Below are 72,089 nucleotides of genomic sequence, written 5' to 3'. Positions count from 1 at the left end.
TATTTTGAAGTACACTGAGACCTAACTTTTAATGTGTTTGTCAAATGGAGATGACCCCAAGAGAAAACAATTTCTTAAGAACCTTATGAACAACGTTCATGTTCATCCAAAATTTATTTGAAGCTTTGAAGGTCATCATCCATTTCAAGAGATTATAGGTCATTTTGACTGAAACCCTAATTTTGGGTCAACTTCCCAAGGACATAACTCCTTCATTTTTCATGATTTTTGAGGTGGGATCAAATGCATTGGAAATTTTAATATGTGTACTTCATTTTTTATTTTGAGAAAAATTTCAAAATCCTAAAAGAAATACATGTGATAATGCAAAACATTATAGGTCACTTTGGACCAAAGGCATTGAAATGTGAAAAAGTCCAACTTCAAGTGCCCATAACTTCTTCATAAAAAATCCAAATGATGCAAACTTTAAGTCTAAATCTATTGTCTTGAAAAGATCTACAACTTTGGTGTTGAAGGTTTTGTCATTTGGAGCTTTCATCATTGAAACAGGAGGGCTTAAAGTTTGGCCATTTTTGAAATTTTCACATGTACATGTTTTGCACCCTACACTTCATGATCATTTTTCACCAATTTCCAAATGTCAAATGAAGTTTTGGTCAACATAACAAATGATGCTCGGGCAAAAAGCTTTCCAACCATTACCCATAAGGTTATGCTTCAGTTTGGGAAATGCCATTTTTGAAGAGATGAACAAGTTGGTACAATTTTGGAAATCAAGTGAAATTGCATTGCCTGAGTTGATTACACACCATCTGCATGTCCAAATTGTATCTGCTGATGATAAGCTTGCAAATCCAAGTGGAATTGGGCCCTCCATGCGCCTGTACAGGCCCATGCATGGAGGCCCTTTCCATCCATGTAATGCTTTGTTCATGCATATCAGCTACAGCTTGCTATAAATAAGTGCCTTATGCTTCTCATTTCCACAACCTAAGGGCGCCTTACATGCTGCACGAATCACTCCTCAACCATACTCAAAGGAACTCACCAATTCTTTCAAAAAAATTCAGATCTAAACTTCAATTTCCTTGATTGATTTTTAGATCTACAGTTCCTAAGCCTTGCTCACCTTGATCCATAGAACACACTGCAAGCTTAAACATCAAGAGATCGTGCTCTCAAGCTCTTCAATTCAGAGGTTCACTTCAGATTTTATTTTCTTCGAATCTACTTATATATTGCATATTTCTTGTTGTTGCTGGGTTGTCTGAAGTCCTCTACATAGTGGCAATCATTTTGAGCTTTGAATTTTCAAAATCCAACAAGTTTCAGTTGAACTCCACAAAATTTAACCTCTGATTTCTCTCTCCATAGAAATCTAGAGTGGAATTGGTTGGCACAAGGGTGATGTACATCACCCCAGCTTTCATTTGGTACCTAGATCGTGGCATTTGGTGAACTTTTATGCTCTGCAAATTTTGGTCGTCGCCGGAAGTTGGCCGGAGAAGACGGTGGTGCACACCACCGTCTGGTCTCCAAATCAAATCTGGATCGTGCATTTGTGTTTCCAAATTAGATCCTAGCCACTCAATGTTATGATTTGTTTAATGGCAAGGTGTGATTGCATTGACTGAGTTGTTTGGTAGGCGCGCGTTCAGGAGCCATGTGATGTGTCAGCTCAATTAATGAGCTTCATCCAACGCTCCACATTTTTTTGCTATTTTTATTTTCTGATTTCATTTTCTTTTATTTCTTTTAATTCCATTTCATTTAAAAAATCATATCTCCTTCATTATTGGTCTAAAAAATGTGAGACCAATTGCACTTTTCTTCTTTTAATTTCTAATTTCTAAAAATGATTTTTAATATTTTTTATTTTATCATTTGATATTTTTTAAGAATTTCCTCTTTTTTGGTTATTATTAATTCATTTAAAATAGTTTTTGATATTCAAAAAATACAAAAATATTTTTCCAACCTCTTTGAATGATGATAGATCTATGAAAAATATTCTCATCAATTTATTAATTAATTTGAGATTTTAATTCAATTAGGTTATATTTATGCATTTTTAATTGATTAAAAATAGTTTCTGACTTCTAAAAATGCTGAAATTTTTTGTCAAACTTTGTTTGACCTTGTTAAACTTTGGATAATTCACTTGGACTTTTCAAAGTTGATTTGAAGTGAGTTTGAAGTTTGACCTTTCTTTACTATTTTAATTCAAGTATTATTTTACTTTTGAAAAATACCAAAAATATTTTATTTGTTTCTTGACTTCTAATCTTCATTTTGCTTCTGTTTACTATTGTTTGACCTTAATCTCCTCTATCTTTGGTCAATGCTTGTTGATTATCTCATTTCATTTCCATTAATGCACTTTATTCTTCTTCTTCTTCTTCTTCTTCTTTTTCTTTTTTGATCAATGAGTTAAAGATTTGTGGTTAGCCTTGATGTATGGGAGGTTTAACATTCCTTGATTCAAATCTAATTCAACTTGATCATGGATCAAGAGAATGGCTTTGCATTAAGGATAGGTTGCTTCCTAATCAAGTAAAGAACCTAAATCAATACAAGATCATTTCTCATCTTCTTTTGGCATGGCAAGTTGTAGGAGCTTGATTCACTAATCAAGATCTCTAACTTGTGTTGTTGCCTACATTATTATTGACCAGCCTCAGATAGTTGTGACTTCTATATAAGTTCAATTACGATTGCTTAACATAGCGCTAAATTGCCTTATGGCACACTAATACTAACCATTAACCATTAACATTTAATTCTTGCACTTTACATTTATGCAATTTATTATTCTTGTACATATTATTCATTTGCTTTTGCCCTTTGCTCATTTGAGCACATGATGCAATTTGCCTTTTGCTCACTTGAGCACATAATTGTGTATACTATTGTGCTTGTGTTTTTGTTTTGATTGTTGTGAATCAATTGCAAATGGACAAAAGGACTTAGACTTTAGGACATTTCCTATGCAAAAACGGAGTCAAAGAGCAACTAGGCCTTAGGACTTTAGAGTGCTATAAAAGTCAAAGAGCAACTAGGCTTTAGGCCTTTAGAATGCTATAAATGTTGAAGAGAACTTTGAAAGGACCAATTTCTAAACTCCTTCTTGTCTATTCCTTGTTTGTTTTATAAAACTTTTTGATGTGTGTGTTCTTGTGCTAGGGATTCCAACATTGAGCCTAAGTGAAGAACCATTGTCATGAGCTTCTAAAAAGAGAGATCTAAGAGCCATTGGAGGATCTTCTAAGAGCTTGCTTGATTGATTGATTGCTTGAGTATACACTTGTTTGCTTGCTTATTCCAAAGGATGGGAGCTACTTGGATCATCAATATGATCTCAAGAAGGGAACTCCATTTGTGGTCTTATTTCTTTCCCTTCATCTCTTGTATGATTAGGAATTTAGCCATTCTTCTTCTTTCCTCCACTCTAACCCAAGCCAAAAATTTTGTGCAAATATTAACACTTCTTTTCAAACATTAGAAACCTAAACATTATGCTTTTGATTTTCAAACTTTCTTTTCATAACACTTATTTTGAATTAAATCTTGAAGTCAACTTTTTATAACCCATTCAAATGCTTTTATGGTTTCAATGGCCATCCCTTATCAAAAACTTTTTATAACCTTTAGCTATTAGGTTTGAGTTATACTTGAAGTAGATGTAATACTCACCTATATCCTTAGTGATGGACAATGAGTCTTCTATGCTTATTATATGGTTAACCCCTCACTAGCATGTTGAAGCTATCCTCACATGGTGGATTTGTGGTTTTAGGTTGAGTTTTCTCCCTTGGATAACAAAAGACCTTAAGGATTTTGGACCAAAGCAATTCACCAATTTGTTTTTTTGAGATTTTTACCCCGAACTACGAGGTTTTGATCCTAATCTTTTTTAAGATGGTACGTAGGCAATGGGTTTATCCATTCAATTTTATATTAATTTCTGATTTTATGTTTAATCCTTTTAACATAGGTCAGATCTGATGGCTCTTATTTTTTCTATTTTTATATTAATTTCTAATTTTATGTTTAATCCTTTTATTTTGTTTAATTCATATTAATTTCATTTTTAATCCAAAAAATATGGGACTTTCACCAAAAATCTTTAAATATTTTTATCATTCATATTCTGAATTATTTTTTGGATTAATTTTGATATTTTTCATGAATTAAATTTTTTTGTGCATATTTTTAATTGTTTAAAAATACTTCTGACTTTTCAAAAATCGTGAAATTGTTTGTCTAAGGTCCTTTGACCTTGCTTGACTTAGGATAAATCTCTTGGCCATTTATTTGGTGTTTTGAAGAGATTTTAGCTTTTGACCAAATTAAAATGTATTTTAATTCATTTTTAAATTGATTTTTAAGTGATTAAATGTGTAAAAATTACGTTGAGCGATTTCAATGGTCTTGTGATGTTCGACTATTTGTTTGGGCTTTGGTCAAGGTTGATTTGACTTTTGTTGGATCAAACCATTGGATTTAGGGGATTGATGAAATGTACATTTCATCTCCCAAATGAACGAATGGTTTTGATTTGATGAAAATCCTCCCTTGGTTAATTTGTGTTTCTATCTTCCCCTCCCTCTTCATCTTCATTCCCATCATTTCTCATTCCCTCATTTGACCAATGAAGCCTCTAATGTCTTAAGGCTAATTGGTTCATCAATGAACGTCTGTCAGATGAACCAATACAAGTATGACTGAGATAGGTCCATCCTTCTCGATCTTTTCTTTTAGTGTGTGGTGTGTTTTAGGAGTTTGATTCATTATACCAAATCTCTAAAATGCATTAACACCTAAATTTTTATTGCCCGACCTTAGATAGTTGTAACTTCTACATAAGTCCAATTACGATTGCTTAACATATAGCTAAATTTAACCCTAAAGGCATAGCATTCTAGTAAGTGAGATTGTAAGTTTCCCATTCTTCATGGTATTGTATGGAAACTTGTCCTTTTTTCCTTTCATGGGAGTTAGTGGCATACTTGTTGAATTATCCAAGTTAGGGCCCTTCTCATGGAAGATGTCTTGGTTTAAGGATTCATACTTGTGAATGGATGGTTGAGTGTTCTCCAAAGAATGACTTAATCAATTAAAAATCACCACTAACACTTGACTAACTTTTGACTAACTCTTGTTAATATTGCTTTACTTTCAAGTCATTTATTTTATGCAATTTAAATTTCAGTCATTTATCATTCATTGCCATTTACATTCCATTTAATTTGTTTATGTTTATGTCATTTTCACTTTGCTCATTTGAGCTATATCTTGTGATTGTATATATTGTTTGTGCATTTTGATTTTGTTTATGGTATTAAGACTTTAAAATACTTAATAATAACAAAAACCCTAAAAAAATATTTGGTGGATTGTTGATCTTGATCTGAACTATTGGACTAAGGATTAGGCAACATTCCCTGTGCAAAAAGGACTTGGCCAATGCCAATATTTTGAGACCAAGCTAGTGTGAACTAAGCCTTCATCTAGTGCAAGCCTTGAGCTCTATTTGAATTCATCTGTTACTTTGTCTTTGTGCTAATTTGTTATTTTTACCTTGTGTTTGATGCTTGGCTCTAAGTTGATCAAGGAATATTTCATCTGATACATGAGAAGACAAAGAAGACTGATAGCTATGGGAATTGCTTGCTTGGATGTGGCTATCTTTATTTGATTCCTTGATCTTCATAGTGTCTGGATATTTCTAATTGCTTATGGTTAATTGTTTGATTCAAAGTCCAAAGGGAAAGTGGGTTTTCTATATGGCATTCTTGTTTGTTGGATTACATCTCATTGGTCATATCATTTTAACTCTTAACTTTTAAATTTATGTTTAGGATAGCCTCTTCATCTCCTCCCACTTCTTAAATTTCAAAATCTCTCCCCCTTTTCTAAAACTTCTTTTGCTTGTGATTTCAAACTTAGACATGTTTAATGATTAGAAACTTTGGCCTTATGCCAATGAATTTTTAAACATTTTTTCTTAAATCAAATTTGTAAATAAACTTAATCATATTGACTTAAAATTTCAAAAGACAAAAAGAACTAACTACCCCATTCAACTTTTTGACCCTTTGGGCCTTTTCTTATTAAACTTTTGATAAATGCAATTCATCAACTTTGAAATTTTTACCACGAACTACGAGGTTTTGATCCCTCATTTTTATGTTGGTACGTAGGCACAATTCCGAAGGTCTTGTCAAACACAAAACTATAATCAATGAATTCCCTTCTCATCCCCACACTCTATTTTTCTAAAACATCATTTATACCAAAAACACATGCACACATAAAAAAGGGCTCCCTGGGAGTACCTAGGACACTTTGGGTGCTAAAACCTTCCCTCTGTGTAACCAACCCCCTTACCTGAAATCTCTGGCATTTTATTAGTTTTGATTTGAAAACTTCTTATCTTTGGGTTTTGTTTGTACTTTTCCCTTTTCGTTTAGAAACAATAAAAGCACGGTGGTGACTCTGGTTTTTATTGATGTTAAGCGTATCCATAGCTTGATGGTCATGAATTTACCCATACACAACCTACTAAAATATATTAAGATATACTAGATACTCTCAATAAAAAATCTAAGGGAGAGGATTAAGTCTTTTCATTTTGACCGAAACTCTATAATTCCTTATGTCTTTTCTCTTTCTCTTACCTTTTTATTTTTCCGCATTACTAATTTCCGATGCTATTTTATAAGACGTTTTCAAAATATTTTTAAACTATGAAAACAATCATAAAAGTTTTTCAAAATGCCATTTTTCTGAAACCTACAATTCACCACCCCACACCTCTTGTGTATGGAGTCACATGTCCAAAAAGTGGCATCATAGCCTAACTTCTATTTAAAGACTAATCGTCTCGAGAGGAAGATGACTTCCAACACATTATTAAACAAGAGATCTTTCCTAAATACACTATTTGATGGTGCTAGGTTTGAAATATAGAAAGCTAGATTTAAAATCTTTACTCAAAGTATTGATTTTTAATTGTGGGGAAATCTAATCAATAATTCATTTATCCATACTCACCAAATAGATGGAGGAGTAGTAGTTAAACTCGGTTCTCTTTAGACTGTAGAAGAAAAGAGAAAATTTGAAAGTGATTTTAAAGCCAAGAACTTTCTAGTAATAACTTTGTATGATAGTAATATTCTTTATGTTCATAATTATAAACCCGCCAAGGAAATGTGAAATACTCTTGAAAGATATATGGAGTTTCTCCAAGTATCGAACAAGAGGAAATGAAGACATGAAGCGAAGAAAATTAAGGCACCATTCATTAATGTTCTTCAAAATTTATATTCGCAAGAAATTATATTGGAACGTTTCCTACTAACAATTATCTAAGAGTTGAGAATGGGAAACTTAATTCAATCCTTAAATCAAAAGATGGAAGTATTCATAAATTTTAGGAAAGATCAAACAAGGATGAAATCATTGAAAAGTTGAACTAGCTAGTTCATCTACTTAAAGATGAAGGTTTTAGCTCAAATATTGAAGAATCATTAACAACCTCATAAAACTCCTATCAAACAACTTCCATGATCTCTTTTGAAAGAACATACTGAGTAGTTGAATTATTTTCAAAAGATTCAACATCAAATGAAGGGACTTCGTCTATGAGAGGATATAAAGAAGAAGCATCATCCATTGGAATATTTGAGAGAAGAGACAAAGCCTCCATAAATAAAGAAGAATCAAACATAAAAACACCATAGAAGAATCCTCTTCAAATGAAGAAGATAAAGTTTGATTAAAAGCATCTCATGAAGAAGATGATTATGAAGTAACTAAGCCATCTTACAAGAAATTGTTTAAAATTAGGGCTAAGTTGATTGAGGAAAATGGTAGAATTAAAAAACGAAATTTAGACCTTAAGAAGTATCTAGAGTTTCTTGAAGAAAGCAATAAAAATCTTAAATTAGAAATGGAAAATATTAGAAACTCAACAGAAACTTGTGAGACTTGTGTATCGTTGGAAAAAAGTGTCAGGTTTGCATGAAACCCTAAGTAAATTTATTAAGGGGAAAGAAAACTTTGACTTGATCTTATCAAGTCAAAGGCCTTCCTTAAATTAAAATGGATTGGGATTTAAGTTAGATAAAAACACCTAATAAGAAATTAAATAGGAAGAAAAGGAATCAACCCATTTATAAATGCTCACATTATAATAACTTTGGTCAATTAGAACTCTTTTGTTTGGATAAATTGAAAATGTTTAAAGGTAATAACCTTATACCTTATGGAAGAACTAACTCACCTGGACCCAACAAAATTTGGGTACCAAAGATGAAACCTTAGTATGCTTTGCTGGTATGCTTTGTAGCTATAAGCCTTAGCGGATATTAAATGAAGTTATTCGAAGCAAAGAGTACTACTCTCAAGTATACAAGTTATTTGTATGTTTGAAAGTCTTTGATCCTGAAATAATTGTTGATGGTAGATATCAACGGTGGTGATCAAAGCAAGGGTTTTTATTTGATGGTAATCTCAACATTTCTGATCATCTAACCTCGTTGTAGATTGAGTAAATACGCCTGTGGTGGACATATCTATCTTGTTATTTAACCAACTCTCATATTTAACGATATGTATAGAAGGACACACCATAATGTGTTATTTCTCCATTAAAAGAGGGAAGCTTTTATCAAGGGTTATTGATATTTAAGGTAGTCTCCAAGTCGGTTAGATCTCCATATTGATGAAGATTGCTCAAAATCATGGAAATATTAATCATCCAGTCGATTGGAGCCCTGAGGAAATTTATTGGGACATCATTTTTTTGAATTATTTTGATCTAATTTTGAACGTGCACGATATCCATCAATTTCTTGCATATTTTAAACGGTCAAACTCACAAGATGCTACACTATAAATAGGTAATACTTCTTCATTATTTTACATTTCACTCCTCTTCTCTATTCTCGCCTTCTTGTGAGAATTTCTTTCTTCCTCGCAATAAGTGTCATCATGGCTTCTTAAAAGAGCAAAAAATATGGAGATACCCCAAGAACAGGTGTTTTCACTACTAGTCTAATTGAAAGCAGTGAAGAAATGAAGAAGATGCTCCTCAAGAAAAACGTGATTCAAACATGCTACACGGAGGAAATTTTTATGAAAAGTTACAAACTCTACTATCAGATTTGTCAAGAGTCGCTACGGGAATTCTTCGCAAAGGTTCCTGATAGAACCTTTCCTAACCTTGTGAAGGAATTTTATTCCAACTTATCAATTGTAGGAACATACCTAAGGTCATCATTTAGAGGGGTTAAAATCGAAATCCATAAAGACAATGGAAAGTTCTAAATAGAAAGTCCTAAATAGAATTTAGTAATTGAGAGAAAATGAGAGGAATTCTCATATTTAGGGGAAGTCCTAAATTGAAAGTCATTGGGTAGTGTTAGGAAGAGGCATTGAACAACATAGGGTTTTTTGTTTCTTATATGACAAATTGAACTAGACTAGTAATAGTGAATTTCCTTTCTTGGTTTAAAAGTAAACCCTTCAGACATAGGTGTTGTTGCATCGAACTGTATTACCAATTATTATGTTCTTTATTTATTTTTTTGCTCTACCATCTTGTATAATTGAATCTATGTTAATTATAGTGATTCTGGTTTAACTTGTCAAACCAATTGTGTAGGACATCGTATTTGACATATATCCCATGAGGAATAAAATTTCATTTGGCATAAGAGCAGACACCCTAGCATGTTGGGTAGGATCTAGGGAAGATAAATTATGCTCAAATGGATACAATTAAATATGGAGGATCAATCAACAAACCACCTATTTTAGATGGCACCAATTATGATTATTGGAAGGCTATGATGGTTGCCTTTCTCAAATCCATGGGAAACAAAGCATGGAAATATGTGATAAAGGGTGGAAACATTGAGTGGTTACTTCTAAAGATGGAACTATTAGCCTGAAACTCAAAGCTGAATGGATTGATGCTGAAGATAATGAAGCTCTTGGAAACTTCAAGGCTTTGAATGCTATCTTCGATGGTATGGATAAGAACATGTTCAAGTTAATCAACATATGTTCAGAAGCTAAAGAAGCATGGGAGATTCTCAAAATTACACATGAAGGCACCTCTAAAGTTCGTATGTCAAAGTTGTAGCTCCTTACCACTAAGTTTGAGAATTTGAGGATGAATTAAGATAAATAAATTTGTGAATTCCACTTCAGGTTGTGTGATATTGCCAACACCTCTTTTGCCTTAAGTAAAAAGATGTTTGAAGAAAAGCTTGCCAGAAAAGTTCTCAGATCATTTCCTAAGAGATTTGATATGAAAGTGACTGCTATTAAAGAAGCTCATGACTTAATCAGTATTAAGATTGATGAACTCATTGGTTCCTAGCAAACCTTTGGGATGTCCATCAATGAAAGGTAGGAAAAGAAAAACAAAGGTATAGCCTTTGTTTCCATTTCTGGAGGAGATCAAGGTGATAAAGAAGATAGCCTTTGGGAAGCTATAGCTCTTGAGAAAATTTTCAACCAATCCTTGAAGAACCTAGACAGAAAGTGGAGGTCAAATATCTAGGACAAGAGGTCTGACATCATTTCTCATAACAAAGTCAAGAATTAAGACAAACTCAATAGTATCAAGGGTACTCAATGCTTTGAGTGTGAAGGCTTTTGACACATTCAAACATAATGTCCTACCTTTCTAAAGAAGAAGAATATAGGACTTTCCATAATCTGGTATAATTATGATGATGAAAGTGAAAGGGAAATTCCAACAATGTGATTGCTTACTTTGGAAAATTTGAGGCAGAAAGTGAGTCCAGTGATGAAGACATGATGAATGAGGAGTTAGCTGCTAATTATACAATTTTGCTCACCAAGTGGGAGGAAGCTTGCATGGAAGTTGAAAAACATAAGAAAACTATAAATTGTCTCCTACAAGAGAAGGTGAAAAAAGCTACTACCATCACTAATCTAGAAGAAGAAGTAGCCTTATTAAACTATAAGCCGGAAAACATGACAAAATCTATATATATGCTGAACAATGGGTCTGATATGTTGGATGAAATATTGGAAGTTGGGGAAATGTCCAAAAAATTGAAGGGAATAGGGTTTGACCATGTCCATGAGAAATAAGGACACAAATATCCTAAGAAATTTGTTCCTCCTAAGAATAAAATTGATTTTCATATGTTAGACCATATGTTATAGCATCCTACACGACATGTGTATTCCTATAATGGAAAGAATAGGAACTCGAACAGGAAATGTCATAATTATGGAAGATGTGGGCACATATGGCCCTAATGCTTTAGATTGTATGGTTATCCTTAACCCTACAGTCAATTAAGACCCAAAAGGAAAGGGAAGCAGGCTCAAGAAAAGAAAGTGTGGAAACACAGTTGAAGTCAAAGCCTTCATAGCTCAAACGTTTGTTGAAGTGTCTTCAAACAAAGATTGGTTTCTTAATAGTGGGTACTCCAATCATATAACCAGTGAAGAGTCATTTCATGAAGAAGGCAAATTATTCTCTCAAGGATATATAACATTTCGAGATGCAAGAAAAGGAAAGATCAAGGGAATTGGAAAGGTGGTCAGGCCAGGACTTCCTTGTCTTAATGGTGTATTGCTGGTAGAAGGCTTAACTGCAAATTTGATCAACATAAGTGAATTGTGTGATTAAGGATTCAAAGTAATCTTCAATAAGGGTGAATGTGTTGTCACCAACAAAGAGCGTGATGAGGTGATAAAGGGCTCAAGATCCAAAGATAACTGTTATTTGTGGATATTTAAGTCAACTTCATGTGTGACATTCAATGGTGAAAGAAAGACATGTGTGAAGAAAGATAATGACAATATTCCTAAAGAAAGAGTGTCTGACACAATGCTAGAACATCATGCTCAATAATTGGTCTCTGAAAGAGAAAGAAAGCCTAATGAAACAATTAATCACTTACTTGGGTGTCAAGTTAGTTAAATACAAGCTAGTATGAACGCTCCTTATAATAAACTTAAAAGTAAGAAGTTGAAGGACATTTGTGTCATTTGCGTGAGTGAGAAGTTATTGCTAAGGAAGTATGCAAAAAGAAAATTTATCTCACTAGTAATAACTACCTCATGGGAAACAAGGAGACATTACCTCATAATTCAAAAACTATATATCCCAACTCTTTCAAAGAAGGATTTCTTCTTGAATTGTTCTTCAACCTCCAATCATTTCTTCATATTCCAAAATCTTAAAATAATCTCCAAAGTTAGGCAACAATTTGATACTAATTGTAGCGGGGTTTTCGTTACCTTTAGGTTTATTGACTAAACCAAAAGTCAATATACAATTCGAGTCGCCACCGCAATTTTATTTGTCCAAAGGAAAGGCTAAAAAGCGAACAAAAGCCAAGTAAGAAGTTTTTCAAATCAAAAACTAATAAAAATGTCAGTGATCTAGGTAAGGGGGTTGGTTATGAAATGGGAAGGTTTAACGCACCCAAAACATCCTTAGTACTCTAAGGGAACCCTTTTTGAAAATGTGTGTTGTAGGTTGGTATTTGTGAAAAGATTTGTGCAAAAGATTGGAGGGATGAGAAAAGAATAGATTATATTTACAAGTTTTGTTGTTTGAATGGATGAACCCATTTCCTACGTACCATCACAAAGGAGGATCAAAACCTCGTAGTTCGTGGTAAAAAATTCAAAGATTGGTGAATTGATTTTAATCAAAAGCCTTAAGGTCTTTTGTTATCAAAGGGAGAAAACTCAACCTAAACCAACAATCCACCATGTGAGGAAGGCTTCAACATGCTAGTGAGGGGTTAACCCTATAATAAGCATGGAAGGCTTATAATCCAACACTAAGGATGAGGTGAGATTTACATCAACCATTATGATAACTCAAACCTAGGACTAATTTTTTTGAAAAGATTTTAACAAAATGGCCATTGGAACCACAAAATAACTTGAAGTGGGTTATATTTACAAGTTAGATTTATTTACAAAATAAGGTCAAAGTTAGATTAAAATTTATTTACAATGAGTATTTATGAAAATGGTTTTGAAAAGTCAAAGGCCTGAGGCCTAGGTTTCTAATTTGAAATAAAGTCAAACTTTTGAAAATGATTTTTGGCTTGGTTAGAGTGGGGAGAAGAGATAAGGGCTATTCCTAAAGCATACAAAGATAAGAGGGGAAAGATAACCCTTGGAGTTCCTTTTCTTGGAGTCATAGAGGTTACTCAAGATGCTCATTTCCTTTGGACTTAGCACACAAACAAGCAATCAATAATTTGAATTCAAGCTCCTAGGATCTCCATTTGGCTTGGCTCTTAACTTGGCTACTCATAACAATGATCCTCTTTTCACAATCTTAAGATGAGGTTCCTATCACACAAAAGCACACATCAAAAAGCTCACAACACAATAAAGGGAATGGACAAAGAATAAGTTTGAGGAGAAGTCCTTTGAGATCAACTTTGAATTTTTAGCATTCTAAAGGCATGAGGCCTAGTTGCTCTTCAACAAATTTTGCATTCTAAAGGCATGAGGCCTAGTTGCTCTTGAACTCCTTTAAGCATGGGTAAATCCTAATTCTAAGTCCTTTCTCCTTTTTCCATTTTGGTTCACATCAAAGCAAACACAAACAACACAAAATAGCAATATATTTATATACAATAATGGGTTCAAATGAGCAAAAGAAAAATGGCATAAACATAAAATATGTGCTCAAGTGAGCAAAGATGAAAATCAAGATGAATAATGAGCAAGAAATAAATGACATTAAAAGTAAATGACAAGAATTTAAAAGCTCAAATTAAATTTAGTAGTTAGTAGAGTTATGTTAGCTTGTCATAAGATAATGTAGCGCTATGTTAAGCAATCGTAAGTGGACTAATGTAGTAGTCACACCTATCTGAGGCCGGTCAATAAGAATATAGGCAAAGAACACAAGTTAGAGATCATGACTAGTAAGTCAAGCTCCATAAACTTGCCATGCCAAACAAAAGGGGAAGGGCCTTGTATTGACTTTTGGTTATTTTCTTGACCAAGAAGCAACCTATCTTTGACACAAAATAACTCACTTGATCATGGATCAAGTTGAGTTTGGTTTGGATCAAAGAAGATTGAACTTCTATTTGTCAAGACCAACCTCAAGACTTTAACTCATTGACCATTGAGGGAAAGAAAGGGATGAAGATGAAAGGGAGGGGGTAAGAAGTCAACAAACAATCCCAATTGATCAAGGGATAACTCATCCTTGATCAAATTCATTCATCTTTCTAGGTGATGATCCTTAAGGATTTTTCAATTCACAAGATCCAATGAATTTGATCAAAGTTGAATCAATTCAACCTCAATTAACACCAAACAGAAGAGAAATGAATATAACAAGTCAAGGAGTCCATGATATTTTTTTGGTATTTTTTGAATTAAAAGAAAATACAAATAAAAAATAAATAAACAAAGTTAAACCTCAAATTCAATTCAAAACAACTTCAATAAGTCCAATTAAATCCTCATAGGTTCAACATAGTCAAACAAACTTTGACTAATTTTCTCACAAATTTTTGAAATCAGAAAGTAATTAAAATCAATTAAAAACAACCAAAAATAGCATAATATGAATTAAAATCTTAAATAATCGCAAAACAAACAAGAAATTGTTGAGACTATTTTTCATTGACTTATCATGATCCATAGATGCTATGAAAATATTTTTGTATTTTTTAAAAGTCAGAAAGTATTTTAAAATGAATTAAAATCAATAAAAACCAAGTAATTCATAAAAAATATCAAATGAAGTCAAAAAAATAATTAAAAATCATAATATGAAACTAGATTTTTCAAGAAAAATTTCAAAGTTGGTCTCATATTTTTCTGACTTCATATGAAATTTTAATGAATTTTTGAAAATGCAATGAATTAAAAGAAAATAAAAGGAAAATGAAATAAGTGAAACATGCAGAGCCATTAGATCCACTTCATTAATTGACGTGGCACTAATGCATGGCCTGGATCTGAGGATACACGGTACACATAAGTCAACAGCGAAGCAAGGTGCATTTAAACAAGTAATTAAAACGGATGATCAAGATTAGATCGTGGAAGGGAGATCCAATGGCCATAAGCATGCACACGTGGTGGTGGCGGTGGAAACCACCGTCTTCTCTGGCCAACCACACAAACTTCGACCAAATTTGCAGAGAAATGAACCTCAACGAAAATGAAAAACAAGGTCATGGAAATAAAGCTCTTGTGATGTAGATCATCACTGTACCAATGGATTTCTTCCAATCTTCCTATATTGAGAGAAAGATGAAGGAGAAAATCATGGTGTCCATACGGATTGTTCATGAAATGAAAAATTGAATGAATCAAAAGCTTGCCTCAAGTATGAGGACTTCAGAGAACCACAGAAACACAAGAAAACTACATTGAATTAAGAGATTCAGATCCAAACAGTTTGAGTTGATACCTTTGAATTGGTGAGTTTTTGGCCACGAATTCTCCAAGATCTTTGCTCCTTCTTGATCTATGAATGTAGTGGAACTGATTGGCTAAGGAATCTGGCTTTAAAACTGAGCTAATGTTGTTGAATTTCAAGCTCGAAAATATTGAAGAAAGTGATTGATTCCTTTAGTGAAGGCTATGGTTTCAGTGCAGCGGCATATGGGATCTCCAAAAGGTTGTGAAATGAAGCTCATGAGGTGTTTATTTATAGCTGAATGTAGTTGCTCATCACACTTTGCTCATGTGCATGGAAATTGAAATTTGAATGCATGGGCCTTTGTGGGCGTGTGAGAGGCCCATGGATGGCTGAAGAAGCTTGCTGAGATCATGTGAAAGGAATTTGGTCGTGCACATTGGATGGTAAATGCTTGCAATTCAAGTTTCAACATAAAATATCAAGAATGCACCTAAATGAAAATAAATTCGAATCTCCCAAATGGTAGACCCCAAGGACTATTATGAGTAATGGTTGGAAATCCCTTGAAATAAGGAACAAAAGTTATGTTGGGCAAAAAATCATTTGGAATGTGAAAATTGATCAAAACTGGCCTGGAAAATTCAAGTACAAAACATATTCAAATCACTTTGAAAAAGTTAACCAAAAACAAGCTTGGTTAAACCCCTCTATCCTCATGTTACAAGCTTCAAATGAGCAAATCTCCAACACCAAAGTTGTACATATTTTCACGTTAGTAAATTTAGACTAAAATTTTGCATCATTTGGATTTTCTATGACAAAGTTATGGGCATTTGAAGTTGCGTACTTTTTCAAATTCAATGAATTAGGTCCAAGAAGACCTATAATGTTTTGTATTATCACATGTATTTATTTTAGGATTATGAAATTTTGTCCAACATAACATTTGAAGTAGAGATCTCAATATTTCCAATTCATTTGGTCTCACCTAAGAATCATAAAAATTAAGGAAGTTATGCCCTTGGCAAGCTGGCCCAAAATTAGGGTTTTAGTCAAAATGACCTATAATGTTTTGAAATTAATGATGACCTTAAAAGTTTCAAATGGATTTTTGATGAACATGAAAGTTGTTCATATGGTTATTAGGAACATTTTTTATTTTGGGGTCATCTTCATTTGAAAAACACATCAAAAATTATATCTCATTGATCCTCAGCTTAGTCAAATGACTTGACTGATCAACTTTTCAAGGCCAAACTTCCAATCTTGATGAATAAATGATTGAGGGGCCTCAAATAGGCTCAAATATGCATAAAATGATAAATTAAAGAAGTTCTGTTGATTAAATTTGATCAGAGATTAGGATTGCTTCATGGGCAAGGCACAGTCAAAGCACAGTGAAATTAGGGTTTCCTTGGGAAACAATCTTCAAGCCCTTTGGGTTATCTTGATCAAATTGGAAAATTGAGATACTTGGGAGACATATGTGATGATTAGGAACTTTGTGGACCATTGTCATGCTTTTTCTCATCTTCATCTAGCCATTGTATTGGGCTTAGGAGCCTCCTAGGAGCATTGTGGAGCACATGATCACTTGAGCTTCAAAACAAAAAGAGTTAGTGACATATTTTTGTGCTTTTGGTTAGTAATCAAATAAGAAATGCAATAACATACAATACAAGCATGCTTGGTTATCTCAAAACACTCAAATAAGTCCCAACCCTAGGGTTGAGCCAAACATGCTATGATCCTTGAAGCAATGCACTTGTGCAATAACATGATGCCATGAGGGATCTTAGGGTCAAAATTAGGGTCTTACAGATGCCCCTATTTAAGGTCATTCTAGCCGGAGATAGAATGAGCTTAAATAATAGCAAAGAGACGAATTTTGGTCCCTAAGAGACCTCATGATGCAAATGTATGCATGCAAGATAAAATCTTCGTGGTGAATAATTGCCACGAAGGAAATAAAATTGGGAGAAACTTAAAATCCATAGGAGTAACACACTCACTAGGGAGACAGAGACTCTGGGGGAAATAAGTTAAAAATGCGTGAGCAGGTCACGTCTTAAAAACTTGTTGGGAGACACGAAGGGATTCCACGAAAATAAATCGACGGAAAGACTTGAGCTGACGCAAAGATGCATGAATTGGGGAATATGCCAATACAGAAAAACTATCCACAAAGGATACATCGGATAAAATCCGGACTCAGACGGGGATGCCCACAAAGGACTCAGTTGAGGAAGAAACAACGAGATATTATCGGTTACTGGGTAATAAACTCAAAGAGAGACATGTTATCAAAACACTGGTTACTGGGTAAGAGAATAACACGCTCAAGAAGAAAGAATATCTAAGACCGGTATAAGGGTGAAAGATAATCAATCGTCCGAAACATCTGAGGAGGACCCAAAAGGCACATCTCAACTCAGGGAAAATCTGACTCCACAGGGGACAAAACATCATAATAGGGAGCAAAAGGAAGGAACACTAGTGATACCGGTTACTGGGAATATAATGGGTGAACCAGACGTGAATTGGGAACATATCCAAGACACTAATCATCCAAAAGGAGGGCTAAAAAAGCAAACTCGACTTACAGGATGGACATTCGATTCCACGAGGAAATACGAATATTACTCGACTGGGGAAGAAAAAGACTTCGACTGAAGAGCGCATGAGATATATTATCTACTACCGTTATATGGGTAAAATGTAGATAACATACTCGCATGGAAGATTATCCGTAACGGGTTACTGGGTTAATAAAGGATAAATCGACCGAAAAGAAAGGACATCAAGATACCGGTTACTGGGTATAAAATGATGACCAATGAGAAGGAGAAACAATCGTTACCAAACAAGGGTAAATAAAAGATGACTCGCTAGGGATAAATTGCCTGACAAAAGCAATCATCCAAGAGATATATCAGCGGTTACTGGGTGGCATACTCAAAAATGAAGGAATATCAATACCGATTACTGGGTAAAGATAACCAACAAATAGGGGATTACATCTACCGGTTACTGGGTAGAAAACCACCGAAATAGGACTTACAACTACCGGTTACTAGGTAGAAGGCCACAAGATCCGCTGGGGAAAGGATGAACAATTAGTGGTTACTGAGAAATTGAACAACTGAACCACAGGGAATTGCAGGGGATAACAAGAAAGGAAATCAATCTAGGAACAAACTAGAAAGACACAATCAAACAAGACTCAACCCGATGAGGATATAACTCAGGGGAGTAATTCCATCCCGATACAAAACTGGGGAGGAAAGTGAAACAATAATCATCCACGAGGACCTAACTCAGTGGGGAAGAAAGAAGAAAAGATAGACACTTTCTGCCTATGGGGCTGACTCTATATGGAGAGATCAGATACAAACATCTGCTTGGGGAAGAACATTTCACCAATATCAGGAGATAACAAGCAAAGATATATGGCAAAGGATGCAATCATGAATATCTGAATGCTATGATTATGCATGTATATGCATGATTTGTGTATAATTAATGCTGACAAACGGACATTTCTAACACAAACAAGTCCAAGAATCACGAACAGACACTCGACAAACGTCTCGACAAGAAGGGCAAAGCCTACTGGAGAACTCAGCTTGGGAATAACCCGAGAAGGATGAAAATAAATCACCGGGGGTATCAACCCTATCCCAAATCTAAACTCGTTGAGGATACAAAGGAGATGTATTCAGGAGCAGCGAAAGACGATGATCAAACAGAGAACTCAACTCTGATGGGGGATCATCTCTGGAATAAGAGCAAACAAAGGGAAAACTTTAACCATAGTTGGGGATAAGCAAAGTCAAAGCTTCCAACTGCAGGAGGTAACACTCTACACAGGAGAAGTCTTCCAGGAGCAAACAATCCTGACATAAGGAAGATGCAGAAAATCTGTCGGGGAGTTTCCATCAACTCTCTTGGGGACAGGTGGTTTAATAACAATAAGATCCACCGGAGAAGAAGCTCTACTGGAGAAGCTTATTAAGGAATGATGTAAAACTCTATGGGGAACAACCACCAATCAGATGTACATCAATCAAAACACTCCCTTCTATCTGCCGAAGAGGAAACTCTACAAAGGGGAAGTAATAGAATTTTGCTCCACTGGGGAAGGAAATAAACATCTTCACCACAGCTCTTAATGCTAGAAGAAATCTTCAGACTCGGAGGAGATACAAACATCAAACTCTGATCTGGCAACCCTACCGGGGACAAGCTGTAAATGCTCTTGAGGAAACTACCCTTGCTGGAGAAATTGGAAATGAATCCTTCATCAACGAGCGACATGTCGGGGATACCTCTTTTCAAGACAAATGAAATGGGAAATAAGCCCTTCATCAACTGCACTAGGCAACTTCCTGCTGAGGAAACAATTATCACATGCTTAACCCATTGGAGATTCTTACTCATGCTGGGGAAAGACAACCTTCCTTGTGAGTAGACAGTCAGGATAATGAGGCAAGGAAGCATATCAACTTTTATCAATCTATAAGGGATTTTAGGTCAATCCACACAAGGGATGACAACCATACAAATGATAAAACACAAATGTCAGTGCCTGATATAGAGGGATACACATCTCTAAAAGATCGAGGCCAAGAACTTGGAAAAGAAGGGATCATTCACAGATCAACCATATACCAAATCATGAATTGCTAAAACTCCGCGGGAGAAACAAGTATTCATACACAACAAACTACCCGAGAATGCATTGGATGAACATCCAAGAATCCTGCTAGGGGAAAGTAATCCAATAAGACAGATCAATCCACTGCCATCAAGGAGAATCTCTCATACCAGACTCTCTGAGAAGCTAATGAAGAGGATATAAGGAACAAGAATGCTAGAATATGAACAAATGTCTTACCTTTTGGTGATCGTACTATCCTTGGGAAAGCACTGAGGACATTCCACTTATCCTTTCAGTCATTGTGAATGTTCACTTTGTTTAAAACAGTTTATTTATGAAAACTTTATTTGTTTAAAATAATGATATTCATCAATTAAAACATGCAAACGTTTGTTAAATAGAAACAAATAAGAGTGCAAAGAATTGGATAAAGACTCAAATTTATTTAAGAGAATGGTAGTCCGCAAATGGCGAGGCTCCATGGATCTTTACAAATTTGAAATTGGTGATATACATGGAAAAGGGCTACATTGAACATAATGATTGTTTCTCCACCAAATCTGAATCCACTGTATTTGACACTTCAGTTGATGATGACTGAGCGAGAATCTTTGACAAACGACAGTTGTAGAACAAAGTCTTGTCAGGATGCAGTTACTTGCCAAATCCCTAACTTTTGCCTAAATTGCCCCAGGGTGAGGTACTCAATCTAGCGGGATATATATTCATTTTTTATGTCTCTAACTTTTGCCTGGACCGCCCTTTCGGGTTTTCAATCCACCGAGACGCTCATTTTTGCCTAAGCCTCCCTTTTGGGTTTTCAACTTAGTGAGCTATTCTGTTTTTATTTTTAGGCGAAGTATTTCTTGACTGCATCTGAGTTCACAGGACAAGTGAAATCCTCCCCATCCATAGTTGTGATCAACAGAGCACCGCCTGAAAAGGCTCTCTTAACAACGTATGGACCTTCATAATTTGGAGTTCACTTTCCCCTGGGATCGGGCGAGAAAGACAAGACTTTCCTGAGTACGAGGTCACCTTCTCGGAACACACGAGGCTTGACCTTCTTATCAAAGGCTTTCTTCATCCTTTATTGATATAACTGACCATGGCACATGGCAGTTAATCTCTTCTCTTCAATCAAATTCAGTTGGTCATAACGACTCTGAACCCATTCAGCCTCAGTCAACTTGGCTTCCATCAAGACTCTCATTGATGGGATCTCGACCTCTACGGGGAGCACTGCCTCCATGCCATATACAAGGGAGAAAGGGGTTGCCCCTGTCGAAGTGCGGACGGACGTACGACAGCCATGCAAAGCAAATGGCAGCATCTCATGTCAATCGTTGTACGTAACAACCATCTACTGAATAATATTATCGATGTTCTTATTAGCAGCGTCAACATCCCCATTCATCTTGGGTCTAGAAGGAGAAGAATTATGATGTGCAATCTTGAACTCGCTACACAGCTCTTTCATCCTCTTGTTGTTCAAGTTAGATCCATTATCAGTAATGATCGTGTCTGGCACACCATAACGGCATATAAGTTGATTTTTAATAAACTTCACAACCACCTGCCTGGTCACGTTTGCCAAGATATATGTTTTAGCCAAAATTTGCCAAAGGGGGAGCTTGTTGGTTCTAAGTGTTGGCAACAATTATGGTAAAACAAAGAGTGTTCACAAGATGTTATGTGTGATGTCTTAACATGAGATATCCTATGTACCTGCTGGAGTTCAAGAACATGATCATGCAGGATTGTTTCAGAATGTCATAATGACATGGCATCTGATGATGTGTACCTGCTGGAGTTTAAATAAAAGACATGATCATGCGGGATTGTTTCAAGATGTCATACACAATGTCATGGCATCTGATATGTTTGTACCTGCTGGAAGTTATAAATGGAATTATGGAATTATGCAGGAATTCTTCCAGGATGTCAGACCCGATGTCATGACATCCTGTACATAGAATATTCAGTGTGAATGTCTGGTGTTTTGTGATTGCACAATTAATGGCAATCTTTGTATGATTGAAGATCTGATTTGCAGGCGCATTCAATCATGGATTACAACCTGATTTACTTATTTTCCAAAGATATCTAACCAGCTGTCATGAGAAGATTTAATTGGAAAATAGATTTATGGTTTTTAAGATGTCCAAGCCCATCTGAAAGCTTCTATAAAAAGGGACTTGGAAAACCTATTTTAACACACAACCAATACAGAGCGAAATATAGAGAGAGAGCTAGGGTTTGTGTCTTGTTTAGTCGTAAGACTTGTAAGCCATTCAAGTCATCCATAGATGATTGAATTGGTCTAATTTGTGGTCGTAATTTGTCACTCTAAAGCTGTTAAGCAAGAGTGTGTGTCTACTTGACCAAAGCTATTAAGCAAGATCAAGTGTGTGTCTTCTTGATCAAAGTTGTGAAGCAAGATCAAGAGTGTGTCTTCTTGATTGAACTTGTGAAGTAAAATCAAGAGTGTGTTATTGAAAAGTGTTTTCTTTTCTCAAGGGATTGTTGTTTAAGATCACAGGTGTGATTGTAGGGAAGTGAGTGGGTTCTCATATCTAAGAGTGCTTAGGTAGAAATTGCACGGGTAGAGATTAGGTGAGAAATACTGTAACTTGTTGAAGTGTAGGAGAGTCTTTGAACTGATTCTATTTTAGTGAATTTCCTTCCTGGCTTGGTAGCCCCCATATGTAGGTGAGTTGGACCGAACTGGGTTAACAATTGCTTGTGTCTCTTGCATTACTATTCTCTATTTTTTTCTGTTTGCATTACTCAGATATTAGTGTCGTGACATTACCTTCGACATCTCATATATGATACCAGAATTTCAATTGGTATTAGAGCAGGCATCTTGCTCTGGTTCTGGGTGAGATCTAGAGACAACACTTTCTGGTACAATGGAGAGAGATAGAGGATCTATTCATAGGCCACCAATTTTGGATGGATCTAACTATGACTGCTGGAAACCTAGAATGGTAGCCTTCCTAAAAACTCTTGATAATAAGGCTTGGAAGACTGTGTTAACAGACTGGGAACATCCAGTAATTACTAAGGAAGGAGAAGCCAATGCTGATAAGAAGCCTGAAGAACAATGGTCCAAGGAGGAGGATGATCTAGCCCTTGGAAATTCTAAAGCATTGAATGCCATCTTCAATGGAGTAGACAAGAACATCTTCAGATTAGTAAACAACTATGAAGTGGCTAAAGATGCTTGGGACATTCTTAAAACCACTCATGAAGGCACCTCTAGAGTGAAAATGTCTAGACTACTGTAACACCCCAAAATTTGCCCTCCTCATTCATGCATTCATTTTTAGGTCATTTAACATTTCATATTGCATTTCATCATGTCAATCAGAATCAGATCCAAGAAACTTTATTTTTTAAAAAAAACGAAAAAGAAAGAAAAAAACGAAAACGAAAAAAAAAATTAATAAATAAATAAAAGAAAAAATCTCAAACTTCGACCTCTCTCAAAAGCCCACTAAGCTACCAATATTAGGCTATAAATACTAGAGTTTCATTGAAACAAAACAGACAGAAAAAGGAAGAGAAGCAAAATACTCTGAGGTTTCCTTGGAACAAAACCCTGGACAAAACCTGGAGAGAAACCTGATAGAGAACTCAGAGCAGCCTCCAAACCCTGAAGGGAACTCAACTGTACAGAATCACCTCTGCCTCACATAAACCCTAAAGATTGTTTTGTAAACCTCACGGGTGCAACTCAATTTCAATCAAGCTCTCCAATCAGGTTTGCCCTATTGCCATTACTTTACGCCTTCAATTTGAAATTTCTAAATGTATGAGGCATTATGAATGAATTTGGGTTTAGATGTGCATGAATGTGTAAAATAATGCCTTGAATGTGTTTGACAAGAGGTTTAGGCCTCCTACCCTTGGTTGCTTTTTGTGAGCTTTTTGTGAATTGAAAGGGCATGATTCATGTGGTTACATTTTGATTTAGGGGCAACTCTTGATTACCCTATTTTGTTTCTCTAACCTGTTTGTTGAGTTTTATTTTGTGAGGGCTCATATGACTCTTGCAGAGATGGTTTGCCTGGTATTCCATTTTATTTGTGGGATACCGTCTGGAGGTTTCATTCCGATTACCTGTACTGACTCACTTTCTTTGATGGTGTTAGCTTGGGAGGATCTCAGGGTTTCCTTGTTCCGTTAATTACTGTTACTTCGGATCTTTATCCGTGTGGTACTTTTACATTTTCCCGTATTTTTACCGCTTTCTTAGCTGGAAGACCTTGATAGGAGGCAATGTTTTGTGTGTTTACTTTATGCAGGTTCCTTTGTCCAGGACTCCTTTTGCATGAGCATCCCTAACCCTACCAACTCATTGATTTTTCTTCTCCTAAGAACACGTTTACTCCTTCTACTACAGGCGAGTAAGTCTCCAAAGGTCGAGCATCCGGTAGATTGCGTAGTAACGTCGTTCGTCCAAAACCCAATCCATAACCCCGTAGTTAGCCGAACTACGACTTGCTCTGATTCTCATTCCAGATGAGATATGTAGGCATAAGACGCGATGTCTTAGCGAGCACAATTACCCTTAACCCCTAGGTAGTCGAGCTACGAAGACTCTGATTCTCATATTCATATGAGATACGTATGCAGTGGATGCGACATCCGTGCGAGTCATTTTCTTTTGACCCCTTTTTTTTAGTAAATAACACATTAGATAAACCCACACCCTTTAGACAAGAACTACAAAAGTGGATCCCGTAGAGTACTATGGATGCGTAGGGGTTCTAATACCTTCCCTTCGCATAATCGACTCCCGAACCTAAGATTTGGTTGCGAGACCTTGTCTTGTCCTTTCCTTTTTCCAGGTTTACTTCGAGCGTTTCCTTTCCCTCCTTTGGGATAAATAACGCACGGTGGCGACTCTCCTGTCTTTCTTCGCCGGTTGTTTTTTTTTGCATTCCATTTTTCAGGTTGCGACAACTACAGCTGCTCACCACCAAGTTTAAAAACTTAAGGATGAAAGAAGATGAAAATATTCATGAATTTCACATGAGTATCCTTGAAATTGCCAATGCCTCTAGAGCTTTGGGAGAGAAGATGTCAGATGAAAAGTTAGTAAGGAAAATACTCAGATCACTCCCTAAGAGATTTGCTATGAAAGTAACAGCCATAGAAGAATCTCAAGACATTTCAAATATGAGAGTTGATGAGCTAATTGGATCCCTCCAAACATTTGAGATGGGAATATGTGATGGATCTGAAAAGAAAGCCAAGAGCATAGCCTTCATGTCAAACACTGAAGAGGAAGATGAGGAAGGTGGTCAAGATATTGATGAAGATCTGGCAAAAGAGGTAGCAATGCTGGGAAGACAGTTCAACAGACTCATGAAAAAGATTGATGTGAGATCTAATGTCAAGAACATCGCATCTGATATCAATAAATCCAACAGTTCTGGCAGAAGAACAAGGTTTGAAGAAAAGCCCAAAGAAGTTCAGTGCTATGAGTGTAATGGGTATGGTCATATTAAAACTGAATGTGGGACCTACCTCAAGAAACAAAAGAGGAGTCTTGTTGCTTCTTGGTCTGATGGAAGTGAAACAGAAGAAGCTGCAAATCATGTGATTGCATTGACAGGAAGATGGGGTTCTGATGAAGAGTCAGGAGATGATGAAGTAACCTTTGAAGAGTTGGCCACTACCTACAAAGAGTTGTGCCACAAAAGTGCAGGAGTGTGCAGACAAGTTGAAACTCAGAGGAAAGTGATTGCTCAGCTGGAAAATGAAAAGGAAGAATATGTGGAAACCATCTCCAAGTTGAAAACTGAAGCAGTACTCTTAAATTCCAAACTAGATGAGATGACCAAGTATGTAAGAATGCTTAATGGATCTGACATCTTAGACAAGATTATCCAGACTGGTCAAATAACAGGGGACAAATCTGGCATTGGATTTAATGAATCTAAGGCTGAGTGCAGTTACACTGGTTGTAAACCAAAATCCAAACCTAAGTACAGCCATGCTAAAAACAAACTTGAGATGTCACATCATATGTCTCAACAACAGAAGGGAAGACAGCAGAAAGGGAAGCATAAAAAATGGAGATGCCATTACTGTGGAAAATTTGGCCACCTGAAGCCCTTCTGCTATAAGTTATATGGTTATCCTACCCCTGAGCAGACTCAATATCAATCAAGATCCAAACCTCACAGACCTGTCAACAAAAAGCAATGGGTTCCTAGGACAAAGGTTACAAGTCTAATAGCTCACACTTCCTTTAGAGTTTCAGCCAAAGAAGATTGGTATTTTGACAGTGGTTGCTCCAGACATATGACTGGAAACAAAAATCTGCTAATTGACCTTCACCCTCATGCCATGAGTTATGTTACCTTTGGTGATGGAGCAAAGGGTGAAATCAAGGGAATGGGTAAGCTGGATTGCCCTGGAGTTCCTGACCTTGACAATGTCCTACTTGTTAAGGGATTAACTGCTAATCTAATAAGCATCAGTCAACTGTGTGATCAAGGTCTGAATGTAAACTTCACTAGAACTGAATGTCTGATTACTAACAAGGAAAATGAAGTAATCATGAAAGGAGTTAGGTCCAAAGACAACTGCTACATGTGGAGCTCTCAAGAAACTGGTTACTCTTCAATGTGTACCTTAGCCAAAGAGGAAGAAGTCAAGATATGGCGTCAAAGATTGGGCCACCTGCATCTTAAAGGTATGAAAAGGATCATATCTGTTGAAGCTGTTAGAGGAATTCCCAACTTAAAGATTGATGAAGGAAAAATCTGTGGAGAATGTCAGATTGGTAAACAGACAAGGATGCCACACCAGAAGCTCAGACATAACACCACTACCAAAGTTTTGGAACTCCTCCATATGGATTTGATGGGACCCATGCAAGTAGAAAGTCTTTGTGGGAAGAAGTATGCGTATGTGGTGGTGGATGATTTCTCCAGATACACCTGGATCAATTTCATAAGAGAAAAATCTGATGTGTTTGAAGTCTTCAAGGAGCTTTGTCTAAAACTACAAAGAGAAAAGGAAAGCCCTGTCATCAAAATTAGAAGTGATCATGGGAAGGAATTTGAGAACAACAAATTTGCTGAATTCTGCTCTTCAGAAGGAATTCATCATGAGTTCTCATCTCCCATTACTCCTCAGCAAAATGGTGTGGTGGAAATAAAAAATAGAACTCTTCAAGAATCAGCCAGAGCTATGATACATGTTAAGAAGTTTCCCTACCATTTTTGGGCTGAAGCCATAAACACAGCCTGCTATGTTCACAACAGAGTGACATTAAAGAAAGGGACTCCCACAACCCTATATGAAGTCTGGAAAGGAAGAAAACCTATAGTCAAATACTTCCATGTATTTGGTAGTAAATGATATATCTTGGCTGATCGTGAGTAGAGAAGGAAGATGGATCCCAAAATTGATGAGGGAATATTTCTGGGCTACTCTACAAACAGTAGAGCTTACAGGGTCTTTAATTCCATAACTAATGTATTGATGGAATCCATTAATGTTGTGGTTGATGACCAACGGACTGATGTCACGGACGATGTCGAGACATCTCTGAATGATTCCCCAGCTGACTTCTCAGACAAAAATAAGGAAAGTGAACCTCCTTAAACTGAACCCGAAGATGACAAACTCAACAAGGTACCCTCTATCAGAATTCAGAAGGATCATCCCAAAGATCTTATCATAGGAGATCTAACTAAAGGAGTCACTACTAGATCAAGGGAAGTGATCTCACATGGCTGCTTTGTGTCAAAGATTGAACCTAGGAATGTTAAGGAAGCCTTGACTGATGACTTCTGGATCAATGCCATGCAGGAGGAATTAGGTCAATTCAAGAGGAATGAAGTATGGGAACTGGTTCCTAGGCCTGAAGGAGTAAATGTCATAGGTACAAAGTGGGTATATAAGAATAAATCTGATGAACAAGGGGTTGTTACTAAGAACAAAGCAAGATTAGTAGCTCAAGGATATACTCAAGTTGAAGGGGTAGACTTTGATGAAACTTTTGCTCCTGTAGCTCGCCTTGAGTCCATTAAATTATTGCTTGGAGTGGCGTGTATTCTGAAATTCAAACTGTTCCAAATGGATGTAAAAAGTGCCTTCTTGAATGGTTACTTAAATGAAGAAGTGTATGTTGAACAGCCTAAAGGATTCACAGAGCCAAATCTTCCACAACATGTGTACAGATTGAAGAAAGCCCTCTATGGGTTGAAGCAAGCTCCTAGAGCCTGGTATGAGAGACTCACAGTGTTCCTCACTAACAATGGATACAGGAAAGGAGGTATTGACAAAACTCTATTTGTGAAGAATGAAGGAGGGAAGCTCATGGTGGCACAAATATATGTAGATGACATTGTATTTGGTGGGATGTCAGATCAGATGGTTGAACATTTTGTTAGACAAATGCAATCTGAGTTTGAGATGAGCCTTGTTGGAGAACTGACCTACATTCTTGGGCTACAAGTCAAACAGATGGAAGACTCTATCTTTTTATCTCAAAGCAAGTATGCCAAGAACATTGTGAAGAAGTTTGGCATGGAGAATGCAAGCCATAAAAGGACACATGCTCCTACACATGTGAAAATCTCCAAAGATGAAAATGGTGTCAGTGTAGATCAAAGTCTATACAGAAGCATGATAGGCAGTCTGCTATATCTCACAGCAAGCAGACCTGACATTGCATTTGCTGTTGGTGTTTGTGCTAGATATCAAGCTGAACCAAAAGTCAGTCACATAAACCAAGTGAAGAGAATACTGAAATATGTCAATGGCATCAGTGACTATGGGATGTTATATACTCATGGATCTGGATCTATGCTGACTGGGCTGGGAGTGCTGATGATAGGAAGAGCACATCAGGAGGATGTTTCTTCTTAGGGAACAATCTGATATCATGGTTTAGCAAGAAACAGAACTGTGTATCTCTATCAACTGCTGAAGCTGAATACATAGCAGCTGGGAGTAGTTGTTCTCAACTGGTCTGGATGAAACAAATGTTGTCTGAATACAATGTCACACAAGAAGTCATGACATTATACTGTGATAACCTGAGTGCTATAAATATATCCAAAAATCCTATTCAGCACAGTAGGACAAAGCACATTGATATTCGGCATCACTTCATTAGAGAACTTGTGGAAGAGAAGATCATAACGCTAGAGCATGTTACTACTGAAAAGCAATTAGCTGATATTTTCACTAAAGCTTTGGATGCCAATCAATTTAAATGTTTAAGAGGGAAGTTGGGGATCTGTATTCATGAGAACCTATAGCAAGCAAAGGAGTTTGTGGTTAATATCCCAGAGGATATTTCTGAGTTGTGTGAGGTATGTTGTGGTGAAGACTGTGATGTGTGTGTTGTTCTGTTGTGGTTGATGTTATGGAAGTTGTTCCCCCAGATGTTTGGATGCTGAAGGTTTTATTGTTTTTTTTGAAAAATGTGTAATTTGTGGCAGTCCTTATTGATGCCTTTATGTAATATTTTGGGCTCTTAATGAGTTCCATGGATTTGTTCATTATCTCAGCTATCACAGTTGTGTATAATGGTGGTATATATCTCCTGAACAATTATGTTTTAACATTTTGAATGTTATAACATCTGATCTGACATTCTCTGCTAGGCTAATTGACATTTATTTTTTCTAATTGGTCACCTTTGGTCAATTTTGACTAAAAAGGGGGAGAAGTGATGTAAAAGATGTGGAACTGTGAGAAGATGTATGTAGCTGAATAGATGAACAACTACTATTGAAGGAAATGTGTTTGTTGTAAAACAGAATGCTATTCTGTTTACAGATGTCACAGGTGATGTCTGATGTGGTGCACAGTTGTTGATGTTGAAGCAGATGTCAGAATGATATTCTGATTGTTACATGTGTTGTGGTTACAGGTGCTGTTATTATCAAAGGAGATGTTTGTGATGCACAGATTTAGGGGGAGAAGAAGTACCCTTGTGCATTTGTGTGTCATACTAGTTGTATCCATAACTAGTAATTTTGTTTGTGTTGCACAGATTTAGGGGGAGGAGAAGTATCCTTGTGCATGTGTGTATTACTAGTAGCTTAGCTAGTAATTGTGTTTGCTTCTACTGCTGTTTAAACTGTTGTTATGTTGCTTAACTGCTGATAGTTTCTCTTGTGATCGTAAAAGGACAGATATATGTTTTAGCCAAAATTTGCCAAAGGGGGAGTTTGTTGGTTCTAAGTGTTGGCAGCAATTGTGGTAAAACAAAGAGTGTTCACAAGATGTTATGTGTGATGTCTTAACATGAGATATCTTATGTACCTGCTGGAGTTCAAGAACATGATCATGCAGGATTGTTTTAGAATGTCATAATGACATGGCATCTGATGATGTGTACCTGCTGGAGTTTAAATGAAAGACATGATCATGCAGGATTGTTTCAAGATGGCATACACAATGTCATGGCATCTTATATGTTTGTACCTGCTGGAAGTTATAAATGGAATTATGGAATTATGCAGGAATTGTTCCAGGATGTCAGACCCGATATCATGACATCCTGTACACAGAACATTCAGTGTGAATGTCTGGTGTTTTGTGATTACACAATTAATGGCAATCTTTGTATGATTGAAGATCTGATTTGCAGGCGCATTCAATCATGGATTGCAACCTGATTTACTTATTTTCCAAAGAGATCTAACCAGCTGTCATGAGAAGATTTAATTGGAAAATAGATTTAGGGTTTTCAAGATGTCCAAGCCCAGCTGAAAGCTTTTATAAAAAGGGACTTGGAAAACCTGTTTTAACACACAACCAATACAGAGCGAAATACAGAGAGAGAGCTAGGGTTTGTGTCTTGTTTAGTCGTAAGACTTGTAAGCCATTCAAGTCATCCATAGTTAATAAAATTGGTCTGATTTGTGGTTGTAATTTGTCACTCTAAAGCTGTTAAGCAAGAGTGTGTGTCTACTTGATCAAAGCTGTTAAGCAAGATCAAGTGTGTGTCTTCTTGATCAAAGTTGTGAAGCAAGATCAAGAGTGTGTCTTCTTGATTGAAATTGTGAAGTAAAATCAAGAGTGTGTTATTGAAAAGTGTTTTCTTTTCTCAAGGGATTGTTGTTTAAGATCACAGGTGTGATTGTAGGGAAGTGAGTGGGTTCTCATATCTAAGAGTGCTTAGGTAGATATTGCACGGGTAGATATTAGGTGAGAAAGACTGTAACTTGTTGAAGTGTACGGAGAGTCTTTGAACTGATTCTATTTTAGTGAATTTCCTTCCTGGCTTGGTAGCCCCCAGATGTAGGTGAGTTGGACCAAACTGGGTTAACAATTGCTTGTGTCTCTTGCATTACTATTCTCTATTTTTTTTCTGTTTGCATTACTCAGATATTAGTGTCTTGACATTACCTTCGACATCTCATATCTGATACCAGAATTTCACTGCTTATGCATATGATGCATGCAATGCTCATGCATATGATTTGTTTTTAATCGGAGGAACTTTATAAAGATCTATTTGCAAATGTTTTGAAAATATTAAACTTTTTGAGACATACGTGGAATACTCATAGCAATATAATATTTGGAAACTTTTTACACCAAAGAAGTAGTACAGTCTCGGTAATCAAATACAATACAAGAGAAAAGGAGAATAAACATCCTATGGAGCCCTAGAAGCAGTCGTCTAAAGCCTTCGAGATCAGAAGATACGCCACGAAGCCTCTTCACCTCTCTCTCATAAGCTGCTTCCATATTGGCCTTCTCCTTGGCGAGCTGATCATATCTCTTCTTCCAAAACCTAGACGAGTGAGACAAGAGAGAAGTAACCACATCATCGGGCTCATCAATAACTTGATGCTCTAGAAACTCGATCATTGCATCCTTATCCTTGAGGTGCTGAAGAAGCTCCTCACGCTCACGAACCCAAGCACGCGACAGTATTCGTCTCTCAACTCCTCTACTCCTTGATTAGGGAGGGTTGAAGGCCCAACCATAACCATAGGGGTAGGTCTCGGATACTCATACGGCATGCGGTACTCGAGGGCTCTCCTCCTCACCCAAGAGGTGTAAGGCTCCAAAGCAACACAGTTCTTCAGACCAAGCTCATTCCTTTCTTTCCTATGAACCTTGCGCTAGGCGTGGACCATCCTATCCTTCAGGTTTTGGGGATCTTTACCCTCTTGAAATAATAAGCCTTCCAACGAAATGTTGTTAGGTTTATCCTTTAAGGGAAACCCAAGCCGACGGCGAGCCAAAGCAGGGTTGTAGTTAATTCCACCACATGTACCAAGAAGAGGTACATTGGAGAACTCACCACAAGAATCAATAATCTTAACGCCATCATAAACACGATTATACCAAAAGATATCATCATTAGTGAGAGACATGAGTCTCGTGGACCACCGTAGACATCCCTTGTTCTCCTTGAAGGCAAGCGTCTGAGGCAAGTGCGAAATAAACCACTTGTATAACAGAGGCAGACAACATACAATGGAACCACCACCCTTTGCATTCCTCATATGCAAAGAGAAATAAGTGTCACCCAACAGAGTCGGAACGGGATTAAGAGAAGAGAAAATCCTAATAGCATTCACATCTACGAAGTTGTCGATATTGGGAAATAACACTAGCCCATAGATGAGGAGTACAAATATGGCTTCAAAAGCTTCTTTACTCATGACCTTCCCAAACAAGGTAGCTTTGGCAATCTGAAAATCAGACGGGAGACCTTGAATTCCACCCTTGGTAGTCATATTGGCAACAATGTCAGATACCTCCACATGAAGCATATCAGCAATCTCTTGAGAAGACGGAATCTTCTCCAAACCACTGAACGACAATCGATCAAGAATAGGTATACCCACATGATAAGCGTACTCCTCCGATGTAGGCAAAAGCTGGAAATCCGGAAAAGTGAAGCATCGATACAGAGGATCGTAGAACTGCACCAACACACTCATCAGACCCTCATCCACCTTGGTAGAGAGAATAGCTAGAAGTTTCCCATGGCGAGCTTTGAACTCCAAGGGCTCTAATACATAAGATGTCAGACGCCTTAACTCTCGCAAGTCGGGTTGTCTGAAACTGTACTTCTTCGTATTCCTTATTTGCTTATCCATGTCTGAAAATTTGCAAATAGACCCTTTAAGTTCCTTGTAAAATCTTATTGTAGATGACATGAATGCGAATAAATGCATGGATGCATGGATGCAACAAACACACTTAAGGATCAAGCAAGTCACACCATACAAAGGTCACGGGATGGCTCAAGTCATCGTCAATATCAATCATCCATTTGAGGATATACGAGAACGGATCGACCGCGAATCACGGGTTTGTTGTGAGTCACGGGCATGGAGTCTCGGTTAAGAACCACCCAACGGGAGTGTACTATGGTTAAACCTGACGATCATGTTCTAAAAGGTTCCCATAATCATCATCCCATCTTTCGGATATTATCGGATAAAATGACTACTCGTACTCCAAAAATATTCTCGAGAGGGACTCTTATGAGTGTAGTATCGCGTAACAATCGTATCAAGTCTTACATTTGAACGACCTTCGCACTACGTCCTAAAATAGGCCAAAATGGGTTAGGTATCTAAGGTCCTTGGTTTCTAGGGTTCCTATTGGAAAGAGTAATGCCTAACCACGACTACTCGTGTGACATTAGTTATCCCAATAAGACCTCCACCAAGTGAATGGACTTGCAAGTTAACTTGTTAAGGAATAACTCCACACAAGTCAACAAGACTATGCCATTCTCCTATCATAAGCACTACGCCAAATAAGGGAAAAGAGGGCGCTTTTTTTGACCTATAACAGCGCTTTAAAGCGCCCTCTAATCTGGCGCTGGCATAGGTAAAGACAGCGCTTTTTTTCCTGGTGAAAGCGCTCTCTAAAGTGGCTCTTTAAGCCCTTTAAGGGCCACTTTAGAGGGCGCTTTTTAAAGAAAGCGCCCTCTAAAGTGGAAACTTTTAAGGGTTTAGAGGGCGCTTTTACTGGAAAGCGCCCTCTAAAGTGGAAACTTTTAAGGGTTTAGAGGGCGCTTTTACTGGAAAGCGCCCTCTAAAGTGGAAATTTAAAGGGTTTAGAGGGCACTTATTTTGGAAAGCACCCTCTAAAGTGGGTGGTTATTTAAATTTTTTTTTTTAAAAAGCGCTATATTTTTTTTATTTATTTTAGACAACCTGTATATTGAAGCAGTACACCTAAAACTGTATAATTTGAAGCCCTTTTTCACATATTGCATTCAACAAGCCTTATATACAACAATCCATACATATACAACAATCCACTGATATATAATCATTTAACTTCTAAAGATTCTAAATATACAACCAATTCATAACTTAAAAAGAAATAAAACTAAGTAGCAAAAGCATCTCTGAGATGTATGTTTTTTTTGCTAGCCGCAGTCTTCTTAGCAACAACCTCTTTTTGTTCAATATCAATAGCATGAACCTAAAATATCATAAAATTAGTTAGGTGAAGTATAAGATCAAGAATTAACATTTTCTATGCATAAATATCATATAATTGTGTTTATACCTTTTTTTTGATGCAACTGACTCGATTTGCTGTAATAAAAGCCATTTTACCTGTAATAAAGAAAACAATTAAAATCATTTGACCTGTACCTTTTTCACTAAGTTCTCTTTCTTTTCTTGGTTGGAATATGTTCTACATGTCTCTTAACAACACGGACGGTTGGATTGATCCAAATACCCTCATTATGATCATTTCTAATATATGAATCATTTGATATAATATTCTCATCTTGATCATTTCTGATAAACGATTCAATCTCAACATCAATATCACCTTGATCTCCAGTGTTTTCATCAATTACTTTGTTGGAAAAAAGAACTATAGACCATTTCATACTTTTCGGATCATTGACATAGAACACTTGTCTAGCTTGAGAGGCTAGAATAAAAGACTGATCTTTGTATCCCACCCTATTAAGATCCACTTGCAAAAATCCGGACTTATCCATTCGAATGCCGTTATTATTTTCAACCCACTTGCAACCAAATATAGGAATCTGAAACTTCTCATAATCAAACACCCAAATGCGCTCGATAACACCAAAATACGACAGATTTGCAAATTTGGGGTTTAAGTCCTTCACACTTGATATGTGCATTGCTTCAGCTACCACGGTGACACCACTATTCTGCATAGTACTTTTATCATCTTGTTCTTTGGTATAAAATGTGTATCCATTAATCGCGTATGCGCTATAAGAAAAAACATGGAAACTTGGACCATATGCTAAGCATCTCAACCTTTCTGTTATTGAAGCGGGATATGAATAATACTTTGAATAAATATGATCCTTAAACCAAGGTATAAAACATCGATTGTGCTCTCATACTATCCAATTTTCATTTCTATTGGGATTTAAACCTCGGAGAACATCCTTGTGAATTTCAACATACGGCTCAACCTCATTCTCATTGTGCAGAACATACAAATGCACTTGATCCCGTTCGACCCTTGATACTGCCACGATTTTATTTCCAATTAGATTTTTTCCTTCTTTCTTTTCGACAAGCTGAGACTTGGGGAGTCCGATTGACTGAACATTAGACTTCGGGTCGCTTCGCTTCTTCAACAATGTATCTTTCAACCATACAACCTTCTGGTCGACTTCGGTTTTTCACGTACCCTTTTAATATTTTCATATAACGTTCAACAGGGTACATCCATCTCATATAAGTTGGTCCACACAATTGTGTCTCTTTTACAAGATGAACAACTAGATGTACTATTATGTCAAAAAATGATGGAGGAAAAAACATTTCAAGCTCACACAAAGTAATAACGATTTCTTTTTGCAACATTGGTAAGATCGCAGGATCGATCACCTTACTGCAAATTGACTTGAAGAAAGAACACAACTTAGTTATAGAGCTTCTTACTTTTTCTGGAAGAATAGAACATATACCTATTGGGAGAAAATGTTCCATTATAACATGGCAATCATGGGTCTTTAAACTCTTTAACTTGAGGTCTTTCATAGACACAAGTCTTCTAATATCTGAAGAGTACCCTTCTGGAACTTTAACTTCACTTAGAACAATTCTCGTTACTTTTCTCACCATGCAAATTCCAACATGTATAACTTCGATCAATTTCATACCTCATTAGATGCGATGTCAACTGAACTGCGTCAACCCGTTTCCCATAACAACAACCCAAGCAAGGACATATCATTCTACTGGGGTCTTCGGCGTGCGCAACGGCAAACTTAACGAATTATGATACCCCATTCTCGTACTCTCTCGACAATCGATTGGAAGACATCCATGTATTATCCATTACTAATTAGAATAAACAAAAAACAATTTCAGAAGAGAAACCAAAAATGGGATGAGACAAAACAATTTCGCTTTATTGAGTTAGTCTCTGTGCAGGGCATTCATGTCTCCAACAACAACCCAAAACCAAAACAATTTTGGTTTATTGAGTTAGTTTCTCAACATTTTCAGATATCTCTGACTTCAATAGCATGAGAATGTATGAACCATGCATTAAGCATTAGTGGTATGCACTAATTTGTAACATAGTTATACATCATCATATAGTTTTTACAAAAGATAAACATTGACTAGAAAATATATATGTAGAATTGTATAATGGTCTAACTGAAAGCTAACAGAAGAATAGTCAACTCTAATTTACTCTATCAAATAACATCCATACCTAAACTTCTTAAGTTACTAGCTACGCTATGTATGCTAGAATAAATACACTCATAAGCTGCATAGTGTACCTTTGATTGGTAGAAGGTGTTTTAGATATTGCTGCCTCCTTTTTCTACATCGAGAAACAAATGGAACAGTTGGTGAAATTTAACCCATAATGCCTAGTCTCCTTTGCTAGCATTGCAACACAATAATTATTGTTGAGAATACTCAATAAATGTATGAACCAAGAAAAATGAAACCAAAAATGAACAATAGCGAACGTCAGAAGAGAAACCAAGTAATATGAAGATTAGAAAAATACCTATGGTGTCAAAATCGAACAGCTAACAACGAATTAATAGAAGGAGGAAATGTCGTAGATCTAACAGAGGTGGAAGGAGAACGCCTTAGAAGTAGCGAAAATCATAGCAGTGAGAACCCTAACGTGAAAAAGAACGAAAATAACAGAGAGTGAAATAACAAAATGCGCAGTATGTTATAATTTTAATGTTTACTAAAGGGGACCTTAGAGGGCGCTTGTGGAAAAAAAGCGCCCTCTAAAGGGGGCCTAAGAGGGCGCTTATGAAAGCGCTCTCTAAGGCTTTCCAAAAGCGTTTTATAAACTGGAAATGCACATGGACTTATAGAGCGCTTTTTTAAAAGCGCCCTCTAAGGGTAACCTTAGAGGGCGCTTTCTAAAAAGCGCCCTGTATTGTTGTCCCTCTATCTCCTCCTTATTTTTTTGCTTCACCTTAGAGGGCGCTTTATTACAAAAGCGCCCTCTAAAATGCGCTGTCTATTCCAATTGTTCGCTCCTTATTTTTTCGCTTCACTTTAGAGTGCGCTTTTGTAATAAAGCGCCCTCTAAGGTGCGCTGTCTATTCCAGTTTTTGGCGTAGTGAAGTGCACTCGAGTTCGGGTATAGAACTCATCTCACAAGAAACCACCAAGCATACAAGCAATTAATATATCAAGCAATTCATACATTACAAACAATACATTCATCCCAAATTTGCACAAAAATATGGCACAAATAAATATAAACATACAACACATACAAGCAAAAAGTAGGCTAAACCCACGGGGCATTCTATCCCCAGCAGAGTCACCACTTTTCTGTAGCAGGGTTTTCGTTACCTTTAGGTTTATTGACTAAACCAAAAGTTAACATACAATTCGAGTCGCCACCACACTTTTATTTGTCCAAAGGAAAGGCTAAAAAGCGAAGAAAAGCCAAGTAAGAAGTTTTTCAAATCAAAAACTAATAAAAATGTCAGTGATCTAGGTAAGGGGGTTAGTTATGAAATGGGAAGGTTTTACGCACCCAAAACATCCTTAGTACTCTAAGGGAAACCTTTTTGCAAATATGTATTGCAGGTTGGTATTTGTGAAAAGATTTGTGCAAAAGATTGGAGGGATGAGAAAAGAATAGATTATATTTACAAGTTTTGTTGTTTGAATGGATGAACCCATTGCCTACGTACCATCACAAAGGAGGATCAAAACCTCGTAGTTCGTGGTAAAAATTTCAAAGATTGGTGAATTGATTTTAATCAAAAGCCTTAAGGTCTTTTGTTATCAAAGGGAGAAAACTCAATCTAAACCAACAATCCACCATGTGAGGAAGGCTTCAACATGCTAGTGAGGGGTTAACCCTATAATAAGCATGGAAGGCTTATAATCCAACACTAAGGATGAGGTGAGATTTACATCAACCACTATGATAACTCAAACCTAGGACTAATGTTTTTGAAAAGATTTTAACAAAATGGCCATTGGAACCACAAAATAACTTGAAATGGGTTATATTTACAAGTTAGATTTATTTACAAAATGAGGTCAAAGTCGGATTAAAATTTATTTACAATGAGTATTTGTGAAAATGGTTTTGAAAAGTCAAAGGCCTAAGGCCTAGGTTTCTAATTTGAAATAAAGTCAAAGTTTTGAAAATGATTTTTGGCTTGGTTAGAGTGGGGAGAAGAGAGAAGGGCTATTCCTAAAGCATACAAAGATAAGAGGGGAAAGATAACCCTTGGAGTTCCTTTTCTTGGAGAGATGACTCAAGATGCTCCTTTCCTTTGGACTTAGCACACAAACAAGCAATCAATAATTTGACTTCAAGCTCCTAGGATCTCCATTTGGCTTGGCTCTTAACTTGGCTACTCATGACAATGGTCCTCTTTTCACAATCCTAAGATGAGGTTCCTATCATAAAAAAGCACACATCAAAAAGCTCACAACACAATAAAGGGAATGGATAAAGAATAAGTTTGAGGAGAAGTCCTTTGAGATCAACATTGAATTTTTAGCATTCTAAAGGCATGAGGCCTAGTTGCTCTTCAACAAATTTTGCATTCTAAAGGCATGAGGCCTAGTTGCTCTTGAACTCCTTTAAGCATGGGTAAATCCTAATTCTAAGTCCTTTCTCCTTTTTCCATTTTGGTTCACATCAAAACAAACACAAACAACACAAAATAGCAATATATTTATATACAATAATGGGCTCAAATGAGCAAAAGAAAAATGGCATAAACATAAAATATATGCTCAAGTGAGCAAAGATGAAAATCAAGATGAATAATGAGCAAGAAATAAATGACACTAAAAGTAAATGACAAGAATTTAAAAGCTCAAATTAAACTTAGTAGTTAGTAGAGTTATGTTAGCTTGTCATAAGACAATGTAGCGCTATGTTAAGCAATCGTAAGTGGACTAATGTAGTAGTCACAGCTATCTGAGGCCGGTCAATAAGAATATAGGCAAATAACACAAGTTAGAGATCATGACTAGTAAGCCAAGCTCCATAAACTTGTCATGCCAAACAAAAGGGGAAGGGCCTTGTATTGACTTTTGGTTATTTGCTTGACCAAGAAGCAACCTATCTTTGACACAAAATAACTCACTTGATCATGGATCAAGTTGAGTTTGGTTTGGATCAAAGAAGATTGAACTTCTATTTGTCAAGACCAACCTCAAGACCTTAACTCATTGCCCATTGAGGGAAAGAAAGGGATGAAGATGAAAGGGAGGGGGTAAGAAGTCAACAAGCAATTTCTTCTCAACGCTCGGTAAACTGAGTAGTAGTAAAAAATCTTTTAGGGAATTTATCCTCAAATTCCTTCTAAGTCCAGATTGTTCCATTCAGAAGGCAAAGAAACCAATCTTTCGCCCTTCCAATCATGAAGAACTCAAACAACCTCAATTTAACCTGGTCTTCCATAAGATTAGTTGGTTTGCACATTGAAGTTGTTTCATAGAAGCATGCAAGATGCGCCCATGGGTCTCTAATCGCGTTCCCGTCAAGCGAATTTTCTCTTAAACCTGAAAGTACATAATTTTTAATATCAAAGTTAGCAAGGTCTGCCGACACAAACCCTCTAGAAACATATCCTTCATCAGTTTGTTTATAGTAGTCCCCTATAGTGAGGGGTTGTGCAGCTTCTGTGACTTCTTCTTTAGAGTCAAAAGAACTTGATAGTTACTCTTCTTCTGGTCTTCCTCTATACAAAGTTGCTTCTCTAATTGCGTTTCTAAGAGCACGTGCGGTACTTTCAATTTCTGGATCCAATGGAATTAATGGTGATCCTGAATTGCGCATACACAAATATAAAATACCTCAGTAGCACTATGATAAACAATAAATTAAAACAAAAATTAAAAAGACTAAAAAAAATAAAAAAAATTGCACAAACGTCGCCTTGTTGAAAAATCAACAGTCACCTGCAACGACACCAAAAACTTGATTATTTCTGGGTAAGTGTACCAATATTGTCGAAGTAATAAAAAAATCGAATCCATAGGGACTGCCTCTAAGCAAGACAAAATGTGTGCAATTTATAAAAACTAGTAAAGGGGGGGGGGGGTCGAGTTTCAGTGTGAAAAGTAAATAAACGAGAAAACAATGTTACGAAAGTGGTAAGGTTGTGTTGTAGAATCCCATATTCCTCTCTTGTTGATGTTTGATGCCCTCTCTTGCTAATTTCCAATTCTCTTGACTTTCTTGGCTCATGGTAGATCATATATGCATAAGATGATGAATTTTGAAGTGTTCCTTGAGAAATTTGATCAATTGGTGAGATAGCTTGTTAGAGAAGTTACTCAAGATACCCAGTCAAACTAGGGTTTCCAAGGCAAATCACCCTCAAACTCTTGAAGAAAACTTGACCAATATAACATGTAGAGATCATTGGGACTCATATATGATGCTTATAACCACTCTTGAATCAATTATTGTTTGTGTTCTTTGTTCATGAGGGTCTCAAACCCTAGATGTAAACTTGATGAATCAATGAGATCATGCCCTTCATACAAAAAGTTAGGCAAATACAAAGACATATTTTTGGTATTTTGGTTAGTAAAATGATAATATACAAGTATGATATAATCACAAAGTGCTTGGTGATCTCTCCCAAAACAAACCCAATGAAAGAGGGGTAAGGAGGATGCCAAGTCATGATCCCAATGCTAATGCTTATGATGGATTTGCATGAGGGATCTTAGGGTCAAAATTGGGGTCTTATAGTAATCTACATGAAAAATATGAAAATATAAGTATCACTAAAATAACATATTTAATTAGGCTTTTAATTAAATATGCTCCCACTATTTTACTCAAAACAAATGACACCATTTGATTCGGAAAATCCCGTTGGAAGATTTTCTAGTGGGTCGAGATCCACATTTCACTTTGTTTTAAGTACGCGTAGGCGGATTACACAAAACTAGGTAATTTAGGTAGGAACTTCTTCCAATTGTATCTAATACAACTCTCGAATATTTTAGTTGGGTGAATAACTCCTTATTCCAATCCATCATATGGATCATTTCCAACTCTTGCTTCTAAACGTATATAATCTAATTATAATTTGTTTAGTTAAGTTTGACACATTGTTTTAGCAATTGGATATTACAATTATCCCATTGCACCTTGCTAATATAGAACATGCACATCACGTAGGCGAAACCTACATTATTTGATACTAGTCTTGGTGAGTGCTAAACCTTGGAAAGCATAAACTTAATATTTAATTTGAGAGAATTTGCAATTATTTTGATCTCACCGGCTTATTTATCATATAAATCGTCTCTCACATGCATCAACATGCATTCACATGCATCAACATGCATTCACATGCATTAACATATATACAAAATGAAACAGTTATGGCCCCTAGCGCAATTGTTCTCCCAAGTCAATGAGAGAACCTAAGATAACCTAATAACGATCTAAGCTTCTCCAAGCAATATCTTCAAGGTTGTCCTCCTTTGATATTGTATTCTTCTCTTTCTTCATAACATTACATTACATAAAAGAAACTCGTTTTATATACGGGGGAGTGAGATGAGAAAAGAAGTTACATTAACAGATTAAAAGAGAGGCACGACACACATGCCATATTTTAAAATCCCAAAAACAAAATAAAGAAAAACTAAGACCATAACCGATCACCACAAGACAATAATAATAAACACATTATTGTTATTAATTTAAATTCTGTTAATTAAATAAACCAAATTAAATTTCGACGATTGATCACACTACGCAGAGTTAGCCGGGGGTTCCGCTGCCTGGTCATGACGTAAAATTTTAATGAATAATTCATTTGAAATCGATGTCGTTTTTCGCATCAACACTTGATACTTTAAAACACAACTCTTGTGCAGTCATAACCCTAATCGCATAACTCTTTGAAAGCATAACCTTTGTACCGTCATGAATCCTAATGTAGCCATTTCATACCGTCAAACACACCTCGGTTGATAATTCAGTATGATTGATCAACACGTCATTGCTTCACCATACAATGTCGGATTCCGAAGCAAATGACCATTGATCGCTCAAAGGAATATCAATCATTAAGTGTTTGAATGAATGAAATAGAAACAGTATATCATATATATCGTATTTTGCATCATAATTAGTTATATCATATATATAACTTGATCGATCTTAATTGTGTAATCTATGGACGATCAATGTATCGCTGCTTCACCATACTAACATTGGATTCTGAAGCAAAGTCAACATCAATCATCCAAATCGTACACACATGATCCCAAATTTAATTACTTGTTTATTATTTAATTCATTTTGTCTTTTAATCGTATTAATACAGAAAATACAGAAAATAAATAGCTATCAGATGCATGGTTGCGTAAGTGGCTTTGATACCACTGAAGGAGAATGGCGATCCAAAATGCAACGGAAATTAAAATTTTCTCCTTTAGTGATCCTTATGAATGGGCATGATTAGTGATAGAAATCATTACCTCTTGTGGTGATTGAAACCTTTGATGCAGATCTAAGGAGTGATCACGAACGTTGAATGGTGACAACGCCTCTACTCAGTCCACACGAACGGATTCCTTCAGTCTCAATGCTAGTTGCTATGAATGAAGGCTTTGAGTGAGTGTGTGTGTGTGTGTGTGAGAGAGAGAGAGAGAGAGAGAAACGAAATTTCATCTAATGAAATGCTTCTGCACAAGGGTTCTATTTATAGAACCACATGTGTGGGCTGCAAGCTAAAAAACCCCACTCAAGTGTATGTGGCCCATATCTTATGGTATACCAAAAAATCACTTAAACGCATGGTACCTTGCCACATTTTGTATTCTACTTAAGTGCACTGTACCTTACGATGTTCCACAATTCACTTAAGTGCATCATACCTTATGGTGTTCCTTATTTACTCTATCTCTCATCAATCTGTCCTTTTGTGTATGACCTTGTAGGTTTTCGTGACATTAGCAATTATGTTAAATCACATATTTAACATAATAAACATTGAACGGTATCTAGCAAGACATCACTGCTTCCCAAGGCACGAAAAATTCATGTGATCTGACAAATCCCTTTTTGTGATAATACTTGTGTGTACAATTACCTTTTTACCCTTATGTCTATATTGAACACAAGGCATATACCATGTCATCCTTATCTAGTTCAATATTGGGCCCTTAGACAGTTATCCTATTATGCAGGATATGTAAATTCCATCTAGGTCACTCATGTCCCTCAGCATGCTTCGTGGAGTACCCATCAACTGTATTTATGGTCATCTAGTTACAGATAATGTTTGATCAGTAATAAAGCACTCGACTCTACATCTAGGGTCCATAGTGGTTTCAGTTCGAATGGTGGTATACACCACTATCACCATGAGAATAACTCATGACATTTTGCATAACATTCTATATAGTATTCTCATAGTAGGTCAATCCAGTATAAATATTACTCATAATATTCATACCTATGTTTAAGACTTGATAACTCATTATCCATGATCCATGAGATATGATCATCAATATATATACATAATAGTCTTAATACTTTAATGTTATCCCACTTCACAACAAAACTCTACTAGAGATACTTTAAGAATAACGTCCTTATGTTTAATGGGATCTCATGATTAAGTCACACTTGATACATTAAACGGACTAGATATTCTAGGGACTTTATTAAACAAACATAATAAAGAAAAAAGCCTTTTTATTATTAATAAATAATTCAATACAAGTACCAAAAGTATTGGCCTCTAGGGCTTACACCAACAATACACTATCTCCTTAATGTCTTACTCTAGGTTTTTTGGCATAAATGAATTCATCACCAAATCATTTTTTGTTTCGCCAATTCTATATTGCATGACATGTAATGGCCTAAGTTTCGGTCCAAGAGTTAGCCTCTTGTGATTACCTGTTATGGTTGATATTCCATGCCAACCATTTCTCCTTGTTAGAGTTGAAGAAATTATTCCACTTGGATGAATGAACAAGTCCTTTCCATATTGTTACACGCTTTTGAAATATCAGAGTGTGTGAATCATGCTTTCCTCCATACCAATACAATCATCACACACAGAGCTACATATGTTTATTTGTGCTAAAAGTTGTTTCGTCTTCAGGCCATTATAATGTAGGATCCAAATTAAGTTTCTGGCCCTTTTAGGCATTTCAATCTTCCAAAAGGCCTCCCAGTCCACGTTAGGGATATTCCCCTCGTTCTTAGTTAAGCCCTTGTATGCGGATGCAACTGACAAGATTCTATTATTGGTTCCTCCCCAAACAGAAACATCATTTCCCATGTTACTATTGGGGAAAGGTATTGAAAATATTTGATCGAGGATGTCTTGACTGAATAACATGTTGAGTCTTCTCCAGACCCAATCATCATAAACAAGCTCAATCACTTTGGTGTGTGTTGGCTAACTCTTATTGTTTATCACACAATCTTTCAACTTAAGGTCTTGTGTGATCCAACAATCATTCCACACCTCAATAGTTCTCCATTGCCAACCTCCCAAAGAGTTGATTCTCAATGGGAGACCTAGATTGAACCAATGCTTTCCATAATCCTGAATAATTATTTTTGGCTTTAGCATTTCCTATGTTGCCTTTATAATATTTTCCCCAAAGGACCTTCTTCCACAAAGCATTATCTTCCTTGTAAAGCTCCAATATTTTTGCAAGGCAGGCTTTGTTCATCACTTTCAATTGTCTCATCCCAAGCCCTCTACTGGTTTTGGGCTTTGCAATATTGCTATATTGTACATTATGGATGTGCTTGTCTCCATAGGTGTCATCCCATATAAAGTTTCTCTGACACTTTTGGATTTCTTTTAAGCAACTCATAGGGACATTATTGCTCAACATGGAGTAGGTTGGTAAGTCCTCAACGATTGCTTTAGCAAGGGTCACTCTTCCAGACATGGAAAGTTGCTTGGCTTTCCATATTGAAGTTTTCTTTTCACATTCTCAATGATGAAGTGATAGTCTTTAAGCTTTGGATTTTTTCCAGTAATTGGAACACCAAGGTACATACCCAACTAAGATGCTTTCTTGATACCTGTTACAGGAAGAATATCCTTCCATATGATAGAGTTGGTATTCTTGGAGAAAATGATGCTTGAATCTTCATAACTAATCTGCTGACCAGAAGTTGAATTTTTTTTATTAAGAACATTTTTTATAGTCTTTATTTGATTGACAAACGCTTTTCCGAAAAGTAAAAGATCGTCGGCAAATATTAAGTGAGCCACCTCAGACCCATTTCTTCTTGCTCTCATGCCCTCCCAATTGCTTTCATGGGCAGCATCTGAGATCATATGCGGAAGCTTATCCATATACATGACAAGAAGGTATAGAGAGATAAGATCTCCTTGACTAAATCCTTTATTTGTGTTGAAGTAATCATCTTTTTGGCTTTTCCACATGAGTGTCATCTTCACTGTTTCAATGAACTTTATAATCACCTGAATTAATTTTGTAGGTAAATCAATTTCAATCAGCACCAGTCTCACGAAGTTCCAATTCATCATGTCGTAAGCTTTGGCCAAGTCAACTTTTATCACAAAGTATCCTTGTGAAATTTAGAGGTGAAACTTTAGATAACCTACAAGTTGAGAAAAGGTTTTGTAAAGATCCTAAAATTATTACACTCTTCTTGAGAAAATCGAACTTTAAATGGATTAAGATCAACACAAATGGATGGCTTAGAGGTAATCTAGCAAGAGAAGATGGAATTGCAAGGGAACACAAAGGGGATTTCTTGGGCGCCATTGTAGAAAATCTTTGAGCGCAAAATGTTCTTAAAGTAGAACTTCTTTCAATTATGATAGCAATAAAGAAGACTAATAGGAGAGGTTGGTTGAATGTTTGGATGTAAACAGACTCCCAAGTTACTCTACAATGTCTAATGAATGATGACTTAATTGTTAGGTTTGATTGAAAATATACATGTTGAAGAAGTCCCACATCGCTTAGTTTTGTGAAGGAAGAGGCATCCAAGGCTATATATAGATTCAAGTTCTACATTTCAAGATGCACCAGTCAAAAGCACTTTAAGCTTGTATTTGACTTTTCTTTGTTCTTTTATACTCTTATATTAGAGTGTTGTGAGATGTAGTTAAATATTTGTTTTGGAGGGTGTGGATGTACTGGGGGCCTGGGTTAGTTGAGGGTATACTATGTATTGTAACAATTTCACATAATGTTATTCTCTGGTTATCTATTGATAACGACCGTGATTTTTTCTCCGATTTTGGAGTTTCCACGTAATATTCTTGTGTTGTGATTGTGTTCCTCTTTTTCTCTCTCTATGATTTGTTTGTTTTTTCCAACAACTGGTATCAAAGCTTTTGGTTCGATCCAGAGATAAGTGTTGTTAGTATGCTTTGTGGTTGCAGTTTTGTCTAATCCTCCACATCAGAAAAGAAGGGTAGTGTTGTGAAAGAGTTATTGAGTTGTAGTAAAAAAAATCATTGTGCTGTTTGAGCTAGAGAAAATTGATGGAAGATTTTTTTTACTTGTGAAAAGTTTAAGTCAAAGATATGTTGATACAATCAAGATCACACAAGGTGCAAGATTATGTCGGTGGTTGAAGAGCTTCCTGCCAACAAGGAAGTTGCACCATAATATATCAACTTGGTTTTCGACATGTGAAAATTCTTGGAGTGCTATAGCTTCAAGTGAAGTATACTCTTTTTTAGGTAGAGTATGATAGTTTTTTAAAACTATGATTGTCGATGAAGACAATGTGAAGTTCTTGGAGTGATTTAACTTCAAGTGAGATTTATTCTTCATGATAAAGTATATAATTGTCGGTGGTGACAATGTGAAATTCTTGAAGTGGCTTATATTTAAGTGAAATATATTCTTCATGAGAGAGTATGATAGTTTTAAAAATTATGATTGTCGGTGAAGACAATGAAAGTTTATGTATTATTTCCAATTAAGATGGAGATTGTTGAAGTTGGTTAAAAATATACATGTTGATACTCTCTATGGTGGAGTATGATTGTCGGTGAAGATAATAAAAGTTTATATATTGTTTTCAATCAAGGTCAAGATTGTTGGGGTTGATTGAAAATATATATGTTGAAGAAGTCTCACATCGTTTAGTTTTGTGAATGAAGAGAGAGTCCAAGACTATATATATGATACAAGTTCTTTGAAGTCTCACATTTCTTAGTTTTGTGAAGGAATATGGAGTTCAAGGCTATATATAGATTCAAGTTCTACATTTCAAGATGCACCAGTCAAAAACACTTTAAGCTTGTATTTGACTTTCTTTGTTCTCTTATACTCTTATATTAAAGCGTAGTGAGATGTAGTTAAATATTTGTTTTGGAAGATATGAGTATACTGGAGGCCTGAGTTAGTTGAGAGTATATTATATGTTATAACAATTTCACATAGTGTTATTCTCTAGTTGTGTATTGACAATGATCGCGATTTTTTCTTCGGTTTTGGAGTTTCCACGTTATATTCTTGTGTTGTGATTGTGTTTCTATTTTCTCTCTCTATACTTTGTTTGTTTTTCCCAACACTCATACCTTGAGATTTGCGTAATAGACGGTTAAATTGTAAGTGTCTTCATATCAATAGGGGCCTATGCCTATATTTACAAAAAAGACAACATGTGTGTGAATAGTCTTTTTAATTATGATCATAAGATCACAAATTTTATGTGGTAGAAGACGCTACCTCAATTCATTAAGGATGTATTTTTCAAGAATATGTTAAATTTATCGAACTTTATATTTGCTTGATTTTGGTTTTCAAGGAGTGTTCGTAGATATGAAGATAATAGATCTAAATTTTCGTTCAAATTTCTTTATTATTGTTTTTGGTTTAGTTTTTAGTTCAGGTCTATCCCTAGATGTAAATATTTTTGTTTATTTTTTCTATAAGAACATTTGTTCAATTTCTCTTTACTATTTACAATTAATAACAATATCTTAATAAATAAATAAATAAATAATATATTAACTCTATTATTAAAATTTAAACAAATAATCATTTTTTTAAATCGTGCATAATCTATATTCAACCATTTTTACAAGAGTGTGAGAATATTTATTTACTCCCATTAACACTATGAGTAACCCTATACATCCATCTTAAATAAAAATAAATGAAATTAAAGGTACCTGTCCCAAATTAGTGCCTCTTAATTCAAACTTTACCTTACATTTCCCAGGTTTCCCTTCCTTTCCTTTATTCTTCTGAGTTGAATGAAGTCAACAGTATGACTCGTGATATATTGAATTACTAAGTCAAGAGTTTAGACTCTTATATATATATATATATATATATATATATATATATATATATATATATATATATATATATATATATATATATATATATATCAATTATTTTGATTTAAAGGTACATTAAATAATTTTAATCTCCTCTCAATTTTAATGTTTGACAACGAATCGAAATCTTCGATAACAAATTCAACGTCAATCACCACTAGAACAACTATCTATATTAGTGTGATATAATATCTTAAGACGACACAGCACAACTTTACTATCTTTATCACATCATATGACCATCATTATAAGACAAAAATTAAAATTACTTTATCACTCTTTTTATTCATATTCTAATTCATTTCAATTTTCATTAAAATTAAAATGATGACAACTTGGTTTGGTCCTTTGTTTTCTTCATAGATTCCGGAGAGAGTGTCTGTCTGTGTTGTTGTTGGAACACAGAGACAGAGACAGAGAAAAAAAATGAGTTTTTTCATTTCATTTTCTTTTGTTGAGATCTGAAAGAACATCAAAACAAAATCAGAATGATTCCTGTTTTAGATTCTGCTGCACACAAAAATTTGATCTTTTTTTCTTTCTTTTGAGTAAACCACAAGAAAAACTCAACATTTTGAATACCCTTTACTCAAAACGTTGTTCTTCTTCTTAGGGAAGAATATGGGTTTCTAATTTTAGAAGAAAGAGGAGTAAAGTTAGTGTCTTTCTTTGTTGGGGGTGTGAAGATTCAATCTGTGAAAGAAGGACAAGTGTTTCAATGAAGGAAAGTGAAAAAGGGTATTTGGATCCACAGTTATGGCACGCTTGTGCAGGTGGAATGGTTCAGATACCTCAAGTGAACTCCAAAGTTTTCTACTTTCCACAAGGTCATGCTGAACATGCCAACACAAACATTGATCTAAGGGTTTCGGTTCCGCCGCTGATTCTTTGTAAAGTTGTTGCTGTTAAATTCATGGCTGACCCGGAAACTGATGAGGTTTTTGCTATAATGAAGCTTCTGCCTTTGAGAAACTCAGAGGTTGGTTACAGTGAAGAAAGTGGTGGTGATGGTTTGGAGAATTCTGAAAAGCCTGCGTCTTTTGCAAAGACTTTGACTCAATCTGATGCAAACAATGGTGGAGGGTTTTCTGTTCCGAGATACTGTGCTGAGACGATCTTTCCGCGGCTGGATTACGCGGCCGAGCCGCCTGTTCAGACGGTGGTGGCGAAGGATGTTCATGGCGAGCTTTGGAAGTTCAGGCATATATATAGAGGGACGCCGCGTAGGCACTTGCTTACAACAGGGTGGAGTAGTTTTGTGAACCAGAAAAAGCTTGTTGCTGGTGATTCCGTGGTGTTCCTGAGGTCGGAAAACGGTGAATTGTGTGTCGGAATTCGAAGGGCGAAAAAGGGAATTGGTAGTGGTTTTGATGGTTCATCTTGTGGTTGGACTTCAGGTTCAGGTTCAGGTTCTAACAGTGTTAATTGTGGAATTGGACCTTTTGGGGCATTTTCATTTTTCTTGAAAGAGGAGAATAAGACATTGAGAAATGGCTGTGTTGGTGTTGGTGTTGGTGGTGATGTGAGTGGAAGAGTAAAAGTGAGGCATGAAGATGTTATGGAAGCTGTGAAATTGGCTGCTAATAACCAACCATTTGAAGTTGTTTACTATCCAAGAGCAAGCACTCCTGAGTTTTGTGTTAAGGCTTCATCTGTTAGAGCTGCTATGAGGATTCAATGGTGTTCCGGGATGAGGTTCAAGATGCCTTTTGAAACCGAGGACTCGTCTAGGATTAGTTGGTTTATGGGAACCGTTGCTTCTGTTCATGTTGTTGATCCTATTCGCTGGCCTAATTCCCCGTGGCGCCTTCTTCAGGTATATTATTTTGTTATCACGCGTCGCACTTGTGTTTACACAAGAGCCTCAATTTCTATGTTTCTTCACATATCTATATTTGTTTTGTCTACAATGTTCTTGCATTTATGGTTATATTATACATTCTTGCTTATCGCTACTACAGGTTACATGGGACGAGCCGGATTTACTACAAAATGTGAAGTGTGTTAGTCCGTGGTTGGTCGAACTGGTATCAAACATACCAGTTCTTCATTTCACACCTTTCACTCCACCGAGGAAGAAGCTGCGGTTTCCGCAAAACCTCGACTTCCCCCTCGGCGTTCAATTTCCATCACCGACGTTTTCAGGCAACCAGCTCGGGCCAAACGGTCCCTTCTTTGGTTTATCTGATAATGCTCCTGCATGTATACAGGGAGCCAGGCATGCTCAATTTGGAGGAATATCTCTTTCAGATCTCAACCTTAGCAACAATAAGCTTCAGTTAGGGTTGTTTCCTACGAATGTTCAGCACCTTGACGTGCGTACTAGGATTTCTAACGGAAACAACATGATCGACAACGATAAGAACAAAGAAAGCTTATCGTGCTTGTTGTCCATAGGGAAAAAGTCTGATAAGAGTTTGGAGAAATCTCAATCTGATGATGTTGTTGTTGTTAAGAAACATCAGTTTTTTCTTTTCGGTCAACCGATACTCACTGAGCAACAAATTTCCAAAAACTGTTCTAAAGATGTAGTAGATGAGAGTAAGAACAAAGAGAAGTGGTTTTTGGATGCATTTTCAGCAGGAAAAGGTTCTGATGCTGCTGAGTTTAGTTGGCAACTTGGGCTGGATATTGGCCACTGCAAGGTTTTCTTGGAGTCAGAAGATGTTGGAAGGACACTCGATTTATCACTTCTCGGTTCTTATGAAGAGCTCTACAAGAAACTGGCCAATATGTTTGATTTAGAAAAATCTGAGATGTTGACTCGCGTGTTCTACCGCGATGCAACAGGTGCTGTGAAGCAAACTGGTGAAGAAGCCTTCAGGTATTGCTTTTGTGTTTTAGTTAACAGCTCGAACACAAACACCTGACACTCTGACACGTCGACATTTGAAATAATTTGAAAATGAATAATCAGAAGTGTCGGTGTCGTGTTGGTGTCCAACACGCTTTTTTTCAAAGGTGTCGTTGCTACCGATGTTACCAGTTATTGGATCCTATAATATGTCCAAGACGGTGTCGGTGTCACTGTAGTCTCTGAATGTATCTAATCATAAAAACATCCCTGCATGTATTTGCGGGGACTTTTGTGTTCTTATTGCAGTGACTTCATGAAGACAGCAAAAAGATTGACAATTCTGACAGATTCAGGCAACAAAAATGTTAGAGGGTAAGAGAAAAAATGAGCTCAATCTTGTTTTATTCATCTCTAAAATTGATTACGAGTTATGTGACACTGATACGGAGACACCGACAATAATTTTAAAAAAATGAATAAACTAAATGTACTCATAAATGTCGGTGTTCGTATTTTTTCCAGAGGTGTCGGTACTACTACATTGAACTAGTCATTACTTTTATATATTCTAGGGACTAATTGATTGTGTTATGTTTTGCAGGGCCTGGATTACAGGTACTCGAAATGGTGAACATGGATTGGATGCATCAAACAAAACAGGTCCTCTAAGCATAATTGCTTAATGTGGTGTAACATCTGAAATATTGTTATTTACTTAATTTGGTGTAAACATATGAGTTAATGTTATTGATTATGATATGTGAAATTGAAGGACAGTATTAAAGTATTCCTTACCTCTGAAAAGTCTGAATATGAACAGAATATTATATAGAGAGGTTAATGTTGTACCCAAAAATAGAAGATTCTCTTATCAAGAAGGTGAGATTGTTGTGTTTATTTTAAGTGTAAAAGTAATGATGCATTATATCATTGTCAACTATTATTGTAATAATGGTAAATCAAGATTTGGACCCCACATTTTGTCATTTGTTTATTATTACCTGCCGTTTTCCATGTCACTAGTTCTAATTTCATTTGTTTTAGATATTTGTATTCTCCATTTTGAGATGATGTTATTGTCACCATAGACTTCTCTTGTGATAGTAGCACTATATATTGATTATTTCTACTATGGATCGACATATTAGCTTGCCAAACTTAAAAATCACTAGATCAATCTTATTCTTTGATAGCATACGGGCAAAAGAGAATAGGGAATTGTTTTTGCCTCACATTTCTAGAAACTCAAAATTAATTGTCTTTAGGTGTTTCGGAGATGTATTTTCGGACGCACCTTTAATCACCTTACATTTCGTGAATCAAGTAGCCATTCCATTTTGCAAAGCATTTGTTCGGAGATGCATATTTGAAAGTGCATTTTTAGCTATTTAAACAGCCTTATTTCGGATATGCATCTCTGAAGTATTACTTGCATGTATCTTGGGCAGTCATTTTAATCTGGCTAACAGTGTCATAATTTGATTCAAGTAATGCATTAATTAAAAAAAGATCTCATAATATTATAAATATTGTTGTTAAAGTCTAGAAAATAAAACTAAAACATCCAAAAAGTAAAAAGCATAAGTTATTGCGTATGTCTAATCCTAACCCTCTTCGCTCAACTTGGAGTACCGGTATACGAAATAGGCGGGCCTCTAGTTCCATTCGTGAATGGTCGATGGAGTACTTAAGGTATGTCACGTCAACGTAGGTTGCACTTTTGTCCACAAACATGGACATGTCAAACAAGAATAGGAGGAAACACCTCAAAGTACACTCTCTATGGTAGCTAACCTGTAGATCATCGTCGTCGCCATCATTGATTAACTATAAGTTTTCTTCATAAAGGTTCTTCAAGTATGAAAATTTGGCATGAGCACCTCTGGTGCTCTCACATTGTATCAGGACATCCATTAGTATATTAATTAAACGCGTTCAGAGATGCATCTCCAAAGAACCCTTTGAATTTGAAAATAAGGATTAATTCGGAGATGCATCTGCAGACAAACCCCTAAAACACATACGGAGATGCATCTCCGAATTTAATTTTGGCTAAGTGAGAGACGTTCACCTATTTGGGCTTATTTTGTGGGAAAGTAGTGCGTCCGAAGATGCATCTCCGAAAATATAGGAAATTTTTTACTTTTCGCCAAGGGTTTGGGAGAATCTTTAGAGGTGCAAAAAGAAATTCCCAAGAGAATATTGTTAAAGTGGTCCACAATGAAGAAAGAGGAAAGTCCAAAAGAAATATGTCTCATATCAGATAAATCACAACTTGGTCGATTGTGTTACAAGCGTTGGAGTCTTGCTTTGGACCATCGTTGTATGAAGATCCCAAGGGTGCATTGTTTAAGCTCACATAGAAGGGCGCGGTGAACAACTACTTAATGGAGTTCGAAACACTTGGCAACTACATCGTGGACTTACGACCTTGCTTTCTCCTCAGATGTTCCATCTCTAGATTGCCCATGGAAATTTGTCGAGAAATGCAGGCCTTATAACCTTTATCATGGATTCAGGAAGCGGCTTTAGCAAGTTTATAGGAGGAAAAGATCAATAAATTTCGTCATTTCTCTCGCAATAAGGTATACTCCATACTCCCACTATTTCACCCAAACCCACATCACATGCCAACACCCCCAAAACCACTTTAACTCTTACCCCATGTGAAATGTCCCGCCGACGAGAGAATGGACTATGTTTTAATTACGATGAGAAATTTAGTCCTGGTCACAAGTGTGGGTCCAAATTATTTGTGTTTATTATGGAAGAGAATAAGTCACTTGGTTTAAATTTGACCGTTGAACCCAGTGAACCCGATCTTCCACTTGACCCGAAACCTAACCCAACCCAATATCAAGCCCAAATTAGCTTATATACCTTATTAAGGCATTTAGCTCCAGAGACATTAAGGCTAGTGGGTCATTTGTCTACCCACAATGTTGTTATTTGGATTGATATGGGTAGCACTCATAATTTTATCCAAGAAAGGTTGGTTAAGTCCTTGGGTCTTAAGGCCCAACACACTTACTCTCTAAGAGTCATGGTTGGCAATGGTAATGAGATTGAGTATCACTAGATTTTCCCACAAGTCGAGGTTCATATACAGTCTCATACTTTCACCGTTTATGTTCATGTTCTACCTCTTAATGATGTTAATATTGTGCTAAGGGTGCAATATAGTTCCTAGATCCAATTTTGACAGATTATAATGACCTTACTATGAAATTCTTACAACATAGTAAAATGGTCGAGCTCAGAGGGGATTATGGAGGTGGCCTCCACCTCATTACTACTCAACAGGTGCAACACCTCATTTATACCAATGGGGATAATGCCCTCTTCCACATTCAGGTTCTGTCTCCTGAGGCCCCTTCAACGAAAAACCAAGATCCTCATATGCAAATCCTTCTCCACAAATACAAGTCCCTATTTAAAACGTCCACTTCGCTACCACCCACTAGAGAAACCAACCATTCATTTTACGTAATTCCTAAGGCCTAACCAGTCGATGTACGACCATACCTCTATCCATATTTCCATAAACAAGATATTGAGAAACAAGTCGATACTATGATTAGTAATTGAGTCATGAAACCTAGCACAAACCCCTTCTCTTCACTAGTTCTTCTTGTCAAGAAGAAGGATGGTTCAGGGTGTTTTTGTGTGTATTGTCGTGCTTTGAATGCCATCACTATTAAACACGATTTTCCTATTCTAACGGTTGACGAGTTACTCCAAAAATTGGGTGGTGCAACATGCTTAAGAGAGCTTGATTTACTACAAGGATATCATCAAATTCAAATGTGTGAAGGGGATATAAGCAAGGGTGAATTTAGGACTCACCAAGGCCACTATGATTTTCAACTTGTGCGCTTTGGCCTTTGCAATGCTCCACCCTCATTCCAAGCTACCATGAACGCGATTTTTAAACCATTCCTGCGCCAATTCGTCATTGTGTATTTTTATGACATTTGACTTACAACACTAACTATGAGGATCATTTTAGACACGTGGAATATGCATTTCAAGTTCTACAAGAAGTGAAATTCTTTCTTAAAAAATCCAAGCACTTGTTCTCACAACACTAAATTGAATATCTTGGACGCATTGTATCATAACATGGGGCCGAACTAACTCATGAGAAGATTATTTACATTCAACAATGGCCTATTCCTACCAATCTCAAGGATCTTAATGGATTCCCGGGTTTGACAAGTTTTTATCATCGTTTCATTAATGGATACACTTCTATTGCTACTTCTTTAACACAATTTCTCAAGAAAGATCAATTTGGCTAGTCCTCTACTGCACAACTTGATTTCTATGTACTCAAGAACACTGTTAATCATATGTCATACCCTAAAATTTGCACTCCCCTTTTCACTTTTCATCTAACCTTTAACTTAAGATTCATCTGCACTCATTCATACCTCATACATGTGCATCATTCATTCATATTATCACTTTCAAACAATCATCATAGATTCAAAGTTTATGGTTATTTATACCTAATGAGAGCCACGGTTTTCTTGAGGATCAAGCCCTAGGATTGTGGTGTTGCACATCATTTGCATCTATTTCTTTTGATCACTTACAACCATTTCTAACAATTTCGTGTTGTTTGAGTTTAAAAAAAGGAGAGTTTAAACTAAATTTTAATCATACAACTATAAAATAAATGATTTAAGGGGAAACAAAACAAAATTTAATTTTATCTAGAAACACTGATTCCCAAAGGTAACACAAACATTTTTTACATTAGAGAATATGTATAACAGAAGTCATACTTCTTTGCCAATTTTTTATTATTATTATACCCATCAATATATATTAGATTCCACGGGATACAACATTCCTAAAGGAATTTTGGCTTAGGACCTTTTGAACTAGAGAATCATTTCACACAATGAACTAACTAATTCAGAGTCAGATCATTTAGAATCATATATAAAGTTGAAGGAATAAATATACCAGATAAAACACAAGTTAATGATAATTGGGAGAGATACACAGTATTCAAAAACACGTACATCATTAACCAATAGTTATTATCCAACAATTGAGAAACCATGTGTCAGAAAACCTTTTAGATTCAGGACACATAAGTGTACAGATGTTAAAAACAAAATTTTCACTAATATGCTATCAGAGACAATTAATCCAATTTTGAGTATCAGAGACTAAGTTGCCCAGATGCTACTATTCATTAGAAGCTTGTTTAGAGCTTCTGACCACATTAGCTTCTTATCATCATCAGACTTTGATCCTCCATTTTAGAAGCAAGCACTAATATTTAGCAAAATGCGTGTTCAGATTCTTTTTGATAAAATCAAATCTTTTAATAGTAAGAGGCTTGATAAATATCTATCACACCCTTTTAAATATAGTCTCTAGTAAAATGATGTTGAATAGGATTCTTTGTCAAACATATAGTAGTAGTATTATCACAAAAGATTGGAAAACTGCTTCCAACTATCTAATAGTCTTCCAACTAATATTTCATCCATAGTAGTTATGTGCAACAACTTACAGTTGAGATATATTATGATTCTGCTGTAGACAGCTTATGATATTAGGTTTTCACCTATGAATTAACAACTTCCACTAGTGGATTTTCTTTCAATTATATCCTTAGCATAGTCAGCATCACATAATCCAACTAGCTTATAGTATAGGGATTTTTTATAAAGCAGCCCTAGATTGGTTCTTCCCTTCAAATACATACAGATTCTCTTAACAACTATTAATTGAGTAGCTCTAGGATCTAACTGAGATCTTACACACAGACATACACTAAATAAAATATTTGGTATAGACGATATTAAATAAAGAAGAGAGCCAATCATACCTCTATACAGTTTCTGAAAGACTTTGGTGTTGCTTTCCTCTTTGCTCAATTGCAGGTTGGATGAATATGAGTTGTCATGATCTTGAAATCATCAAGCTTGAACTTCTTCAGAAGCTCCTTTGTATAATTTTCCTGATGAACATAGACTCCATACTTGCATTGATTGATTTGAATACCAAGGAAGAACTTCCGTTCTCCCATTATACTCATCAAAAACTCAGCTTGCATTGTTTTTGAAAATTCTTGGCAAAGGAAAGCATTAGTAGAACCAAAGATAATATCACCCAGATATACTTGGACAATTCATATATCATTTTTAAGTGTCTTTCTAAAGAGTGTAGTGTCTACATTCCCTTTTTGAAAACCATTTTCTAACAAAAAACTACTCAGTCTCTCATACCAAGCTCAGGGAGCTTGTTTGAGTCCATATAGCGATTTCTTATGTTTGAAAACATGATATGGGTGGACTGAATCCTTAAATCCGGGTGGTTGTTTAACATACACTTCTTCAAAAAATGACTCCATTTAAAAATGCACTCTTAACATCCATTTGGTATAAAATAATATCATGATTATTAGCATAAGAGAGAAGTAACATGATTTCCTTTAACCTTGCAACATGTGCAAAGGTTTCAGAGAAATTTATACCTTCTTCCTGACTGTAGCCTTATTTCTTACCACTTTTCCTTGCTCGTTGAACTTGTTTCTGAATATCCATTTTGTTCCAATAATGTTCTTCTGCAGCGATTTGGGTACCAAATTCCAGATATCATTTCTTTGAAACTTATTTAACTCTTCTTGCATAGCCACAATCCAACCATCATCAGAAAGTGTTTCATCAATAGAAGTAGGTTTAGTCATAGAGAGTACTCATAGAATTTAATTATATTCTCTGAAGGCAGACCATGTCTTTCTAAGGCTATCTTTGTTTCCAATAATTAACTCTTCTGGATGAGAAGACTTGTACTTGAAGGTCTTCTTGGATCGTAATGCTTCTAAGAAGACATCTTGTTCTTCTTTAGGTTCTTCAACATCTGGATGAGCTTGTGAGGTATGATCAACTTCTGGATTACCAGCTTCTGGAGTTCCGATAGCTTATGGGCATTCAGCTACTGATGGATTACTAACTTATGAACTTCCACCTTCCTGATTTCCAACTCCTGATGTGTCTTCAAATACACAGATTTCTAAAAAAAATTGAACCAGCTCTGACATTTTACTATCAAGCTATTTGTCTTCAAATTTAATATGTATTGACTCTTCAACCATATTGGTTTCAGAGTTATACACCCTGTATTCTTTTGAGCATTCAGAGTATCCCAAAAAGATACCCTTATGAGCTTTAACATCAAATTTCTTCAAATATACTTTATTGTTTATAATGTAACAAGTACAACCAAAGTGATGAAAATAAGAAATGCTTGGCTTTCTTCCATTGAACATATCATATGATGTTTTATTCATAATAGGTATAATATAGATTCTATTCTAAACATAACATGTTGTGTTTATGGCTTCTGCCCATAAGTACTTTGGTAAGTTGTTTTCATGGATCATGATTCTGGCCATTTCTTGTAAAGATATGTTCTTTCTCTCTACAAATCCATTTTTCTATGGAGTTATAGGATAAGAGAACTCATGGAGAATTCCATGCTTTTCACACGAAAAAAAATCAAATGGCTCATTTTCAAATTCACCATCATGATCACGTCTTACCTTTAAAATTTTAGATTCTTTCTCAGTGTGTACTTGTATGCAGAAGATATTGAACACATCATATGATTCATCCTTGGTTCTAAGGAATTTAACCCAAGTCCACCAGGTGTAGTCATCAACAATGAATATACCATATTTCTTCGCATTGATTGATGTAGTACTAAAAGGACCAAACACATCAATGTGAAGAAGTTATAAGGGTCTAGAGGTAGAGACAATGTTTTTAGATTTGAAACAAGTTTTACTGATTTTTCCTACTTGGCATGCTCCATAAAGAGCATCTGGGTGATAGTTGAGGTCTGGAAATCCTTTAACAAGTTTCAACTTGTTAAGTTTAGAAATTAATCTCGAGTTAGCGTGACCTAACCTTATGTGTCAAATCCACTTCTCATCACTCACTGATAGAAGGAAAAGTACCTTCTAATCAACCAATTCAGAAAAATTAATTTTATAAACATTTCTCTTTATCTTACCTATGAACACTATGGACTTGTCAGATTCATTCATGACTATGCAATTGTTCTTATTAAACATGACTTTATAACCAGTGTCACAAAATTCACTAATGTTAGGTAGGTTATGTTTAAGTCCACTTGCAAGCCAAACATTATTTATTGAAATAGAGGAGTTACCAATAGTACCCATAATAGTGATCTTTCCTTTTTGGTTTCCTCTAAATCCTACAGTTCCTCTCTCTTTCAGAGTTAGGGTTTGGAACATACGCCTTTCTCATGTCATATGTTGTGAGAAGCCATTGTCCAGCTACCATGATTGTTGCTTTGCTTCTCCCTTGAAGCATATTTGTAGCAAAGACAATTTGAGATTTAGACCCATATTCTTATGGGTCCTTTATGGTTGGTTCATATAGGTTTCTTCTTATTTTTTACCTTTGCTCTCATATAATAAGGTTTAAGATTATTCAATACTTTTGATTTAAAATTCATAGTCTTGAATAGACCTTTGCCTTAGATTCTGCACATTTCAGAACCTTATCTCCTATTATCTTAGGTTATGGCTTCTTCAGAACCTTTGAATTTATAGTCTTAGGTTTTGGTTTCTTCAGAACCCTTGACTCAACAACTTTAGGTTCTGACTGATTTAGAACCTTTGCATTCACAACAGCAGTTACAAAATAAGAGTCAAGCCCTTTTTTAGCAGAGCTTGAATAACAAGGATCTGTTGGTTTACTCAAGGTCTCAAACCTTGGATTAAAAGCTTTTCGTGAGTAACAAAATCCTTCTCCTTTGCTTCTACTTACTCCATAAATAATGGAAGGAAGTTTAGTTCTATTAAGTCCATTTATGATAAATTCTTGAAGAGCCATTTCATGCTCATCAAAAGGTTTATCCGACACTTCCATTACTAGAGCAATATGAGCATTCTCTAGAGCTTCATTTTTATTTTGAACAAAATTTAATTCTTCTTTCAAAATATCATATTATTTTTTCAATATTTTCATGTGTCTGACTTTCTCCTGACATCTTCCCATGAGATCTTGAATAAAATTAATTAAATCAGAACAAGATAGTTTAGAAAATACCTCATCCTCTTCCTCAGACTCTGAGCCAGAATCTGAGTCAGATTATGAGTCAAATTCTTCTTATGAAGATGTAAGAGCCATCAATGCAAGGTTGGGTTGATCTTAATCCTTTTCAGAGTCTCCCTCATTGTCAAGTTCATCCCATGTTTCCATGAGACTTTTCTTTAATTTGTTTCCGAATCTATCTTTCTGAAAGCTTCCCTTCTTTGACTTGTCCTTTTGTATTTCAGGATATTCAGCAATGAAGTGACCAGGCTTATTATAGTTGAAACATCCTTTCTAATCATACTTCTTTTCTCTATAGCCAGATCCTCTGAAGCCACTTTTTTGCCAACGAATCTCTTGTTCTGTCTGGCCAAATACTGAAACCTTTAAATGATGAAGGTCATTTCCTCATCATTTGAGTCATCTTCAGAACCTTCTGAATAAGAAGTTTCTTCAGACTCCCAGACTTGAGGATCCGTGGAAATTTTAGCAACAAATTTTAAACCGAGAGGCTTTGACTTTCTGATAGGTTCATCTACATTGAGCTCCATATCATGGATATGAATATTACTGATGAGACTTTCAAGACTTAATGTGATTAAGTATTTAGCCTCCTAAATAGTTATCAATTTAGGTCTGTATCTAACAGGAAGACTCCTAATAATCTTCTTGACATGATCAGATGCAGTGTAGCTCTTGTTTAGAACTCGAAGTCCTGATGCAAGAACTTGAAACCTATAGAACATGGTTTCAGAGTCTTCATCCTTCTTCATTCTGAACAACTCATATTGTTGAACTAGAAGGTTAGCCTTAGCTTCTTGAAATTCTTGATTCCCTTCATAGGTAGAATATAGGGATTTGAAAGTGGTCTTAGTTGTATATTTATCGATGATTTTGATGTACTCAGAATGAGGTAAAGCATCAACCTGGATGCCTCTAACTCTATGATGTTTTCTATAGACCTTTTTTTGAACTGGTGTGAGAGTTTTTGTATTAGACACCATTCCAACTCCATTAACTAGATAGTAAATGCCATATTCTAGAATATCCTATAACTCATCATCAAGGGCTATGATATGAGTATACATCATGCTCTTCCATCATTCAAACTTAGTAGAGTCTCCATTGAAAATTTAAGGTCTAGTTGTATAATTTTTATTTTCTAGATTTCTATAATCATGATTTAAAGCAGCATGTGGAGTAGGAGTACCACTCCCAGATTCAATAACACCAGACATTACTCAATATGTTTTTCTCATGATATTTTTTTGTACCACTTTTAAGTGTTAAGCACAGATTGTGCTTTGATACCAACTGAAGGTGAGAAAAATACAAGAAAGGGGGTTGAATTGTGTTGACTTTTTATTTATTTTTAATCTCTTAAGTCATATTCTAAACACAAGGTTATAGAATCTGATTTAGTCATAGGTAGGAAGAGGATATAATATACAAGAAAGAAGAATAACACACAGAGTTATCCTGGTCCCTCTCACAACTCGAGAGTAATCCAGTCCCCTTGTACTTACAAGAGATTCTCACTATAATCACACAAGATTATAATTTTCTCAAGCATACAAGCAAGAGACTTACTTAGCTAAAACACATAAGTAAGAGACTTATTTGATCAAGCACACAATCAAGAGACTTATTTTTCTCAAGCGCACAAGTAAGAGACTTCCTTTTCTCAAGCATATAAGCAAGATACTTCCTTTGCTTAAACACTAAAGTAAGAGACTTCCTTTGCTCAAGCACACAAGCAAGCGAATTCAAATGCTCAAACACTTAGTAAAAGACTTCTAACAATCTACCTAGTAGATAAATGATTATTCGGTGAATACACTTGATATACAATCAGAGGTGTAAAAATAATACAACACAATAAGACTCTTTTAAGACTTAAGTATTTCTAAGATATACAAGGATAAGAAGTCCTAAGTTTAGTTTGTGCTTTTACTTTGACATAGTAACTTCTCGTTTTGCCAATTGATGTTCATTAGCCTTGTTGGCCTTTTTTCTTCAAGTATTTTAGCTCCTTAAATAGAGAAGAAAAAGAGTAGTTGAAGATGCAATACATTAGAGTACTTTGAGAAGCTTCAAAAGAGATGTTGGGATGATTCACCAAATTGTCAGGTTAGGTGAAGGCTAGTTTGAAAAACCTTTTCTACAAAAGGAATTAGCAGTTGTATCCTAACAAACTCTAAGAAGAAAATACAACTTAGGTCTTCACATGACAAAGTATGTTCAGAGATGAACAATGACCTATCAGTGTCGCCTTGGTCATTGTGCTTTAACTGGCCCAGGTTCTGATCATCAGAAGCATGCTTCTTCCAAGTATGGTCTTTAGAGTCTGACTCCTTCAGACTCATATCTTCGTACGTTGACCTATTCAAAAGTTGACTTCTTCAGAGTTTGATCTTCAACTTCAGATCCATAAAATTGATCTTAAGCTTCTCTTTGAATGTTCATAGTCAGAACCAACACTTGGATTCAATATGAAATTTTAGTCTATGGTCCTGCACACTTGAACAAACATTAGTATACCCAATTTTTCTTTAAATTATTTTTTATCATCAAAACCTAAGAGATATGAGACAACCCAAATTTGTTCCAACATAGTATTGAAATGTGGCCATTCAAAGTAGTGCAATACATATCATTCTAGATTTCTCAATTTTCATATCTTTATTCAATTCAAATCAAAGGTGTAAAGTGTGTGTGTGTGTGTGTGTGTGTGTGTGCGCGTGAGAGAGAGAGAGGGAGAGAGAGAGAGAGAGAGAGAGAGAGAGAGCATATCTGTGAGGATCATTCATGTGCTTGTGATTATGTGTTCAAGCTTGAGTTTTGTTCCAACATATGGTATCTAGAGATTCTAGTTCAATTCTTGGGTGATCTTGAGAAATGGATTCTCGTCCAAATAGGCATTTCTCTAACAATATTCCATTTTTAAATGGAAAGAACTATGATAATTGGTGCAAGAAGATGATGGTGGTGTTCAGCTATCAAGATGTGTGGGATCTTAAAAGAATGGTGTTACACCAATTAATGTTCCTACCACTGATGATCACAAGAATTCACATAAAGAATTGATAATGAATAAAGAATTGAATAAGAAGGATTATAAAGTTCTCTTTATGATTCACCAGTGTGTCATTGCAGACAAATTTGAGAAGGTTGGAGATGTTGATTTATCAAAGGAAGCATGGGATGTATTGGAGCAGTCATTTGATGGTGTTGAGAAGGTGACGGGGTGAAGTTACAAACTTGCAAGAGGTTGTATGAGTTGCTTAAAATGAAGGAAAATGAAGCATAAGCGATTTCTTTACATGACTGATTATGTTGGTGAACAAAATCAAGATGTGTGAGGAGGTGATATCAACCAAGTATGTAGTAGTAAGGATCTTGAGATATTTTTCCCCAATATTTGATCATATCGTGGTGGCTATAGAAGAGTTCAAATATTTTTCATATTTGACAAAAGAAGAATTGCAGGGGTCTCTAGAATATCATGAACAAAGAATGCATGAGAGGATTGTAAGTAGGGAAAAAGTAGAGGTTGCATTATAGGCACAATGAAACAATGATAAAAAAAGGTAAAGGAAAGTGGAATGGAAACAAAGGTAGAGGTGGTCACAACAACTCAAATGGTAAAAACTATCAGCAAGAAGCCAATTCATCAAATCAGAAACAATTGCAAATCAAGGTGGCTATAAAGGTGGTGGTAGAAATAGAGGTAGAGTAGGAAGATCAAGAAGATGATGTAAATCTGGTAAAGCTAGAGGATGAAGTTGTGTTGATGATGGTGACAACAAAGAAAGAAGAAAACTATAGAGACCAATGGTATTAGGATTCAAGATGTTTATCCCACATGACTGGTAGAAAAGACTAGTTTGTTAATAACAACCAATCCATGAAGAATAAAGTGAAGTTTGCAAATGATAACACATTGGCTGCATAAGGCATTGGTGATGTCTCGATCATGAGGAAATATGGCAAGCAGTCATTGATCTCAAATATGCTATACATTCCATGTATGAAAAGTAATCTACTCGACATTAGCCAATTGATTGAGAAGAATAATAAAGTGTTAATAGAAGACAAGATGATGAAAGTACCTAACTCAATAGGAAATAGGACCTTCAAGAGTGAACTTGATGTGTTAGAGCATAAATGCCTAACAACTTTGGCTAGAAGATATGAGTGGCTATGGCACTATAAGCTTACCCATCTCAATTTTAGAGATATTAGTCACTCGAAGAAGCAAAACATGGTTTCAAGGTTGCTTGAAATTCATATTCATAGTGAAGTGTGTGAAGAATGTGTAAAAGCCAAGAAACACAAGAATAACTTCAGCAAGGATGCATGAAGCAAGTCTAGAACCACTATTGAAGACATAAACTCATATGTGTGTGGTCCCATTCAATTTGACTCAATTGGAGGTAACAAATACTTTGTCACATTCATGATGATTTCAGCTGAAAAATTATGGACATACTTGATTAAGAAGAAAAGTAATGTGATTGATGTGTTTGTCAAGTTCAAGCCCATGGTAGAAAGTCAAAGTGGCCACAAGATTAAGGTGTTAAGAATTGATGGTGGATGTGAGTATGTGTCAAGTGAGCTTGATACACTATGTGAAAGAGAAGGAATTATTCATGAGGGTGTGCCACCATATACACCTAAACAAAATGGGATTGCAGAGAGAAAGAACATGACCATTATGGACATGGTGGGAAGTATGTTGAAGAGAAAGCACTTACATAATGAACTATGGGGCGAGGTTATGCCCACTGCTACATACATATTGAATAGGTGGCCAATCAATAGGCTAGAGAGGATGACATTATAAGAATGTTAGTATGGTGTGAAACAAAGCTTGAGTCACTTAAAGGTGTTTTGGTCTATTGCATATAGACATGTGCCTGTTCAATTGAGGAGGAAGCTTGCTGAAAAATCAAGCCAAATTATCTTAATTAGTTATCACTCAACTAGAGGTTAAAAGTTGTTTGATCTTATGAGTAAGCAGAATATGGTTAATAGAGATATGGTCATAGATGAATTGAAAGAATGGGATTAGAGAAATAGTGTTAAGAAGTATTCTTTTAAAATAATGTATGAAGAAGCAAGTAGTGAAGCTGAAGTGCAAACTCAAGTAGGCACCAATAGGCCTCAGAGAGCTAGAAACATGCCATCCATACTGCAAGATTGAGTAGTCACACCATATGATGTGGTCAATGATGAAGGGGAGCTAGTGCAGTATGCACTTTATGCAGACACTGAGCCAGTAAGTGTGAATGAGGCATTGAACGATCCTAAATGAGTGAGCTCTGTGATAGAGGAGTCAGACTCTATAGAAGTCAACAAGAGTTGGTCACTTGTTGGTTTACCACATGGTAAGAAGTCAGTTGATGTGAAGTAGATAATGTTGTTACACAAAAAATACAGAGTCGTCATCGGATTTTATTTATTACAAAGGGAAAAAGGGAAATATCGAGAAAACCCCTAAAGAATGGCCATCGCAACCATGAACAGATTCAGAAGTCGGTTATGCAAGGGGAAGGTATTAGCACCCCTCACATCCGTCATACTCGATGGGAACCATATTTATTTCTCTTGACTTGATTGGGTGTCGTTATCTTAAAGCTTATTTGCTGAAGGTATATAGAGTGGAAGTGAATTTTTTATTAGTATGCTCGCAATAGATTTGGGTCATCGTGCCTACGTATGCTCACTTGTTGAAGTGAGAAATCAGAGCCTCATAGTTCGTGGTAAAAAATGATTGTTTGTTGGTTGATTTTACCTTGAAAAAGGATTTTCAGAGTGATGCCCTAAGATGCAAAATATAGTTTGATGAGTTGATGTTTTTTTTTATGTTTTTGAAAACAAGATTATTTGACTTCGGATTGAACTAAAGACTATGGGTAGAGGTGAATAATTCAAACTACCAAGTCAAGCGTCTTGTGTCCAAAATATTCAGAATGAGGATAGGAAAACTCCATTCTCATTCCTTCTCCACCACTTAAGGCTCATGGCATACAATCCTAAGCATATTTTATTGTGTTTTTGAACTTGATTTAAGAAAACGTTGTTTTATGTTGTATCAAGGGTTTATTTTATTGTTTTGAAATGGTGACGATCCAAGCTCTTAAGGTTAGCTAACAAGCAATAACAAAACAAAGGAAAACGAGGAAAAAAGTACACCAAAGTGGGGGAGGGATACATGAAAAATACAAGGTAATAATGCGAGAAATAAAGGGTCCCGTTTTAAGGTAGCCCAAGAGAAAATCTTGTGTGTGCATTATGTCATAAGCTAACAAATGGATAATGGAATCAACATGTCTCCCTAGGGTAGTTCCATGAGTGAAAGCCATTCTTTCAATAAAAGATTACAAGTCCTCAAAAACTCCAATTTGCATAATTCAATCACAATAGTCCAAGTCCAATCAATGGGCCTAATAAGTCCTCTAAGTCCATCATGTTAGGTCCCACATAAAGTCCATAATACTCGAAGCTTAGGTCTCCATGAAGATGAATTAAGTCTTTTTTTAGTCTTTTCCATTTTTATCATGTTTTTGTTTATTTTTAATTAAATCATAAGAAAAAGAACAAAAGGTCAAATAAATGATATGATGATAAAGTGAATGAATGCTAATATACAAGAATTAAATTTCAAGAATTTAAATTACAAGAATTTAAATTGCACAAATTTAAATGTTAGAAGTTAGAAGTTAGCATTGTATAATGTAAAAGTTAGAAGTTAAATGTTAAAAAAAACAATCACTTAGTGATCATCTATCAACAAATCAAAAGACCCGAACATATGCTTCTCCACGGGATAACCTATCATCAACTCAAAGTGTCAAAAATGATCACTCTATCATTTATCAACAAGTTTGAATTAAAGAAGATTGAATCAACCAAAGGATATTGATCTATGGATGATTTGAGATGATGAAGATTAATCAACCAAGCAATCAAAAGATGAATAAAGAATGTTGAAATAAAAACAATTAAAAAGTTAGCAGTTAGATGTTAGTTTGCATAAAATTAAAGTGTTAGCAAAAATGCACAAAATAATATCAAAGTAAAAGTAATAGCGTATGAGTAATAAGAGAGAAAAAATTCAGCAACACCAACATCTCTACACATGAAGTGCAAAGTCTCATGTCAAGAAGCAACCACCACCACCGGAGCTCCGGCACCACCGCGCTGGAATCAAGAAATATAACCAACATTCTACTCCTCTCATCCTCCTCTATCCTAATCTCTCATCTATTCTAACCAATAGTTAACCAATTCTAAAAATTGTAGCATTAAAGTTACGAACCCCAAGCACTAAAACTGAAATTAAATGGAGATGGAGGAAAGTCAAGCCACCAAACCACGAGGCTTTGATTCTCCAATGTATAAGCTACATTGTGGTATAAAAACTTCAGCAAATAGAGAAGGATACAAAATCGCCGAACTACAAGATGGAGGATTATCTTGGAACTTGCTGAAATTTGAAGATGATGAAGATGCAGAAAATAGAGGTATTCTTCTTTGATCTTCTACTTCTGATTTTTAATTATTCGACTCTGAAAAATTCTGAAGTTGATTGTTGATATTGATGTTGATTTTTTGAATTTTAGGAAGTGTGGAATGTAGGAAGTTTAGGTCAATTGATAACAAGCTTCAATGTGAAGCTTGCTTCAATGGTGAGAATAAGAGCTTTAGTGTAGAAATAGGAATTGGAGAAGATGAAGTGAGAGGAGAAAATTTGAATTTGCAATAAGTGCTCAAAAGTTTGAATGGTCAAGGTTCTAGCAGAAAATTAATTGTGGAGAATGAATTCTAATTTATAGAGTGTTATCAAGGGTAAATTTGGAATGAAATTGAGGAATTTGGGTTTGTATCAAATGGAAATTAATTGAATTATTTGAATTATTTGTGAATTTATTCAAAAATAAAATGATGGAAAATTTTGAAAAATGGGACTGGTTTATATTGTTGCTGCTACTGCACTGATATGCATTGGGACTGGTTTTATGTTGAGTTGACTATGTCCCATGTGTAATTAGTTACCTGATTTTGCATAATTGGTTACACACCTGAAAACTAGTATAAAAATTCTGATTTTTGCCTGTGTAACAGATTACCAAAATCTGTGTAATCGGTTACATGCAGGAAACTAGAGTAAAAATTCTGATTTTTATCCGTGTAACCGGTTACATGAATCGGGGTAATCAGTTACATGCAGGAAAACTTGTGTTTTTGGGTTACTAAAAGGCTTGAAAATGTAGGTGTAACTGGTAACCTGATTTTGCATAACCATTTACATGCGTGAAAAAAGTGTATTTTGGGCTTTTCACTAATTTGTGGCATGTTGGGACCGCGACCCATTGTGTATGTTTTTGCTGGTTCGACTCGTGATGTGGTGTTGAACAACACTCTAACATGGTTCAGAAGCTCAAACATGAAGAACTCATAGAGAAATGAAATGATAGAGTATAGTAAGGTCAATTGAACTTGGTCAACCGTTTGACGAAAAAGTCAACAATTGACCAAAAGTCAACAGTTGACCAAAAGTCAATTAGGGGTCAAATGATGTGGAAATATGTAATTTGGTTTTCTGGGACTCTTTTATAATGACATGGGATAACTTTCTACCATGTCTTATATTGAACATCTGAATTTGTACATTCATAACCAAATCCAATTCCATGTGTCAGTCTACCTGATCCAATGGCATCTCCGCCCTAAATTAATCGCAATACCAAAATACCATAGGCTAGGTTTTCAAGAACACCATTACAGAAGTTATCTAACACTCGAACCATAAACACCATCCTCTGAATCAATGATGCAAATGGATGAATATGCATATGAATATGAAAATGAATGATATGATCAAAAGTCAGATGAATAATAGGAATTAGGTAGGGAAAATTTTGGGTATGACAGATGCCCCTATTTAATCTTCTCGGACCTGAAGGTATGAATGACAATGGCTTTCGGACATTCGAGGAAGAAGAGGATTAAATACTAGAATTTCCATAAATTTTCCCGTTAGGGGATGAATGTAATGTAATGTAAAGTGGTGGGTATTTGTGGGGAATTAATTGTTATATGGATAGGGAACGGCGAATAGGATTTTGTATTGAGTCATCCGCTGGGGATCATCTGAAATATCTGTGGGGAATATAAGGCATAAGTGATGGAGATGTTATGATATGCAAAGATGTGCGATATGCTATGCATGATGTATTTTTTTCTTTTTTGTCCTTCTCTTTCTTTTCCTTTTTTTGTTTCTTTTTCTTCATTTTTTTTCTTTTCTGCCTCCACTAGCAAGTTTTGGCATGTACTAGTGATTGAAATATTCCCACAGAATTCCACGAAGGTAAAAAATCATGTATTTGTGAAAGGCAAGTAATAAAGGATATATAAATAAAACTGAAATCTTCTGCGAAAGGCAGAGAGACGTCTTTGTAAAAGGCAAACAACTTGACTGGGAAATGGTTAAACTTCCTACTACAAAAGGTAGAGGAGACCCTCAAAAGGAAAGCAGAGGGTATAATATTTCCTCATGCACGAGGCATATGAGAAAACCTCAGAAAAAGGCTAAGAAAACACCCAAAGGTAAATGTGATTTCTCGTGCGAAAGGCAATGAGAACTCCTTAACAAAAGGTCAAGAAGAAAGATGAGGGTGAAGGAAGACTTCGTTGGGGATATGGTTTGTTCTCGTACAAAAGGTAGCAACTAGTCCTTAGTAATAGAAAATGGGGACTTCCTAATAAAAGGGTAAGAAGAAAGATGGGTAGATTTCTCATACAAAAAGTGATGAGAAGCTCCTTAACAATAGGTCAATAAGAAAGATGGAAATGAACTTCTTATACAAAAGGTAATGAGAACTCCTTAACAAAAGGTAAACGAGAAAGATGGGGTGAGATTCTCATACAAAAGGTAATGAGAAATTTTCGACACAAGGTCTGCTAGGGATTCTCATATAAAAGATAGCGATAACTCCTTAACAAAAGGTTAAGAAGAAAACTGAAATGGATTTCTCATACGAAAGGTAATAAGAAACTTCTCAACAAAAGGTTAAGAAGGCGCATGAAGCTGGAAATTATTTCTCATGCAAAAGGAAACGAGAAACTCCTTAACAAAAGGTTAAGAAGAAACCTGAAAAGGATAGTTATCTTATGAAAAAGGTAGCAACAACTCCTTAGAAAGAGAATATTTTCCCGTGAAAAAGGAAGGGGGGACTTACAAAAGGTAAGTTGGTCTAGGAATAGAAATCCTCGAGCAAAAGGCTAAGGGGACTTACGAAAGGTAAGTAGATGGGGCTGATAGTCTTTATGAAAAAGGAAAAAGGGGAGACTTACTAAAGATAAGTAAGAAATAAGAGGTATTTCCTTTGCAAAAGGAAGAGGGTACTCACAAAAGGTAAGATGAAAGAAAGACTTCCCATGCAAAAGGAAGGGGATACTTACAAAAGGTAAGCCAATGACGAAAGGTCACAAACATTTGCAAAATGTAACAAGGTTTGAAAATGAATTGCTAGGTGAAACCTAGACTTAAAAAGGATTTTCCAGACAAATCTGGGCTTTGGCACGCTCTGATAGATGGGGACTTTGCAATAGGCATGATAACCTCATTATGTCCCACAGGCACAATAACAGGGATAAACTTCTCGCACAATGGTTACCCAAACCCCAGGACTCACCAAACCTACATCAAGTGTTTTATAACCAAACGTGATGCAAAGTTCTGACAAGGGTACCCTTCTCGTGCAAAATGCAACGAGGGGGAGACTTGATTTCATGTACAAGGCAACAAAATAAACTCACAAATGGTAATTTGTCTCAATAAAATCTTCTTCATGCAAAAGGCAAGGAGAGTTAGCACAAAGCCGAAGGAGAGGGACTCACAAAAGGTAAGCCATTGACCTAGGTCAAAAGGTACTTGCAAAAGGAAACACGAAAAAGAGATATTTCGAGAAAACCTGTCGGGAATACTACTCAAGAGTTTCATTATAATGTTCTCAGTCGGGGAGGAAGAATTGTCTCAATATAGGGTTCTTTTATGCTTTCGAGAAAGACTTTCATGCAGTTATGCATGTTATTTTGCATGGCATAATTCTCCATCTTGATGGAATATGCTACGTGTTTTATGATGCAATGATATGCAATGATGGTTGCTTATGTAAGATGTTGATGCATGGTCAAGCTTGGGTTTTGGACGTGCCAAGTATGATTGGGCTTTCGTAAGGAGTGGGATAGGTTAGACCTGATGGTGGAATATCATCTTCAAAGGGTTGATGGCAGATAGTGAATGTCGTCATCAAAGGGTTGATGGAAAAGTAATTGTCATCGTCAAAGGGTTGATGAGAAAG

The 72,089-nt window shown here is 35.9% G+C and overlaps 1 protein-coding gene across 1 annotated transcript; it reads left to right on the top strand.

The window, feature by feature from the left end:
* Positions 1-49,101: 49,101 nt before the first annotated feature.
* LOC127103444 (auxin response factor 10) lies at positions 49,102-52,601 on the top strand. Its single transcript, XM_051040701.1, has 4 exons — positions 49,102-50,644; positions 50,790-51,652; positions 51,932-51,997; positions 52,227-52,601. The coding sequence occupies exons 1-4, from the start codon at positions 49,547-49,549 to the stop codon at positions 52,306-52,308; spliced, it is 2,109 nt and encodes a 702-aa protein (XP_050896658.1). The 5' UTR covers positions 49,102-49,546; the 3' UTR covers positions 52,309-52,601.
* Positions 52,602-72,089: the final 19,488 nt, after the last annotated feature.

Source organism: Lathyrus oleraceus, chromosome 7, assembly GCF_024323335.1.
Source record: "Lathyrus oleraceus cultivar Zhongwan6 chromosome 7, CAAS_Psat_ZW6_1.0, whole genome shotgun sequence".
NCBI classification, from domain to species: Eukaryota; Viridiplantae; Streptophyta; class Magnoliopsida; order Fabales; family Fabaceae; genus Lathyrus; species Lathyrus oleraceus.
Note: the sequence above shows the minus strand (reverse complement) of the source record. Positions and strands in the feature narration are given on the sequence as shown.

Excerpts from the sequence above, each read along its gene's own strand:
- LOC127103444 (XM_051040701.1), top strand. The coding sequence starts at position 49,547 with ATGAAGGAAAGTGAAAAAGGGTATTTGGATCCACAGTTATGGCACGCT. Across the intron at positions 50,645-50,789 it reads CCCCGTGGCGCCTTCTTCAG|GTTACATGGGACGAGCCGGA; the intron begins GTATATTATTTT and ends TCGCTACTACAG. Across the intron at positions 51,998-52,226 it reads GGCAACAAAAATGTTAGAGG|GGCCTGGATTACAGGTACTC; the intron begins GTAAGAGAAAAA and ends TATGTTTTGCAG.